General features: G+C 37.2%; 3 protein-coding genes across 8 annotated transcripts; 1 reads left to right on the top strand and 2 right to left on the bottom strand.

Moving 5' to 3' along the window:
• Window positions 1–11,449: 11,449 nt before the first annotated feature.
• On the bottom strand, window positions 11,450–15,406 carry LOC141611970 (uncharacterized). Of its 6 annotated transcripts, none has more exons than XM_074430646.1 (2): window positions 15,111–15,406; window positions 11,450–12,960 (listed from the first exon to the last, which is right to left on the bottom strand). In XM_074430646.1, exon 2 carries the CDS (start codon window positions 12,890–12,892, stop codon window positions 12,137–12,139), a length of 756 nt encoding a protein of 251 aa, XP_074286747.1. In that variant the 5' UTR covers window positions 12,893–12,960; window positions 15,111–15,406; the 3' UTR covers window positions 11,450–12,136. The 6 variants fall into 6 exon arrangements, with proteins under 6 accessions (XP_074286747.1, XP_074286746.1, XP_074286745.1 ...); XM_074430645.1 differs by having other exon boundaries at window positions 11,450–12,909; XM_074430644.1 differs by having other exon boundaries at window positions 11,450–12,906.
• A 16,549-nt stretch (window positions 15,407–31,955) lies between these two features.
• On the top strand, window positions 31,956–58,357 carry LOC141614167 (uncharacterized). The gene is made up of 6 exons (XM_074432922.1): window positions 31,956–32,109; window positions 32,175–33,029; window positions 33,403–33,619; window positions 33,716–34,407; window positions 34,459–34,940; window positions 57,509–58,357. Exons 1-6 carry the CDS (start codon window positions 31,956–31,958, stop codon window positions 58,355–58,357), a joined length of 3,249 nt encoding a protein of 1,082 aa, XP_074289023.1.
• Window positions 58,358–66,502: 8,145 nt separating this feature from the next.
• LOC141614165 (protein FAR1-RELATED SEQUENCE 5-like) lies at window positions 66,503–67,858 on the bottom strand. Its single transcript, XM_074432919.1, has 2 exons — window positions 66,980–67,858; window positions 66,503–66,901 (listed from the first exon to the last, which is right to left on the bottom strand). The coding sequence occupies exons 1-2, from the start codon at window positions 67,856–67,858 to the stop codon at window positions 66,503–66,505; spliced, it is 1,278 nt and encodes a 425-aa protein (XP_074289020.1).
• Window positions 67,859–72,089: the final 4,231 nt, after the last annotated feature.

The following is a 72,089-nucleotide window of genomic DNA, read 5'->3' as shown; positions in this document are numbered from 1 at the left end:
GCAATTATGTATGGTTTATTGCAATATTTGAATACAAATTGACTTATGTTTAAGCTAATTAAGATTTTACCTTCATAATCTAACAACTTACTATTGTAAACGTGATAGACTATTTAAGTGTCATTTTGTTTTGTTATGGAGAAACAAAATTAATACTCGTCTTTAATAAGACAAGGGCAGTATGGAAAGTCGATCTAATACTTGGTGTCTTGGTATTAGAAATGTAGACCGTTTTTCAAATTTAAAAAATTATTTTAGGAAAAATTAAATAGGGTGTTATAGAGAATAGCCCATGCTCCATGTATTAGAAACCTCTACTACAAAAAACTATTCCGTAGTTTGTATGACGTAAATGAAGTGAAATACCTACCGTTGATATATATTATGAAAAAACTAACTACAACTATTGTTTACACGCATGGGTGGATGGATTAAGGCATTGGCTATTTCAACGGATGCCCGAGTTGTTTTTAAGAAAAATAATGTATACTATATCAAGTACTCTGTATTTGTGTATCAGTCGTGCATTTTGTGGTAGAACAATTCAACAACACGTGCTCTTTTTAACATGTCAAGTTTGTCATCATGACCTTGAAACTTATACTTGTTGTGTTATAGCTTGTTCATCGGAAACATATGCATTTGTATGACTTAATGAAAAAATTAACTATGACTACTGTTAGCACGCAGGGGTGGGTGGATTAAGGCATGGGCTATTTCAGCTGATACCCGAGTTATTTTTAAAAAAAGTAATGTATACTATCTCAAGTACTCTGTATTAGAGTATCAGTCGCGCATTTTGTGGTAGACCAATTCAACAACACATGTTTTTTTATATATCAAGTTTGCCATCATGACCTTGAAACTTATGCTTGCTAGGTTAAGGCTTGTTCATAGAAAACATGTACATTTGTATAATTTAATGAAAAAACTAACAACAATTATTGTGTGCATGCGGGAGTGGGTGGATTAAGGATTGGCCTATTTCCACTAATGCTTGATTTGTTGTTTTTATTAAGTACTCTGTATTAGAGTATCGGTCATGCATTTTATGGTAGAACAATTCAACAACACATAGTTTTTTACATGTCAAGGTTTCCATCATGACCTTGAGATTTATACTTGTGTTATGGCTTATTCGTAGGAAACATGTGCATTTGTATGACGTGATGAAAAAACTAATTACATTTATTGTTTGAACGTAGGGGTGGGTGGATTAAGGCTTAGACTATTTCAACTTATATGCGAGTTGTTTTTTAGAAAAATAATGTATACTATATCAAATACTCTGTATATTAGAGTATCGGTCGTGAATTTTTTGGTACTTTGGCGATCTTATACTTAGGTTTTTAAAATATTAATTAATAAAACCCAAACTTTCTTATTTTTCATTTAGTCGATCTCCCTTAAAATGGTACTATTCATCGTAATTAAAAACAGGTCAAGTACCACATTATATAAATAAATGAGACAGTTTTTTCCATTTTCCTAGGTGTTTTGCATTTTGACTTACTTATCTAATTGACCCAAGTTTTTAGTTAACAGGTGTATACCACATTTTTTTCCCCATCGTAAATGTTATTTATAGATGCAATTAGTCTCATTGTAGACGGGTATATCCGTCTAAAGATGTAGACAGGTAAAATAATCTCATTTTTGCATGAATAGTAACCCCCACCATCCCACTTGTTGTTTGTCTTATAATATAAGTGGTCACATATTTGACCGGTCTACAAATTTAAACAGATAGTGTTCGTCCGTCTAAAGTGAGATTTTGTGTTATAGATGTTCTGATGTAGTGTAGAAATGGAGATATTCTTTATTCGTATGTGTCCTTCAATTGGTTTCTCTCTATCTCGATATCTCTTTGTTAATTAATTATTATTAATTTGATAATTAATTTATTATATATTAATTAGAAAATAAGGTGTGTGGCGTGTGCTAAGGGTTTCTAATCCTAGTATAATATTGGAGTTGTGTAGTCTATATATATCCGTTAAAGTTTTACTTTTAAGTTTTAGTCACTTTCAGTGGGTTTTAATTCTATTTTGCAATTGAACGTTTTAAATTATTTTAAAACTATGTTTTGCAAAGGTTTTATTTTTATTTTTTCTTTCTTTGAAAAGAAGTCACTCGTGCTATCAATGTTAATCGTTTTCTCTATTGTCTCAGTACTCATTAATGTTAAAAGCATTCTCTTATATATATCTTTGAAGGAGACACGCCGAAGATAGTACTAAAAGCATTCTTTTATATCTATGTGTCTTTAAAGAAGACACGCCGAAGAGGAGAGCTCGAAATTCTAAATAGGTTATACTTTTAAATGAAGTGAATACTTAGTAATGTTTGAGATTGTGCAACTAGAGTTACTTGTAGGGTATCGGCATTCTTGTAATTATGGTTTCGGCACTTAGAATATTAATAAGAGAATGGTGTACATAGGCTTCGATCTGTGAGGCTGGATCATTTCAGCACTTGCTGAGTACGTACTTTGTTGCTTTAATTTATTTATTTTGTTTCGTTTTTATTTTGTGTGCTATTCATTATACTTGGCCTTAAGTCGATAAGTGACAAGTTTACTAATATATTGTTCTTAAAGTTTTAAAAAGCCGAAAATTTACGTACTCAAATTAATAATGAGTATGTAAGTTGTATACTGATAGGCACATTTTAGTACTTCCTCTCATCTAGACCAAGGTTACAGTTGCTTTATCACACTTGTCGAGGCATGTTTTGTAACGTGCATATCTTTAGTTACACATTATTAAAAATTATAAAAATTTGATATTCTTATAGCATTCATGACGATAAATCAAACAAGATCTCACATGACTATATTTTGTCTTAGACATTAAGAAGAATAACAAAGATTCCCTACGACCATGAATAGTGCCAAAAAGCAACTGTAACCTTTGGTCTGGATGGGAGGAAGTATGTATTAGGAGCCGAGTATTTTGGGTTAAAATTATGCAAAAACAAGGGTTTTCTAAGCATTAGTGTGTAATTATTGTGAAGTTTTACGGTGATTTGTGTGTAATTTGGAGAAGTTATGATTATGTTTGTTGAAGTATGCTTGCATGAGTTGGGATTGGAAGTCAAGAGATCTTGATCTAAGTGAAGTGCAGACCCAAAGACTGAAACACTTATGGGAAGCGAGAAACATATCAACATAAGCTACTCGAAACATATCATGATGGGCTACTCGCCCATGTAACGAGGAGCGAGGAGCTCCAAAATTGACAATGCGACAACTCTAGCCGTGATAAAAGAGTTAAGAGGCAGAAGAATATGAATTTTACTTTCATAATTATTTAAAATTAGGGAAATGCTATATACAACCCAATGGGTTGTATTTAAGAAACTAAAAAAGGAAATAAACACTTAATATATTCATTAATTGCATTTAGCATTTCCCTTAAAATTATTAGAACTCTAATTAGCTTTGAGACCCATCATTATGCAAGGCTAATTACGTTTATCTCGGATGAAAGATTTTAAGCTTCTATTGAATAAATTGTGAGATTGTTCAATTCCTTTCATTACTTTGAGCATTATCTTTTCTGGAAAAAAGGAACATACATCGGATGTATTACCTCACACTTTATTTGTTTTTGAGCATATGTGTAATTTTTTTGAGCTTATTATCTCGAACTTTATTTGTTTTTGAGCATATATTATTTTTATTGAGTTTATTAAAATTTATAAGTTCGATTTTCATTTTTTTTTCGTCAAAATTCAAATTTAACCAAACTTATATGTAATGTTTTTGAGTTTTATTGTAATTTTTTTAGCTTAATGTTTCAGCGAATGAACTCAAAATTTTTATAGTAAAACTCGTAATTTTTAAAACAAAATTCAAAAACTTTCTTATAATGCTCAGGAACTATACAACTGGTGGTAGTAAGGTTAGATGTATCATCTACTTACTTGTCTTTTCTCTATGCTTAACTTTATGATTTTTTTATTTTTTTTAAGAAAACTTTATGTTGAATATTGTGATTATAGTCGCTAACTAGTTACTAGTTGTTTCACACTTCAATTATACCTCTAATCTTGTTGTTGAATCCGTAATTGTTCATTGTAACGAGATAAGCTAACAACCATTAGCCTAACTATTTATATGTAATTTGTTGTAGTCAGGTTTAAAGGGAGAATTGATAAATAATTCAAACTAATTACCGAATGTAATAAAAGTCGTTATGTCTATTATTTCCTTTTATCGTTCATATAGTTATTGAATTAGCTTGTTAGTTGTTTAATAATTAGGCTATTTAATCTTGCGAATCAAATAAGATAATTCAAGTTAGGCTCGGTTCTTTTCGACTGATAGGAGTTGAACTGAATTAAATGAATCTGATATGAACTGAACGAAACTAAAGTAAGAGTTAATTTGTGAAAAGATGAGCTAAACCGAGGTTAATCAAGCTGAACTGAACTTGACTGAATAGAACTGAACTGAAGTGAAATAAGTTGTAATTAAATCAGAAAAAAACAAGGTCTAATTATCGGCTGCGCCTCATAGATATCTGATCTTGTCAAATGAAGTCAGGATTTTGTTGCAAATATGGTGAGAAATCAAGTCTAAAAATGAAAAGAAAAGCATGCAAATTTGTCTGCTTAATTAGATGGAAGATGTACAATTTACAGCCCAAACTCCAATTCATATTCATATTGATGATGATATGGTGAATATGAAGCAAGTCCACACGCCATTGCTTAGTTGGGGACTTGTTTCATTTCAGATAGTGTCCTCTGTGCGTGCGGGTTGTACACGCTTTCTTTCTTTTCTTTTTTTTTTCTTTCATCTCTATCTTCTTTATGGCTGCCAGTTCGTTTGTCTACTTCTTAAGCATTTGTGGATGGAAAATCTAGTAATTCAATTTTAATAATTGTACTTGTTTGATAATTAGTTTCTAGAAAACTTCTCTTTCGGTTTTATATGACCAAGGCTATATACCAATTAGGAGCAGATCCAATCAGCCAATATTCGTGATTAGGGTGCGAAGACATAGCGCAATATATTCGAGATTAGGGTGCTAAAACATAGCGCAATCTCCTAATTGCTCCAAAACAACATCCCTTGCTAGCGCCCCCTTTCTCTGTTATTGAACAACAATTTTATGTTTTCACAATTATTGATCTAATTATCTAATCTACATTTTCCATCAAAAATATTTCAATTATTATAGCAAATGCCTAATTTACATATCTACACCTATTGTGACGATTCGTAAGATATTTGTGTGCATGCTTGCTTATAATCTTGTATTGTATCAAGAATTGTATCTATTGATTGCAACTTTATTATACATGGTAGAGAGTCGGGTTTAGAATGGCCAAAATAGAAATTGTATACGACAGTTGTTACGAAATCATCCCAATCAAAAGTTGAAGTTAATCCCAAGATTATTTTACTCTAACAACAACAACAAAGTATTTAATTATCTAAGATGACTATATACATATAATTTAGTGACTCGAAGATATTTGTCCCTTTAAACTAAAAAAGAAAATAGGAAAAATGCACACGGTACCCTTGAAATTTCGAATTTTGCCCGAAATACCCAATTTTTTTTTTCCGGAAAACTTTAAGAGGCTATAACTCGTGTCTACGAGTTCAGAAAGTGATAATTTTTTTTCAAACCAATTATCTTTCCGAGAACTACGATTTGAAAAAAAATTGTCGTATTTGGATCTTGTGGCTAGGAGTTTTTGTAAGTCAAAAGTTTTTTTACCAAACAAACTTTGAGTGACCATATCTCTTAGTCACGAATTCCAAACGAGAACAATTTTTTTTTCAAGTCCTAGTTCTTGAAAAGATAATCAATTTGAAAAAAGAAATCGTCACTTTCTGAGCTCGTAAACACGAGTTATAGCCTCTTAAAATTTTCCGGATAAAAAAATTGGATATTTCGAATAAAACATCAAAATTCAAGGGCACCGCGTGCATTTTTCGAAGAAAATATTGGCCTGAGGCATAGGTCAGAGCACTACTATTTTGATATTCCTGGAAATGGAGAATTTCATGTCATGAGCTCTCCATTCAACATCAAAATATTGGGCTGATAGGCCATAGCACTATGATTTTATAAAATATCCAATTGGACGGACTTCTTCTCCGTATCTGTACTCAAAACCATATAAGTCAATCTCATATAGTATATTAGTATTCCCACTAATTTAGTAATCTTGTTATATTGTTGATAAATAAACTAGTTTAGATTCCGTGTAATAAATGCTCGGTATATAGAATTTTTTCAAATTTTAAATAAATTATTTATATTATAGTGTCTCAACAATTGTTCGTATTTTTTGTCATTATGTTTTGTTTTAAGGAAAAAGTTGAAACGAAAATTGATTAAGATAATTTAGCTATTTGCTGAAAGTTAATCTAAAGAAAATATTTTTTATACTATAAAGCTAATAATTTCGATTTATAAATTTTCTCAATTTTTTTTTCGCGAAAAAATTATTAGTGATTTATAGTTTTGTTTGATACATAGTATGGATGCAGTCCTTCTCAAATAATCGTATCAGTAAAATATTTAACAATTTATAGTTTTGTATAAATTTTATTAATATTTAATTAAAATATTATATTTTAAAGTTTAGTGAAAACAATATAATTTGATGAAAAGATATATTTTGATGAAAAATTATAAATTGATGAAATAAATTATAATATATAAGTAGATTCCTTATTTGGTGAATGGATTTAATTGTGATTAACTTCCTTGTTTAAAAATATGCTTTTTGGAGGGAAAATCATGAATTCACCTATTCTTTTAGTAGATATGGGACTAGTATAGACTCCGTGCAATGTATGCACGGTATCTATAGAGTTTTACTTTTTAGTGTATTATTTATGAAATTTAAATTGACAATTCATTTATTTTTCATTTTTCTGCTCATTGTAGTTTGATTCGAGAAATAAAAATCAAATCCTAAGAAGTAATGAAACGAGTATTTTTTTGAAAGCTTTTTTTTTTTGTTTTTTACCGAGAAATTAATGATGTTAATATTTAACAAATATTTACTAATAACATATTTTTTAGCCGCAACTTTTTTTATCATAAAAAGTCAATAAATTTTTATCATAAAATTCTTTATAATTTTTTTTTTATCATAAAAAGATCGGAGAATAATTTGTGCAGAATGTGAAATATTGAATACAACAACAACAATAACAACAACAACAACAACAACAACAACAACAACAACAACAACAACAACAACAACAACAACAACAACAACAACATCAGAGCCTTGATCCCAAAATGATTTGGGGTCGGCTGACATGAATCATCCATTAGAATCGTCCATGGGTGAACGCACACCTCAAAATGCGAAAAAAAAAAACGAAACATAATACAAAGTCTAGGTAAACTTATAGGTTTTAAAATCAAATTCCGGATTTCTTTTATAAAAACTTCAAATTTAAATCGAGAATAAAGATTAAAACGATTTTGAAAATCGAAGTAGAATTTAAGGATCCGGAATATCTTAAAAGTAAACCAAGTAAAATATATAAGAAGGTGGTTGGTAAAAAAAAGTGTAATAAAGGAGAGAAGAACAAATATTTTTTTAAAAAAAATTAAATAAAAACATTAAGGCTCTGTTTGGTAAAACTGACAGAAAAGGTACCTGAAACCTGAAAAGTTACCTGAAACCTCATAAGGTGAATGAAATTAAAAAGGTACCTGAAAAGCTAGCTGAAAATTGGAAACTGATAAGGTAGCTGATTAATTGTAAAGTGTTTGGTAAAACTAACTGAAAAGGTAACTGATTTTTTGTAAAATGACATAAAAGGATATTAATAATTATAATAAATTAATTTAAATAAAGGGTAAATATGTAAAGTAGAACATTTATTTCTGAAACTTTAAAAAGCTACCTGGAGTAGCTTTTCATTTCAGGTACCTGAAAAGTCATTTCAGGTACCTGAAATGACTTTACCAAACAGCACTAGGTAAAACAACTACCAGAAATATTAGTCAAATCAGTTTGCTTAGTCAAATCAGGTACCTGAAATGCCTTGTCAAACATAGCCTAAATATGTCAAATAACATCAAATACTAAAAATCCACATGTATCCTTTCCATCTATTGTGCCCTCTCCCTCACCATACTCTCCTCAAGCCCCAAAAATCTCATATCGTGCTCTATCACTCTCAACCATGTCTGTCTCGGTCTCCCTCTACCCCTAGGACCTTTTCAGTTCTCCAAGTATTCAGCCTCCTAACTGGTGCGTCCATAGGTATCCTTCTCACATGGTCAAACCATCTTAGTCGATTTTCCATCATCTTGTTCTCTATTGGCGCCACTTTTACCTTTTCCCTAATCACCTCATTCCTTAATCGATTTTTCCTTGTATGGTCGCACATCCACCTCAACATACGCATCTCCGCCACACTCATCTTTTAAATGTGACAATGTTTCACGGCTCAACACGTCCATTTATAACCTATCATGTCCATACCTATAGTATAAGCAAAAATACCAAGCAATATTTTAGGAAATATGTTTTAGGCGGGAAAAGGTGGAATTTTGCCTATTCTTTTAGTAAATAGAGGATTATAATACAAACTTAAATTACTTGAACTTGACTCCAATATAAGGCCATCTTTATTTGATTGCTAAAAATGGATCTTAAAAACTTAACATCTTATAATTTATATTTTAAGACTTAGTTCAGACTTTTATATTTTTCCACTTTATCCCTATATTGATATCCAGACTCATGAAAAATATTTAAAACAATATATGAGACTCTCTTCTTCACTCACATTTTACTAGTCATAAGTCTTAAATTAAGTCTTGGGTTTTCAAGATCCAGCTTAAAACTTATGATTAGTAAATGAATATTATCCCAAGACCTAGTATCAGATTTACATGGTTCTCTTCGCTAAATCTGATTTGGTTATAGGGTTAGATAGTCTATAAGATTACATAAATTACATAAAATAGGTCTATTTAGCATATTGGACTTGAAGAAATTTTGTTGTAGTTGCTTATTGGATTGAACTAACAAAGTGAGAATGCACTACTCCTAATCCAACTTTTAAAATGGTCAATTACATAAAATAGGTCTACTTAGCATATTGGATTGGACTGATCATTTGCCTTTAACCAACTTTGCTTTCATATTTGTTGAAACTTGAAAGTGTACTGCAAAAGAAAAGATTTGACAATTTTAGATCCACACCTGTATCTTCAAATTAAAGGGTCTACCCTTTTGAAATTAAGGAAATGGACTCTCCATTTCTTTTTAGGAAATGAAGAGGATATGGACTTGTTCCTATGGATTAGGATCCTCTCCATTTCCTTCTCTCCATTTCCCTCTCAACCCCATTTAATAATACTTTACCCTCTAACTTCCATTTTCCCTTTATTTTTATGGATAAATTTAGGACCGTTAGATGTTGGCAGAATAAGATCTCAACCGTTGTAAGGAAATGGACTCTCCATTTCTTTTTAGGAAAGGGAGAGGATATGGACTCCGTTCCTATATGCCCTCTTTCTCCTTAAATGGGGAATTCCATTATTGCACACACCCATTCAACAAATGGAGCTCCTCTATTTGTAGGGAAGGTTCCCAAAGAAAAAGTAAGGTCTTTTGAGTTGTTTTTGAGGAGGCTCCCAAATTTTTTGGTGTAAATTAATATTATTGGAAAAATTCATTGTTGCATAGATGTAGATATAAATTGGGGAGGGTAAATGGAAAAGTTAATAAAAAACACAAAATCTCATTGAAGACGGCACGTATCCGTCAATTTTGAATGACGGATACCATTTCCTCTCACAAATGACCCAAATAGAAGAGAAAGAGAAGCACATGGAGGTGCCCCCACCTTGTCCCCCTATCCATTTTGTGAGTGGCATTACCCGTCATTTGCTCCGACCCGTCTTCAGCAAGACTAACTGAATAAAAAATGAGATGGACGAATAAGAGAAGGAAAGAAAAAAGTACCCATCTTTTGTTTTGGGTCAAATTTTAGTTGCTTCAAATAAGACTTCCCAAGTGATTACTAAGCGATGCGTATTTTATTTGGTGTTAAAGTAAAATATAAGATCACTATAAGTAGGAATTATAATAAAAGGATTATAGAATGAGCTATTCATTGACTCTTAAAATTAACCCGATCTAAATGATCATCGATAGATGTGTCACAAAAACCCGAAATGCAAATTTTGTTGGCCAATCCTAGTACTTCCTCCATTCAACTCCACTCTACCATATTTCCTTTTTCATCCATTCAACTCCACTCTACCACTTTCCATAAAAAGCAAGTAAAATGACCCTTTTATCCTCATGGCAAACAATTATTTACACAAAATGCCACTAGTTGGCCCACATAATTACCCACTTTATGGACAAATTAATCATCCATCCCATTTTCCATTGTACTTTTATTACTACTTTATTATTTTCTTAACATTTGTGCAAATTATACCATGGTAGAGTGGAGTTGAATGGAGGAAGTATATTTGAAGGCCACATTCAATTATTATCTACATTAAAATAAAGATAAAATTTGTTAACACTCTCCTATAGGGAGCAAGTAGTTAATATCTTTTTGGTTTAAATGAGAACACTATATCGCATGTGAGAATCGAACCTCCAACTTCATAGCTTAGATAAGAGACTTCTTACCACTTGATTTAACTCTTGTTCATAGATAATATTAAAAAAAAATGCTTGTAACCACTTACCACGTACTTATCCAAATCGTTGATACTTGAAAATGACCTTCCTCAAATGCTGCATAGCCTAACTGAGCCAATAAGAGAACAGACCCGAAAATAAGCTTCCCTTAAGTGTCCCACCTAATCCCTGATATGTAGCGCAGTCGAAATGACATTGACTCGGCTCAAAAGACCTGTTTGCCAGGCAGTGTATGTGTGAGATGCCCATCCAACACGAATGGCAATTGACAACCCCTAGATGCAGAATCAATAGATGTATAGCTGTTTAGGGGTTACAAAAGACTTGAATGTCAGTCTCAAGCAACAACACGGAATTCTGTTAGACACCAGGCAGTATTTACTCCTACTAGGGAACGGTCCGATGTGGTATGACAAACATATTGGTCACAACTCACTACGAGTAATATCGTACGACAGTACTACATAGAGCATTATCCTATCATTTTTTTCCGGTTAAAAGACCTGAACATCCAAAGTTAAAGGAACCGACATTTTACAGTCGAAATATAATGCCATCTGAAATGCTGACTTATTAGGCATTAGAAGATTGCTTTTTATGTGAGTTCTCTATCATTGAAAATATAAGGACTTCATCCAAGGTATAGTCAGCCAACAAGGCATAGATGCCTCGTATAGCCGTCACCAGGTTACAATGTAAGCTGAGCACCAGGTTCCAGACGCGTCATGTAAATCTGCGTCTCCGTGTCAGGCAATCGATATTCTGACAAGTGAAAGACTTGGGGGACATTTCAAATATTTTCATTCAAAGCCAAGAACATGAGAATCTTTCAGAAACAATTGCCAAAAACATAGGCCAGGCATGCATTAATATTTTTGCAAACTACTGTAACTGTGACACATACAGACAGACACATATAAGAATCAAGAGCTTAGAGTTGCGAGCATTTTCATTACCACAGGCCCCACGGATAATTTATCCGCCCACGAATGCAACAAGATCCAATAGCACACATCAAACAGCACACCTCCTTTTCTAGTCATTTCGGTTATCTTAAATGCATGGCTATTGCTTCACGGACTACAATTGTCATTCCTTCTCTTAGGGTTGTGGTTTTAGTAGCTAATATGGGCATGCAATGCGGTCGATAAATATTCCCTGGCCTCGAACCTGAGATCCTATTGCAAGCTGCTTGCTGGTGGTTTTGGAAGTGCCCATCACCCTTTGCCCCTTTGGCCTTTCCCTATCTCTCTCAGTTCATATACCAACAATAGCTTCAGCTTTCAATTCTGTCATCTATTTTACTCCACTCCTCATATTACTAGCATCCCATGTCCAATACTCGACTCTCCAACATTGGTATGACACTTCGGCACTTCATTTTCAACCCAAAATAACAAGATTTCTTGGTGAAATAACCCAATCTGATAATTGGATCACATACACTCTACACCGAAGAATCTGTCATTGATCAATTCGAGTCTGCATTTCCATTGCCCCAGAATGGCAAACGTTGAAATTTGGAAAAAATAGATGTAGGACTTCCTTTACTAGCTCGCTTCTTGATCTCTACATCACTATCAGGATCTCGCCAAAATTTGATGATATGAAGGCTTTCTTCTTCTGTTGATCTCTGCACAATGATTTTCGATGCATACCCCTTTTTATTCATTAAAGCACAAAGCTGCCCAGGTTTATTTTCAGACAGAGTAACCATGTATAGCCATCCTTTCTCGGACAAAAGATTGTCGGCAACTGGCAATATTCTGTCAATAACGCTCCTTCCATTCTCCCCTCCAGCCCATGAAGCAACAATTCCAGCACACCCAACCTCGTCCTCTGGAGTTGGAACATACGGAGGATTCACGACTAACACATCAACAAGCCCAGCAAGACGCTTCTCTAGCCCTGAGGCAATATCCATGTTTGCCACCTCAGCATGAACCCCATGAACTTTGAGTGTTTCACATGTCACTTCCACCGCACATGGATTGATATCAGTCGCAAAATAGTGCACACCATTAGCCTCTTTCCCGAGCATTAAGGCTAAGGAGGTGATGACATATCCACTTCCACAACCAATTTCCAAGCATATTGTGGGTTGGTGTTCTAGCAAATTTGCTCTATCAGCAAGCAATGCGTCGACAAGTGCAAATGAATCGTCACAAGGTTCATAAACCTCTGGGTGGGAAGCGACAAGACGAACATCAGCAATTTTAGGAGGCATCTTCACCTAATCTCCTGCTAATTAACAAAACGTACCGGACTAAGTTTCCCATTCAACGGAGAAGCCAACTACAGTCATTGAGAAAATGTAAGAATAAACATAATAACGGAGAAGCCAACATCAGCAACTTTATATATGTTGAATATTAACTGTCACGATTTGGTCCATAAACTCTCCCAAGACTAAAAAAATCTCCACCCATCATTCTAACCCAGGCAACAAATCTTTAATTTGGCCTTACACGAATAAACTTTGCACCCATCACTCAAATATAACACCAAATATGGTCATCTCACTACATCTTATAACATAATAAGAAGCGAAATGATCCATCCAGCCCGGACCTAAAATTACAAAGTTGTTGCATAGACTGACAAATATGTTGAAGACAAAAAAAACTTTGATCCCTGGTCGGACTGGACAAGGTCAAAGATTGAAATTTAAAACCTAGGATCAGACATTCGGAACTAGCCGTATATTTGATTAGAGAGGCTCTGTCAAATTTGAGAACCCAAACTGATAACAAAACACTAGACACATATGATAATTCACCATCATATAAATCTACGAGTATACCAATGTCGGGACTGCAAACGAAAAAAAATCACAGAATATATACAAAACTGTCAGTGCAAAACTCTAAATCGAAGCATTATACTCAAAATTGAAACATTACGATTCCTCGTGCCTTCTACAGTCTAATTCCAATTGTGATTATTGATGCCTGGGCAAATACTGAAAAAAGACATAAAATGGACTGTATTCACTTTTTAGCAACTGAACTCAAAAGCCCCAATATATTCAATTTTTCACTAATTCACCAACGGATTGAATCTATGAACGATTGATCATGGTGTAAATGCAACAGTAACAATGGAACCAAAATACACAGTATAAATGAAATTCAAATGTACAAACAAAAAATTATAACTTACTGTGGTTTTATGGGTATGTAGGATGAAGATTATGAAGAAAAAAGAAAATATGCGGTTGAAAATCTGGGTTAAAGAAGAACCCAAGGCGAAAACAAAGGATAGAAGAAGCCAAACAGACAATTGCCAACCTTAGGTCTTCGTTGAGTATTGGAATTGACTAATTGAGTTAGCAATTTAAGGATTTAAGACGTTTTTTTAACCGCTCTCAAAATTAAAATAAGGGTAAATTATTTACTTCAAATTCAAAATTACTATTTTACACGATCTCTAACACCCCTTTTAACTCAATAATATTTTAATGGAAGACTATTTTATGATGAATGTGAATATTATATTATCATGTTATTTTTTTACACTTATTCATTGTCAAAGTTTAAAAATCAATCTAAAAAGATTATTTCGAAAGGAGTGAACTACCTCTTATCAACTTTTTGTATCTTCCGAATTTCTGGCAAAAAAAAAAGACGTGAACTAACCGTTCTACCCTTGACAAATGTACTCTTCCATTTATCGTTTCTTCTGTTCTTCCATTTTTCCAAATTTTTTACCTTACAAAATATACCATATGGACAAATATACCAAATTGATTAAAATTCTTCACAAAATCGATTAATTTACATGGTCTTAAGTTGTTTCTAAGTTGTTTCTTCACGCCCCCCACATCAACATGTTATACAAAACACCAACACCAACATGCCATCTAGTTCCTTATCACCCCAACCTAAAAGAATTCGGCAGCAATTCCCCACGCAAATACACGATGTAAAACAAATAACGCTCCACACAAGTAACCGGAGAACATTTGGGGAATTGATATCGAATTTATTTCTTGTAACTTGGAAACCTTAGGCATTTATCACTAAGTGATATTTAACATTCAAAGACAGTCTTAAACGGGAATTATTCAAATATAATTCCTAATGAGTAATTTCTAAATGGGTACTGAGGCAACAAATGAATTAAACATGTTATACAAATGCTTAAAAAGAACAATAATAACAACTATATTATGATATGATTAACATTACTAATACAAGTGTTAATCAGTCGTTAAACCAAATTATGAAGAAAGTAAAGTCATTTATCAATTAAACCACATTACAACAACATACGGCTCGGTATATTTTTTAGCAAAGAGAATGTCCAAGGAAAATCATTTATCATCGAAGTTATATCAAACAAAACCCCTCAAATCAAATCATCATAATTCGAGCAAAAAGAGGTGAAAGAAACGTGAAAACCACTGTAAATCAATTAAACCACATTGAATAATAGAATCTCACCTGATCAGATTGTTAGAGATGATTGTAAGAGCTTTGATGGCAGCCACAAATGAAACAGGTGCCCAATTTAATTAAATTTAAAAAATTAAGAACCCTAATTGAGAATTTAAGCAAACACAAAGCGTTGACAGACGGAGGGAGTGATGTAAGACAGGAGGGCGATATACGGACGGAATGACGGAGCAGACCGGTGGAAGGAAGACCGGTTTGGTGAGCGGACGGAGCGTGTCGCGATAATGGGAGAGTGTGAAGGAAGTTGAAAGTCTAATGAAGTTGTTCCAATTAGGTTGTCTATTTCAATGATACAAATACTCCCTCAACAAAAAAAAAAAAAAAAAAAAAGAAGGCCAAAAAATCTCTAAAAACCCTAATCTCCATCAATTATTTTATACGAAATATTTCAATTAGGCCCTATTCTTTCGAGTGGGGATTCTCTGTCCCATTTGATGTCCCAATATTTGTGCGACTACAATCACCTTCTAACACATCAACAAATTAATATAATTAGTACAACATTTTATTTTGCAACAAGTGATGTGTCAAAAGGTGATTGGAGTGACACACACAATGGGACACAAAAGTGGGACAAAGGATCCTTACTGTATTCTTTCTAACTTATTTTCAGTTCAGCTTCATTCAGTTCAATTAAGTCAGTTCAGCTTCATTCAGTTCAGCCTATTACAATTTTACTCATCTTAAACTTAATAGTTTTTATTTATTAATATTGTGAATAATATTTATTTATTGTTAATATTATTATTGTTTTATTATTTTTTATTATTATTATTATTATTATTATTATTATTATTATTATTATTATTATTATTATTATTATTATTATTATTATTATTATTATTATTATTATTATTATTATTATTATTATTATTATTATTATTATTATTATTATTATTATTATTATTATTATTATTACGTGAAAGTGGTGATTAACCCACATAGCTTTCACCAATTGTGAGATTAAGCGCATAACTTACAAATGTAACAATTAGGCCCCATACTTTGACTAAAAGTGAAAATGAATCCATTTTTTTGATTTCTAACCAAAATTGCACCAAAAAAATCAATATCATCCATTTATACAATTTATCCATACAATGAAATTATTTTTAATATATTTATAAATTGTATGAAATTTATTATACATTTCGGGAAAAAAAAACATTTGAATGAATTACATAAAATTTATAATTTGTAGAGAAATTTCGTATGTATATATATCAATTATATTAAAACTAGTAAAAATATTTTATCTAAAAACTATGTTAATTGATAAATTATATAAATACTTTTAAATATTAAAAATTATTTAATGTACAATGAGTCTAAATATAAAATAATTTAATGATATATTTTTGTTAAAAATAAAAACGGGATTGGATTTCACTTTTTGTAAAAGTTATGGGGCCTAATTAGGGCTAAGCAAAATTATACGATACGGTTTTACTATACGTATCCGATACGCTATACGAATTTAATTATACGGATTTTCGGATGTCCGATACGGTTCTTTAAAAATCGTATCGGATAAGGATCGGCAAAATATGAAACCGGATATACGGTATCCGATACGGTTGCCTTTTTCTAGAATAAAATAATAAAATATATACATAAATCACAAAATATCCAATATGTTGCTGATTAAACCTTATTAGTATCTATAAATATTATTAAAAAGCTAGACATTAAACGCCACGTAGACAAATGTGACATGGCAACAATTAATTGTGACGTGGCAAAATATAGTCCACGTGGAAATACTAGCATAGTAGTACACATGAAATTTTTTTTATCAATTTCACATTTAAAAGTTACTCTCATAATCTATACAATACTATTAAAAGGGTATCAAAAATGCCAAATTTAATTGTGACATGGCAAATTTTAATATGACATGGCAAATTTAAATGTGACATGGATTATCAATCAAATCAAATTATTATTAGATATTTATATTTATTTAACCCTCTAAACAATTGATAAACTTCGTGACCTCACTAAAAAGAAGTATTTGCTTGAGTAAAATTGAGGCAATAATGAGTTTATTAATGTCAATAATTAATTACCCGTAACTATTTTCCATTGTTTAGCATCCGACCGCTCAAAATTCTTTCAGCTATGCCTTTCTAATCGTGACTTCTCAGTTTACTTCAACTCTTCGACTCCCCTCTTTAATCTCTTTCAATTGCCATTTTATCTTCTCCCCTCTTCATACTTCCTAATAAATTGGAAAAAAAATGTTCATTTTATGTCCACTTACTGTTATTATTTTGTTTCAAAGGTGAGTTTTAATTTTTATTTTGAATATTTTATAATTCTAATAATTATTTATCTACTAATGTTACCTTTGGACTTTAGATTATTGAAAAGTGGAATTATTTGGGAGAGCAAAACTAGAGACCCCGTAAAGCAACAACACTCTATCATGAAAATTGACTAAGGTAATTCTATTTTTTTGACTAATTTTTTAAAAAGTCATCGTACATTAGAATGAAAGTGAATTATATAAAAAATTATGTTGTTTGGATGTAATTGTTCACTTATGCATCCTCAAATTTGGCCTTGAGATAGTCTATTTCATATATATATTCTTATTTAATTGCCTTTATATTAGTATGATCTCCAATATATGGAGTATAATAAAAAATAATACTATTGTCCTAATTATTTATTTACCTTTTATATTCTTTATCGGGGGTATTTTATTCAAAGCTAAACAAATGAATGAGACGAAGGGAGGTAGAAGTTAATGATGTTTTGCACACTATTTCGATAAGTAGTTTTTCACTATTGCGGTAAATGATGATATCTTTATCCTATTTTTTATGTTCTTTAGGCCACCTACTTGAAAAATTAACAAAAAAATTCAACTTTTTATTGTGGATAACAAGTAGCCTTTTCATTTATTTGCGAACTCTTAATTTCTATTTTGTGATATATGAAAATGCAATAGCAAATAGCCTGAAAATTCAACGAGCCATATGACAATAATAGATGTAACTATAAACTATTAAATAACATAACAATAATATGATAAATGATTTCTAATAAAAAAAAATCAAATACTCCTTACATGTTCTAAAATCAAACTAGAATTCATAATTGAAAATTTCGGATAGATTTGATTGGTACTAATTTTAGGATTTTAGAGAATTAGGTTTAGGCAAATGAAAAGTGTACAACATAAATACATTATGTTAGTAATGAGTAATGACAAATCAGATTATATAATATCATATTATATAACGATATTCTTACGGTAACGACACTACTAGATTTGTTAATACATCCGCGTGCACACTTTCATTTATAGTATATAAGAAAATATTGGTCATTGATGATATTGAGCTACACAATTATTGGTATTATATGTATCACAATTTTCAATAAAACCAATTGTTTTGGGTAACACTAATATGCTACTAATATTTACATACCCACATAATAATATCACAGTTCATGCGAAATTAAATATTAAGATGTTCTAATTTTTACCAATACCAAAATACATGAACTACAATTCATGTGCAAGAGTTTTGCGTGCCAGCGTATACACAACAAAGCAACAAAGATGTTTATGTGTTCCAAACCAACAAGATTAAGTTTATGCATGAACTTATAAAATCAATCTCAAATGCACCCGTGATTTTCACGGGTACAAAGACTAGTTAAACTTTATAAGTTATTTACTCTTATAACTTTTTCACACACTTTTAAGTTACTAAAAAACCTAACAGTCACACATAGAAAAGAAAAAAAATATGTTAAATTACGTAGGTGAGGCTGAAAACCGGATACCAGATATACGGTTTCCGGATATACGGAAAAACCGGATATACGATTTCCGAATATATGGAAAAACCGTATCGGATAAGGATAATACTAAAAAATGAGATCTAAAAAACCGGATATCCGATACGGTTTCCAAAACCGTATTGGATATCCGGTTTTGCTCACCCCTAGGCCTAATTCCTACATTTGTAACTTATGGGGCTTAATCTCACACTTGGTGAAAGTTATGGGGGTTAATCTCTACTTACGCGATTATTATTATTATTATTATTATTATTATTATTATTATTATTATTTATTATTTTTTTTTTTTTAAAAAAAAAAGGGCGCGCAGCTTTCATTATAATAAAAATAAAAGGTTTACATTAAATTGGTGGGGAGCCGAGAGACAATCTGGGCTCCCACACCCTTAGCAATAGTAAAGCTAATACGAGTAAAAATGTAAGCGGCTACCCGAGCCCAAAGATCCGAGATACCGAGAATTTCGGATCCGCTTGAGCAAGGCAACAAAGATCCGAACTCAACTCCCAAGCGAAGAGAGAAAGAGAAAGGTAGGAAACCATAACCGCTACCGCGCACAAATCCCCATACTTAGCACACTTTCGCCGAGCAAAGATCGGGCCGACAACCCGGCCCGGCACAAAATCTGCCAACCCAGTCTGAGTCAAAGGTGAAGAACCTGTCAGGTCGACGCACACATCACGCCCCTTGTCCCAAGAATAAAGCAATAAATCCGCAGGACGAAGAGAGCCACCATGCCCATCAACCAAACCGATATCAACCTCCTTCCCCGCAGAAATACCAGATCTATAGCAGATTATTACTATTATTACTATTATTATTATTATTATTATTATTATTATTATTATTATTATTATTATTATTATTATTATTATTATTATTATTATTATTATTATTATTATTATTATTATTATTATTATTATTATTACTATTATTACTATTACTATTATTACTATTACTATTATTACTATTACTATTACTATTATTATTATTATTATTATTATTATTTAGCTCTTTTAAGTTCAGTTTAGTTAAGTTCAGCACAGCTCCATTAAGTTCAGTTCAGTTTAGCTCGGTCCAACTCCATTTAGTTCAGTTCAGTTTAGCTCATCTCAGTCCCATTTTGTTCAGTTCAACTCTAAAAAGCCAAAAATAACAGGGCCTTAATATTTCAATCAATAGTATTCTAACTTCTATTTAATAAAAGTCTTCCATTTGGTGAGAATCATTTTTCAGTCCCTTATTTTGAAGGTTTTCCATTTATTCGTGGATTTAGTCTCAATAATAATATAGTCAACAATTGTTCGTTGATGGTTCGTAGCGTCTTCTTTCAAAGGGTACAAGTGATTTATCAACGATCTTTGGAATCTGTCAGAGGTAAATTTTATCTCATAATGAATCAAACGAAGGATCCCCTCAAAACTTCTTGAAGATATCGATAATAGGACGAGCTGAATTGTCAGATGATATTTTGAGATTCCTAATTTATAAGAAAAATATTTTTCTTTGGTTTCCGTTAGATTAGTTTTCAATTATACCTATTGTGATTCCCTGTATTTTATAATTATATATATTATATTATATTTCAACGAGTTATGTATAAGACGGAATAATAAAATAATAATATTAAACAATAATACGTATACATACGTATACACTTCTACCTACCATTATATATACTCCCCCCCTCACCTTATCCACCATCTTATCCACTCAATATCTCACAAAATTCACACAAATTCTATAGACAGAAAGAAGAGAGAAACGGAGAAAAGAAAAGGGAGATTTTGTCCCTCCGCCTCGAGATCGTAAGGTAATACCATCTTAAACTACTTTATATATTATTTAATTTATACCATTGACCCGCCTTGACCCCGACTCACCTCTGACCATCTTTGACCTGTCATTTGACCGCCGTTGACTACCCATAATCGGGTTTGACCGAGTAGATCGAAGCTTTGTTGTTGATTGTGTGACCATCTTAAGACGGATTTTTACTTTGGTTATCATGGCTGACTTGGGGAGGCTTTGGGTGGTGATTTTTGTGGGTAGTGTGGGGATCACGGTGGTGGTCATAGGTGGTTGATTGGGTGGCGGTAAGTGGTAGAAAATAAGTGGTAAAGAGAGGTGTATGGGCTGTTTTGGGTAGTGTCGTATGGTGTATCATTGTTGTTGTTGTTGTCGTGTTTTGGAGTGGTGGTGGCCGTAGTTGGTGCCGAGGCTGGCGGATGGGTCCACCGTGGTCAGGGGAGGCCACAGTGGTGGCGGGTGGTGATATCGTCCTAATTTAGGACGATTTAGCCCCGTCTTATTCTCTTATTTTAACTCGATTTTGCATGCTTAATTAATTAATTAGCTCATTTAATTTCTAATTTATTATAATTAGTCGTTGTAGTCATATTTAATAATTATTCGTATTGTTATTATAATATTAATATTATTACTATTATTTAATTAATATATTAATTTAATATGTAGGTAAGGCGGAATAACGAGGAGGAGACTCGAGTTAGAGTAACTCGAGACGGAAATAAGACGGGTCAAGGCAAGAAAATAAGGTGGAAAGCCAACCATTAACTTATCACCTTCATCACCTACATGCTACATGCTACATCATCACCATCTCCATTAACAACCTCCTTTCCTTCCCCTGTCTTCATCTTCATCGTCCTTCAATCACAGCACAATACCATTCAATTCATCCTCTATTAAACCCGACATCGCCATTTCAATCCTAAACCACCATCTCCGCCTCACCTCTAATCTGAAGACAAACCCGTCTGCAAACACCATTACTCCCCTGCCCATGTAAGCTCACCATCAACAATGGCATCCTTCATCATACATACCCCCTGCATCCCGTTTCGACATTTTCATTCACCACCTTTAATCATCATCACCAGTTCAATCACCATTAACCACCTGCCTCTGCCTCCATCACCATTCCTTCCCCTGCATCTCCATCTCCTCTACCTTTCACTCCTCCCGTCATCATCATCAACCGCCGTTCAAACCAGATTCAACCACCATGGCAGCCACCTTCATTCAACCCACCTTCACCTCCATCGTCATTGTTCACCATTGGAACCCGTAGCCACCATCATCACCACGACAAATCAAGCATTATCGCCCGCTTCATCATCATCATTCGACAACAACCACGACAACAGCAAAATCAAGCAACAACAACAACTCGAGTCCTATGCCGGTACCCCGGCAGTCGACTACCCACACCGGCTGGGAACACATCAATATTTGGTCCAATTAATTAAGAGCTCACTGCCGGGCTTGTCCACCGGCAGCCGGGCAACCGGCACGCAACACGCAATCCACATCTTGCATCAATTTTGTGCTTCTATGCCGGTGCCCCGGCAGCCGACACACCGGCACCCACCAGCAATGCATTAATTCTTCTCCTTGCTTCAAGACCCTCGCTGTCGGTGCCCTGGCCGGCGGCCGCCTTGCTGGCAGAGGCCCCACTACTTCCTTTTTTTCCCCTTTTTGCTTTCCTTTTGTTTTGTTATCGAGATGTTGTATCGTGACTTGAATTAGATTAGTCATTAGGTTTATGATTAATATTATTATTATTATTATTATTATTATTATTATTATTATTATTATTATTATTATTATTATTATTAATATTATGTATTATTATTATTATTATTATTATTATTATTATTATTATTATTATTATTATTATTATTATTATTATTATTATACTATTATTATTATTATTATTATTATTATTATTATTATTATTATTATTATTATTATTATTATTATTATTATTATTATTATTATTATTATTAGTTATATTATCACTAGACTAGTATATAAGGACCACTCATTAGAACATCACATACCCTAGATTATCATACTTTACCTTAGCTTAACTTACTCTCTCACATTAGATTAGAATAATTAGTCTCTCATACTCTCTCATTATTGTAATAAGAACCCTAATATTTCTCTCTTTAATACCCTTTAATTAATCTTTGTTCATCATTAATTTAATTCCTCTTTAGTTTATTCAAGTTCTACAATTCTCAATAGTTTATATTTAGATTAGTGGGTTGTAATTGGAAGAAAGAAGAGATCCATCCTCCCTATTTCAACCAAAGTTTCCATCTTTAATTACTATTGGTATAATTCTTCTCCTAATTTCATTTTTTTTTTCATTTATTTACATGTTTATTGTAGTTTAATCACTTGCCTTTATATTATGATTGTTCTTCCTATTTTCATGTTAAAGTTCTCATCTTTTGTTCTCAATTTCATAATCATGTTTGAGTAGTCATTTGCTAGGGTGATGGGGGATCTTATGTAGGTTAATTGTGTTTTGATTGTTGGTTTTGACACAAGGGGGAGTCTTTGATTAAAAGCTTTGTTGTTGTGCATACCAAGTGTTTGTTGAAAGGCTTGAATGAGAATTTGAGTTCCTTCATCTTCTTTTGCATGCTTAGGTGAGAACTTAGGCTTGTATTGAGTTTGTGTGTAACAATAGCATGTTAGGGAGGGTTAGAGCGAGAGTTTGACCCGACCTAGTCTAAGAGGACCGTCTTGCACCGAGAGGTGGAGACCTTCCTTGACCTTGCTCTTAGGCTACCTTAGTTATAACCATAAGTCAACCACATCCTACACTAGTGAACCCAAATACCTTAGTTTCCTAATTCATTGAGTTACGTCTTTCCATTTACCTATTTGTCTTAGTTTAATTTGTTTTAGTCATAATTCATTGTTAATAACCAACCAACTTGCTTTCGACTAGAACTAAACTAGGAAACAAACGATCAATTTAAGAACCATAACACCGTCTCTGTGGATTGAGCTCCTTACCCTACTACATTCATTAGTTAGGTATTGAGTTTACAAATATTGTTTGCATACCGAGGAGCACGATAAACTTGGTATCAGGTGGTGGCTGCATTGGTGGCGGAATGGAGTGTCAGAGGGAGTGTGTCAGGGTGTGTTGTGTTGGTGTTGTTGTTGTCGTGTCTTGTTGTTGTTGTTGTTGTTGTTGCCACGGTGTTAGGCGTGTTAGAAAATATTAATCTCATTATTTAACATATTCATATATGAATCAATTTATTTAGTCATAAAATAAATTCTAGATCTTATGCATGCAAACATAAATAAGATAAGAGAAGAAATCATTATTCTTACTATATGATTTCGGTTTTATGGGCACCAACAAGATCTCCTTGTTGTTAGTTCTTGAGCTTTCCAATAATGGATGAACAAGATTCAAGTTTAGAATCTCTCCCAAAAGCATATACCCAAGGAAACCTCTTAATAAGTAATATTATTATGATCTAATAATAATATAAGTCTTACTATAAAAATTGACACAAAAATATTTGTAAGATGGGAAACTTTCTCCAGGACAACACACTCCTATTAAGAGACTGGTAAGGATGCATTCCAGAGAAGGGATCAATGTTGGATACAGTACTGAAAATTTTGGAGCATTCTAATACAAAGAGGTAGTTGCTTCACCAGCTAAGAAGAGTAGTGAGAAAATTGGTAATGCTGTGACTCCTTCTTTGTCTAATGGATAGAATTGGTTTTTGGAATGTAAGGGGAATGAATAGAGTAGGAAAACAAAGAGATATTAATTATTTTTTGCAAGCGAATAATATAGGTCTTTTTGGCCTTTTAGAAACTAAGATAAAGAATAAAGCCTTCAATAAGGCAGCTGGTAGTTTTAATAATTGGTGCATTACAACCAATAATGGATATCACTCTGGTGGACGTATTTGGGTGCTCTGGAACCCAACAATTTTTAGAGTACAAATTATGGAATATAATGCTCAGTATATACACTTGAAAGTTGATTCTTTGGTGGAGAAGAGGGTTTTCTGGCTAACTATGTGTAATACTCCGTATTTATGAGTCTTTGGGTACTCTATCGAGTAGGCCTTACTCTGTCGAGTAAGGGTGAGTTGGGTTTGAAAATAGTTTCTGACCTGTTGGGTACTCGATCGAGTAACTAGGATACTCGATCGAGTAAGGGGGTACTCGATCGAGTACCTTAGCTACTCGATCGAGTAGCCGGTTTACGGGGAGTTATTTCTCGGGTTTTGTTAATTATGCGATTAAGATATATAACCTTATTCTGTCATCATTCTAAACACTTTTGCAAAACCTAATTTACTGTCAAAGAGAGAAAGCAAGTACGTTCATCATCTTAATCGCATTGTTAGCGAATCCCGGAGTTTGGAAGGTCGGTTTTCATCGTTGGTTATACCGTTGAGATCCTTGCGTCGAGGGTAAGATCTATGTACCCTTTTTATTGTCTTTCCTTTAAGTTGGTTAAACCCTAATCTAGGGATTTGGGGGTTTTTGAGTAGTTTGTGATTTGGTAGCATTTGTATGTTGTATGATAGGAGGAGGTTTCGTAGAAGAAGCTTTTTGATACAAATTGTAGAGACCGTCGATAGTTGTGCTTTCCAGGTAGGATTTCCTACTCAGTATTAGTCCCATAATGGGATGATTGATGATGTGTTGAGATTGATTGTTTGATATAGTAATTGTATTGTGACGGTTGTGATTGTGATTGTGATTTTTGTCTATGGTTCTCGAGGCGTGTCCTCGGCTGAGTGGGGTCACTTGCGGGAGTGGCTTCACGCCCTAGTTTCGCCCTTCGTGGAACCCGCCACGGAAGGGGATGTGCACATTAATGGACAGGGTTATCGCTCATTATGAGGAGCGGGGATTTGGTGGGTACGGCTGCGGTCCCCCCCAGGCGGGCGTAATGGGTCCCGGTGGACGGTCGGTGATTGAGATTGTTGGGATTGGTGTGATTGTGTGTGTGTGACGGTTAAGTCGCCTGTTTATCTTATTGTTGATATATTGAGTTGTGTGATTAGTCTCGACCCCGTTTAAATGTTTTAAAAATCGTGGTGATCCATTCGGGGGTGGTGAGCAGTTATTGAGCAGGTATGATATGACGCGTATGGGATAGCTGGGATGAGTCATCACGTGGCAGTTAGAAGTCTTCCGCTGTGTCAGACGATGTTTTATAGCTTTGATAGTTTTAGCAGTAGACCGTCTGAGAATCTTGTATTTCTTTTTATCAGTTTGGTATTGCTATGTAATCACTTTAAACTTTACTTTCTTTTAAAGTTGTTTCATTATTGTCTTATGAATATCATGCCTCGGGTAACCGAGATGGTGGCATCCTTATACCTGAGTGGTCCTGGTAAGGCACTGGAGTATGGGGGTGTTACAAATGGTATCAGAGCGACGATCCTGAAACCTGTAACCAATAAATTTAATGAATATAGGGAGTCAATTAAAATGAACCCGGGGTAAAGGTTGTAGGAGCTAATGCAAAGACTTGGGAGACGTCCTAAAGTCGCGAACTCGCCCTACAATTTTGAACCGGTCACCATGGGATATGAGTCGGGATCGCTATGTGTTTATCCTGTGAATTGTGTACCTATATGGTGATGTGTGGCATGAATCAGTGGATGTATGTATGTGGAGAATGGGGAATGTGTAAAAAAGATGGTGATAATGTGATTTCGTATGTTGTTGATTGAAAGCATGTTGCATGATAGTTGGTTTACAATGTTGGTTGGAATTGTTAGAAAAGTGTATGAGGATGATGAGTAATGTGTTGGAAATGGATGAATTGATTGGAAAAGATGGAGTAGCAATTGCATGAGAATATGAATTTTGTGATTATGAATATGTTTAGGTGACGAAGTGTATTTGTAATGTTGTTGTATTAGTAACATGGAAATAGGATATGTAATGTATGAGAATGTTGTGTTACGAAAAGTTATAAAATTTAAAGTATGCGGTTAGTACATGACTAATGAGTTAAATAATTTATGTGCATGATGGATGTTGTTGCTTGATTTTTGAAGATGGTAACATGAGATTATCAATAATGGTTTTATGTGTACTGAGTCGTTTTGTCTACCTTGTTGTTGTTTAAGTCGTTTGGGAAGTAAAAATCAATAGTTGTGTTTTTCGTTTATAAAGAGGTTGTCTTTAAACTGTTATAACTTGAGATGCATAAATTATTTTGATGTGATTCCAATTGGAGGTGATAACTTGTCCTTTTACGATTCTAACGATAGGTCACACGCCCAAAACGACCAAGAAATGAGTGAGTTATAATCGTTTCTAAAACTGGACAGTCTTGAGAATTGGGGTACTCGATCGAGTATCCTTGGTACTCGATCGAGTAAGGGGGCACTCGATCGAGTACGTTAGTTACTCGATCGAGTAGCCCTGGTGATTTGTTTTACGTGCTTCTGATCTTCACCTACTCGATCGAGTAAGTCCCTTACTCGATCGAGTGGCCGATACTCGATCTAGTGACCCCTGTTTTGGGTCATATGCTTATCTTTTGACATTCGTTGCATATTATGTTTAATTCAAAGTTGTTATTTTACTTCTTTATGCATTGTTTTACATGTAAGTTGGTCTTGATACGTAAGTTACCCAATCTTATGGGGTGGTGAGTGGCACCTTATGGTGAGTATGAGTTTGGTGGGAGGAGATGAGCTATATGTGGTTGTCTTTGAGAAGTGGAAAAAGAAAAAGAATATTGATGAGCTGATTGAGGCATGGTGCAAGTTTTGGTGAGACGTGGTGAGTGATTTATTCGCGAAATTGAGTGATGTAAAAGTAAGTGAAAGTGGGTAAGGGATGATGTGGGTCTAAGGAACGTGAGAATGAAAAGATTGAAAGGAAGGTTTGGATAGTGGCAACTTGAGATGTGTAAAGAATTATGGAGTAAGATGGTTAGGAGTCGTGTGGGTCAAGAATATATGTAGTGAAAATTCGTTTTAAAGGGGTTGAGAAGAGTGGTATATAGTGAACTTTATGGAGACATGTTGCGAGGTGGATTTGTAGACAGTGAGTGAGTTTGGGAGATTTGGTTTATTAAGAGGTGAAACTACGTGTGATTTCTTTGGGCATTTAACGGCATGAAATGAAGTTGTTTAAACAGTGAACGTTGATTTTATGGATATATTAGTGGCAAGTGTGAGTGATAGCATAGCAAGAGAAGATCCATGGTAAGAAAGAGCGAGGTGATATCGATATAAATAATGGGATTTGGGTTTTAGAGCGATGAGAAGGTAATTGGAGCACTAAAGAGTTAGGTAGAAGTAATAAGGAGTTGAATTATTAAATGGTATTGTTGAGTATAAAGAGAAAAGAAGGATAAAAGTAAGTTGAGAAAAATGTTCACCGGAGTTATGTGACATAAAAGTAAGGAATCGTCGAGATGTATGATACTGTCAAGAGTAAGTAAGTTAATGGTTATACAGAAGTGTCAGGACAACATGATTAATCATGAGTTTAGAGGAATTAAGGGAGTATGAAGTTGGTGGAGTATTTGCACGATACGAGATTTTTAGTGGAGAAGTTAGATGATGATACAATTAAGGATAGTATTGAAAAGAATGTTGAGGTAATTTTGTTGATGGATTTGATGTTCGTTGTTTGGGATGTTAACCAAAGATAGGAAAGAAATCGTGATGTTTAGAGATGGGTGTAAGAGGTTTGATGTCCGGACAGTGGTAGTGTTATGATTTGTGACTAGTGGTTAAGGGTGATGGTATATTAGAAAGGTAGCAATCCTAAAGAGGTTGATTTTGTAGAGACCAGATTGATATGTATGGTTGTGAGAGAGAGCATAAGATGTGGTTATATGAGGCGGTTGTTAGTAGTTGAGTATTAATGGTATGGTTATATTTGGCATGAGGTGATGGTTATGCGAATGAGAGAATGTGTTATGAGGGGCATACGAATTAAGCTCGGGTGAGAGGTAACTTTTATCTGGTGGTAACTTACGTGATCAGGATTGACTGGTTGGATGTGATTATGGGTCTGTGATATATAAATGTTTGTGTGAGGTTTTAACTTCACAAGACGTGGTATGGTGTGATTATCATAAAGTTGTTATTTGAATGTTCTGTAATGCATGTTGGGTACGCTAATCTAATTGAATGATATTAAAAAAGGTAATAATTTGAGTGATCTGGCATGACTGGTTATACTTGTATGTATTCATGATACATGTCAATCTGTGATATGGTAAGGGGATGATATCCACGAGGTTATTATCTGTTTAATTCATAAAATATGTTATGTTATGATTTAGTAAAGTGGATTTGAGTAAGTTTTTCTTGTCGGAGAAGTTATTCTGAGTCAGTATTTATGGGAGTTGTATGCAGTTGTGATGACTATCGATGTGGTTGTGGTGCCCCGGGTGGTGATCCGGGCACGATATTTAGTGTTGAGATGCGGGTATTTTTTTTTTCGCACTGCGGTGTGGCTGTTGGTGGCGGTGTTGTGATGTCGTCACCGGTTGTGGTGGAGTAGGAGGGATGATTATGATTCGAGTTTCGAAAGTACATACCAGTCATACATAGATTGTTGTTTTGTTTGATGTTGCTTCCTGTGAGTTTCAGTTTGTACAGATAGACAGTTGTTTTGTTATCGATGTTTCTTACCAGTTAAGTTTTGGAATGAGGGTAGAGTATGATATGAAAGAGAGTTGTATATGTTTTCGTTGTTGTCATGTTATAGTGACATTCTGTTGATGGGACACAGTTGTCAGAAGTTGTTACGCTACTTTTGACCTTGTTTTAAGACGAGGCGTTAGACATAGTCATGGTAAGTGATTAGTGGAACATATGTTATACTAATCTAGACGCTGCACGTGGGTCATAATCAGTTTTTGGGACAGTGAGTGTAGGGTGTTGGGTATTAGTGTCATGTTAAGTTGTGTATGAGTTTTGTGGTAATGAAAGAAAAGAACTTGAGGATCTAGTGAAAGGAAACGTAACGAGTGTGGATCGTGAGTTATGGTTTTGGGAGATAGGTGCTTTACATAGAGAGGTATGTTGTTTTGCAGTAATAATGGAGAATTAGTATGGTGTTTTGCTACGAGTTTAATGGTATAGGTTAGGTGGTGTGCCGAATGAGTTGAGGTATGAGAAATGTTTAAGTAAGAGAGCCTTGGATATATGCATGGCAAGTGTTTAGATTATAGGTGGTTATCTTTGACATGTGGTGGTGATGAGGATAATGAGATGATATAGCTAATGATTTAGTATTAGCGAGTTACGCGGACGTAACATTTATCTTAAGAGGAGTAGGAAGCGATAAAAGAGAGTTTCATGGTGGTGCATGTTGTAATATAATTGGAAGTAGAGTGTTAGCGTAGCGTAAAGGAGGGATTTTTTTTGTGGATGATACTTATAAAAGGCCATGGCCGTGCTTGTAGTAGTGTGATGTTTACGAGTTCGAGAGTTTTGATAGTGGCATGATGATGTTTATGAGTGTAAGTAAACTTCGAGGACGAAGTTCCTTTTAAGGGTGGTAGAATGTAACATTCCGTTTGATGATAGGGGTATTTTGATATTGGATTGGTTTTGGATGATGTATTACGAAGCTAGTTGGTAGTGTATGGAGTTAGTGTTGAGAGAGATATAATGGAGTCGATACGATATCGTGAGCCATGTTGTGAAGGTAGGAATAGTTAGTGGAGTTGGTGTTATGAGTTCATGGTTGGGTTGGAGTTTTGTTTTGAGTTCTTAGTCACGTTGTTGTGTCTTGATCGAGTTAGTATGTTTGTTTTTGAGTATGGGTTGAACTTCGGGGACGAAGTTCTTTTTAAGGAGGGAAGACTGTAATACTCCGTATTTATGAGTCTTTGGGTACTCTATCGAGTAGGCCTTACTCTGTCGAGTAAGGGTGAGTTGGGTTTGAAAATAGTTTCTGACCTGTTGGGTACTCGATCGAGTAACTAGGATACTCGATGGAGTAAGGGGGTACTCGATCGAGTACCTTAGCTACTCGATCGAGTAGCCGGTTTACGGGGAGTTATTTCTCGGGTTTTGTTAATTATGCGATTAAGATATATAACCTTTTTCTGTCATCATTCTAAACACTTTTGCAAAACCTAATTTACTGTCAAAGAGAGAAAGCAAGTACGTTCATCATCTTAATCGCATTGTTAGCGAATCCCGGAGTTTGGAAGGTCGGTTTTCATCGTTGGTTATACCGTTGAGATCCTTGCGTCGAGGGTAAGATCTATGTACCCTTTTTATTGTCTTTCCTTTAAGTTGGTTAAACCCTAATCTAGGGATTAGGGGGTTTTTGAGTAGTTTGTGATTTGGTAGCATTTGTATGTTGTATGATAGGAGGAGGTTTCGTAGAAGAAGCTTTTTGATATAGCTGTAGAGACCGTCTGATAGTTGTGCTTTCCAGGTAGGATTTCCTACTCAGTATTAGTCCCATAATGGGATGATTGATGATGTGTTGAGATTGATTGTTTGATATAGTAATTGTATTGTGACGGTTGTGATTGTGATTGTGATTGTTGTCTATGGTTCTCGAGGCGTGTCCTCGGCTGAGTAGGGTCACTTGCGGGAGTGGCTTCACGCCCTAGTTTCGCCCTTCGTGGAACCCGCCACGGAAGGGGATGTGCACATTAATGGACAGGGTTATCGCTCATTATGAGGAGCGAGGATTTGGTGGGTACGGCTGCGGTCCTCCATCGGCGGTCGGGTCCAGTGGGATCGGTGATTGAGATTGTTGGGATTGGTGTGATTGTGTGTGTGTGTGACGGTTAAGCTGCCTGTTTATCTTATTGTTGATATATTGAGTTGTGTGATTAGTACATACCCCGTTTAAATGTTTTAAAAACTGTGGTGATCCATTCGGGGGTGGTGAGCAGTTATTGAGCAGGTATGATATGACGCGTATGGGATAGCTGGGATGAGTCATCACGTGGCAGTTAGAAGTCTTCCGCTGTGTCAGACGATGTTTTATAGCTTTGATAGTTTTAGCAGTAGACCGTCTGAGAATCTTGTATTTCTTTTTATCAGTTTGGTATTGCTATGTAATCACTTTAAACTTTACTTTCTTTTAAAGTTGTTTCATTATTGTCTTATGAATATCATGCCTCGGGTAACCGAGATGGTGGCATCCTTATACCTGAGTGGTCCTGGTAAAGCACTTGGAGTATGGGGGTGTTACACTATGACTTATGCTTTCAATGGTAATTCTGAAAAAACTCCTCTGTGGGACAATTTGAATAGACTAGCTAGTCAGATAGCTGGACCTTGGGCAGTAGCAGGTGACTTTAATTGTGTTCTATCTCCAACCGAGAGAGTAGGTGGGAATACTCCTTCAGGTGAGATAGAGCTTTCGTAAGATGTGTTGTTTTCGATTGTGGGTTGGTGGACATTGCTGCAATAGGAGCTATATATACATGGAATAATAAACAAAAACCCGATGAAAGAATTTACAGCAGAATTGACAGGTTTATGGTAAATAAGGCATGGTGTGATAACTTCACTGATCTGTATGCACACTTTATGCCTGAGGGACTTTATGATCATACTCCATGTGTGGTAAAGAGCTCTAATCAAGGCCAAAGTAAGAGATCATTCAAGTATTTCAATATGTGGGGAGGGTCAAAAAAATTTCTACCTCTTGTGAGAGGGCATTGGGATGCTGGTGTGACTGGTACACCAATGTTCAGGTTGGTTAAAAACTTGAAGAGGATGAAGCCTGTTTTGAAGAAGTTGAATTTGGAGGGGTTTAGTGACATTGAGGGTGCAACCAATATCCTGCAGAAACTGGTGGAGGAAATGCAAGAGGAGATAACTAGGGATCCTAATAATATGCAACTAATTTCAGAAGAGTATGAGGCCACACTGAAGTTGCAGGAGTTAGCCAAGGCGAAGGAGAGCTTCCTGTCTCAGAAAGCCAAGCATCAGTGGATTAAAGAGGGGGATACCAATAGTGCCTTCTTTCATGGTATTCTGAAAAAAAGAAGAAATATGAATAAGGTTGTGTTAGTAGAGGATATGAATGGCAAAGAATGTGATAGTCCAGATCAAATTCAGGAAGCTTTTCTTGAATATTATACAACTCTACTAGGATCCAGTCAGGAAACAAATAAGGTACATAAGAGTATCATAGGTCAGGGACCAATCTGTACTGTTGAGCACTGGACTATGTTGTTGAAACCTGTTACAGGATTGGAGATTAAAGAGGCACTTTTTAGTATCCCTGATATCAAGTCCCCTGGGCCTGATGGATACACAAGTAACTTGGGGTGAGGTAGGAGGGGATGTTATTACTGCAGTCCAAGACTTCTTTCAGCATAGACAACTACTCAAACAGATCAATACTACTAATTTGACCCTCATTCCTAAATGTGAAAGGCCAAAGAGTGTGTTACAGTTTAGGCCTATAGCTTGCTGTAATGTGATATACAAGATCATTTCAAAGCTTCTGTGTGCTAGATTAGCTGATGTCTTGCCACAAATTGTTGGGTAGAACCAAGGTGCTTTCATACAAAATAGAAGCATTCAGGAGAACATCCTTATATGCCAGGACTTGATAAGATTGTATGAAAAACCACATGCATCCCCAAGGTGTATGTTCAAGATTGATTTACAGAAGGCATATGATACAGTGGAGTGGAATTTTGTGAGACAACTTCTTGATGCTCTTAACTTCCCTTCTGAGTTCAAATCCATGATTATTCAGTGCATTACTTCTGCAACCTATTCCTTGTCTGTCAATGGAGAGATGTTTGACTATTTTCATGGCAAGAGGGGACTTAGGCAAGGGGATCCTTTGTCCCCCCTGATATTTACACTATGTATGGAGTATTTGACACGTACTTTGCAGTATGCAGCTGCTAAATATGAGTTTAAATACCATCATCTATGCAAAAAATAAAAATTGAATTGCTTGATGTTTGTTGATGATGTCCTCCTGTTCAGCAAAGGGGATGCTAAATCAATGATGCTGTTATTGCAAGCTTTCTCAACTTTCTCTAAGGCTTCTGGATTGAAGGTGAGTTCAGCAAAGTCAAGTGCTTTTTTCATAAATGTTCCAGAGCAGCTTAAGCATGAGATTCTGCAGGTTTCAGGGTTTAGTGAAGGGCAAATTCCTTTCAAATACCTTGGCATGCCTATTCAAACCACAAGGCTTAAAAAACAGGATTGTGAATGTTTAGTGGACAAAATTTGCTCTCGTATTCATGGGTATGGAGCAAGAAAGTTTTCTTATGCTGGCAGGTTTGTAATAGTGAGCAGTGTCCTCACCTCTTTGCACTCTTACTGGGCATCTATGTTTGTGATGCCTAAAGGAGTGATTAAGAGGATTGAGGCAGTGTACATGAATTTTTTATGGGACAATAGTGCTGATTACATGAGGATTCCCTTGGTTTGTTGGGACACCATATGTAGACCAAAGGAAGAGGGAAGACTGGGCATTAAAGATCAGGAGAGTTGGAACAAGGCAATGGTTGGGAGACTAGTGGACTGGGTAGCTATGAACAGGGATTCCATTTGGGTGCACTGGGTGCATAACAACTACCTTAAAGGACAGGATTGGATGGACTACAAACCTAGCATGAATTCAAGCTGGGTGTGGAGAAGAATTTGCAAGATCAAAGAGGAGATGGTGGCAGGTTATAACAATGGCAAATGGAGTGTGCAAACTGATTGATATACACCTGCAGGAAGCTATGAGTGGTTCAAGGGGAATAGGCCTAAGGTTAACTGGTACAAGGTGGTCTGGAATGGGTGGGTAATCCCAAAGCATCAGTTCATGGGTTGGTTAATAGCACATGCTGCACTAAACACAACATCAAAGCTAGTTGGGTTTGGAGTGGACATTGAGAACACTTGCTGTATATGTGCCCAAGCTGAAGAAACTATTGAACACCTCTTCTGTGAGTGTGTTTACAGCAGCAGAGTTGTTAGGGAGGTGAACAAACTGACTAGATGGGACTACCCTGAGAGTGGGGTGCTGAACTGGTGTACGCAGAGAACTGGTACTGTGCTGCAGAAAGGAATTCAGAATGCCATGATGCTGAGTTTGCTGTATCAGATATGGCACCAAAGAAACAAATGCAGGAATGAGAAAATTCTGATGTTCCCTGAACATGTGGCCAAGAAGGTTACAGAGGAGATTCGAGCTCGGGTTCGAGGCAGGGAAAGGGTGCAAATAACTATAAATGATTTGGAATGGCTTAAATGAATGAGTCTAGTTGAGTGATAGTTTGATTGGTTGTTTTAGCATTTAAATACCTATGTATATTTGATATTTTGATATATATTATACTCATATTTCACCAAAAAAAAAAATATTTGTAATTGCTCTTGAATAAATCGGTCCAAGAGGGAGTAATTTTTGTGATTTTATTTCTCTAAGATTCTCACAAATAGTAGAGAGAATTATTTTTCTTACACTAGAAAATGAGTTGAAGTTGTCAATGAAAAATGTAGAGGAAAAATCTATCATTCCTCTTGTTAAAACCGGTTTGAGGAGTAAGAGTGCCCAATGCATGGGCTAGTTTTTCTACCCAAGAATCATAGGCATGCAAGGCTACAAACAAGGTCTTATCATTGTGTTTTCCACTTAAAAATAATTAACACAATTTTAAAGACTCTAACCCTCCTATTTCGGTACACTTAATAAAATGGGAGGTCCATTTTATTTTTGTCATTTGTCAATTGTGACATATGTGACATGTTGCTTGACATGTGAAATTACAATGTATTTTTAACATATTAAAAATCAACATACTCATAAAATATGTCATTTACAAAATCGACTAGTAATTCGTAATCACTTGTACCAAAACGGTTTACCAAATTATAAATTACAACGTCTTTATTTATAATAAATTATTCATTCAATTTCAATTCCAAATTGTTTCGTAAACAATAATTTTATCTAAGTAATAAAACAATTCAATTACTTAGACCGTATCTAATTTAATCGAATTACAATAAGACACGTTAACTTTACTCACAAAATCATCCGTCCATTTTAAGCAATTTATTTAATTCGTATCGGCATACGATTAATTAAATAATCAATTAAGAGTATTTCCCTATAGGTATGACCTAAGGGGATCAACTGATCACCACCGTCGCACGACAGTAATGTCAAACTCTAGTCAGCCAATCTTTACCGATATGTGTGGACCAGTTGACTGTAAAAATTACATCCCAAATGTATTCTTAAAATGAGATTTAAACATGTGATCATCATGATCAACAGTTGTGATCGCATTATTGTCGGAGGACACATATTCCAACAATCTCCCACTTGTCCTCGACAAGTGTGCGTCACCAATTATCTTGTCCTATTACTATCTCCCACTCAATGCAAGGTGTCTTTCAGGTCGTACTTGAAAGTGATCATATCGAGAGTGGTTTCCTCGATCTGGAGAATAACTGATTGACCGGAGTTATCTACCATAGATACCTTCCGAGCGTGGTCACGCATTTCCAGTTCATTACTCCTCGAGTGGCCCTGAGATATTGTTATAACCCTGACAAGGGTTGGACAATTCCTATTGCACTCATTTCCTTCGACTAGCCACAGCCATCATAACCCAAAATATGCCCATTTGACCCCATTTACGAAGGTCATAGTAATATAAATCAAAGTTAATCTGAAACTGTGCCACCTTAGGCGAACAGTCTTTAGTCAAAAGAATCGACTCATTAGAATACTATAGTAGCTCTCGCCACGACTAGGCTATATAAATTTGTCAGAACTCTATAAGCGGTCATAAGGCCCGACAAAGTGTTCCTAACAGTCTGCCTATGTGATCGACTAGTCATCTCACATGACTCTATGACACTTGAACTTGCCATCAATCACATCACACTCTAGTCACTTCGAGACGTCACCTCATGTAAGTGACTATGGGCGAATACCATGTTAATCCGAGTTCACTTTAACGGGGTTCAATATTGTCTCCACAACCCGTTTGGATGTAACAAAGTATAAAAAGGAGTTTTTGATTTAAAAACTCAAACGACAAATGTGATTATCATATGAGTAGTCAATACTTGATTACTACTTCATATTCTATAATCCAATTTAGATCTTGTATGTAGTTGTTCATCTCAATCTAATTGAAATGACATATGACATGACTCATCATGTTAAGCCTATGAGAAGGCTTTGGTTAGTGGGTTTTATCAACTTCTTGTACCTAACTCAACCTTACTACATATTCGTTTTCCTTTGTAATGTATACATTTGCATTACAAAACTTTCTGAGTACGTGTCTAGATCCAATCTAGACATAGGCCCTCTAGCCTTAGAATAGCTCCCACTGTTTTTACAGTGTGCGGGACTCATCCTTCTTGCACATCTCATGATTGCAAGTGTACTCAATTTCCGTTGTAAATATCTCTCATTGTTCTTTATTGCCTAGAATGATTCTAGAAAATCTATTTCTTAAATAACATAGCCACAATGGTATCTTAACCATCCTAATGTGTTTTGATTATGGTTTTGTCGAAAACCATGCGCAATCTCAATTGTCAATTGTCATTTGTGTAACATCCTTACACAAAATTGCATCAAAAACACTTTGCTTTACATCCTTAATGCTTCTGCAAGCACTTAAGGGTAATTTTTATGGCTTAAATGGTAACTATTACTTAAATTCGATTTGAAACAATTCATCATACTTAAAGTATATGAAGTGTTATACATCATTTCTTATTTAATTGATTCGGCAGCGGAAGCAAATGGAATCAATCAAATATGCTCAACTTGATTGAACTAGTCATGAATCTTATCAACATAAGACTTCTTATTTGACGCTAATATCATGTGGATTTATCTCCATAAATCTGGATATTAAAGATGTATTATATATCTCCAAGTCTTAAATCATTCCCAATGATCAATATGTTATCCACATATTAGACTAATTACCGTAACTCCCACTAAACTTCATGTATAAACACAACTTCTCAGCCTTTTGAGAAAAGTTTTATCACATGATCAAAATATTGATTCCAACTCATTGATGTCCTACTTAAGACCCTCTCTTAAGTTTCACATTATCTTAGGGTTGCAAGAATCTACAAAACTCAAGACATGTATTGAATACATTCCTTCTAATTGAAGATGTGGGTTTTAGATTCACTCGGTATATGTATATCATCATAATGAAACACAATCCCTAAGAAGATCCAAATAGACTTAAGCATTTCAACTAGTGCAAAACCCTTTGCCACCAATCAAGCTTTGATATCTAACAATTCACTTGGAATTTATTTCGGATTTTCGTGGCTCTAAGCCTTGTATTGAGTTGTGACTTAAAACACTCTTATGTAAGTCATATGTTCATTACTTTCTAGAAGTAATCAACTTGAATCAAACAATTTCTTTGTAAGTTGCAAGCTCTTTACTTTCTAAAAGTAACACTAATTCATCATCTTCAACAAGTGACGACTTTAACCTCCTAGGTTTTGAAGAAACAACGTCTTACACAAAATGTCTCATGTAGCCAAGAAAGAACAGTTTCTTGCGATATAACATTCTTTGTGGATATCTCATATGATTCGTTTTAGATTTAGTGGAAAAATAATTTAGACAAAATGATAAAATCCCCAAAAGGATCAAGTAACTCAAAGCAACTTGATTGAAGTCCAAACCATATCGAATAGCGTTTGATTTCTTATCCAACCACACATTATTCCATAATGTGTGTTAAAAGAGATTAACTTGTGATACTATATAACATTTCATTTGGCTTATATCAAAGTCTTCACTTTGATAATCCCATCACGACTAAATCGTGATTCTTTGAACTCTTTGAACTTCTTCAAAGATTTCTCTATTTACCTTATTAAGCGAACACATTAGCGTCAAATTAAATCGTTTGTAAAAGAAAATGATCAACCTATTTTGGATCAATGATTTACAACCTCGATCTCCTTTTAAACCAAAAGGCACGAGACATCTTGCTTTGAATACAAGATACGCATATACCATAAGATCTAATGGTTTCAAGAGTACTCGATAACTCTTTGCGTTCATCATTCCAGAATTTAAGGTTTAATCTTGGGTTACCAATTTGAGTCTTGCATCATCTTCATGATATATCATTCTAGTTTGGTTTAGAATATAATCACCTTGATAATGGACTAGCCATACATCAAATCATGGTGTATAGGGTCACAAAAGTGAAACCTCTTTTGTATCTTAACAAGTTTATATTCTTATTTGGAGTTTATTCACTTAATAGTCATAATTAAGGTCAACTATAAACCCAAAACTAGATTGAGTACACAATGACTCTATCTCTCAACATCATTGTTGCTAGTCGTCATATTCTAATCATCCTATGTATCAAACATAATGATGAAAACCACCATTGGTTTTTAATATTGACAAAGTAGTACTAGCAAAATTTATGTCAATCAAATAAACATTTAAAGAAGAAGGTCCCATTAGATGTCCCACAACTAACTTGCTGATTCTTCAATAATTTGGAGTAGTTTCCTTTCTAGCGTCCAACACTTAAGACAATGGAAACTTTATCGGTCGGGATTGATAGGTTTAGTATCGTTATTCTCAATAACATTACTTTTAACATTACCTTGTATCAATTCCATTCTAATTTTACTTCTTTAAACCTTATCCTTTTCTTAACGGTTTAAGAGAATGCTCCCACTCATTTCAATGAGTCTTTGCTTAGAGAAGCAAAATTGAATTTCATGAAGACTACTCTTCAATTCATTCATTTAGTCTTAAAATTTTCATTGAAGTGGTTGCGGTATTTTGGTCAATTTTGATTTCCTACAAATCTAGTTACCAAAATGATTTAACGTTTCAAAGTACTTAACTCAATTATGCATATGAGAAACAATTCATTGTAAGTAGATATGTTAGTCAAGAAACAAAAACCCGTTTGCTCATGAATAACTTTTATCTATATTCTTCACAAGAGATCCTTACAATGGATAATATGAGGTTTTAGAAGCAAATTCTAATTTTTGTCTTTCGTTACGATGTTTTAATGGAGATTTGAATCAAAAACAAAATGATATCGTATATGAATTGTGGTAAAGAAATAGAACAATATGATAACGAAATAGTGGAAAACTTAACATTTATCGTTTTATTAATACTTGTAAATAACAAGTAAAACATTTATATAGTGACCTCTACCCAACTATGATAAATGATTCCAAGATCGAAATTCATATTAACTTGGGCACGGGGTAGCCGATTTATCCCTCATCATAACTCGGTGGATTAACTCTTTAATCGATTCTACTTTTAGAACTCTCGGTCGATAAAATTAATCTAATATTTATCTATAGCCCGGAACACATGCGACTATTGTAACACTACGGATTTTCTTTGGTGACTACTCGACCGAGTAGAGCCTACTCGGCCGAGTAGTGCTGTTGTTGTGAGTTGTTTTGGTTCTGCCGATGAATACTCGGCCGAGTATAGTGAATACTCGACCGAGTAGCGGATACTCGGCCGAGTATAACTTTACTCGACCGAGTATTCGGTCTGGCGAGTATTATTTTGACGGTTTTATTAGGGAGTGTTTAAGATTATTTTATATCCCGCGTCAGTTTTCAAAAACATCATTTCAACTTCATCATTTCTACGTTAACCCTAATCTCTCCCTAAATCACTCCCTAATCTTTCCATAGCTTTGTTGTGTGTGAGATCTTCGGAGTTCTTGCGTATAATCCCTCATCCTACTGTTGGTAAGTTCTAAGTATATGTTATTCATATTCGTTGGGGTTACTGTATATTTGCGGAATTGGGAATATGGGGGTTGTGCATTGTGTAATTGTGTTGTATGACTATGGTATAGGAGAAGACTTCGTAGAGGAGCCTTTCTGATTGTTCGAGTTCATTCAACTGTTGATTGCTAAGGTAGGGTTTCCCTACTCAGTTTACTATTCTTTGTAAGACATGTTTGTTGTGATTATTGTTATCTGTTGATCATCGGAGTATGGAGATTGTTGTGACGATGTTGGTGTGAGGGGATTGAGATGGCTGTGATGTCATGTGATTGTGATTGTGGTGGATTCACTTGCGGGAGTGGCTTCACACCCTAGTTCGCCTTCCGTGGAACCCGCCACGGGAGGGGATGTGCACATTAAGGGACAGGGATTGTTGTCGCTCGTTGAGGAGCTGGACTAGGTGGGATCGGCTGCGGTCACCCACTGGCGGCGAGGGTTACCTGTTGCGATGGGTAATCTGGCAGGGCTACACACTTCGGTGTGTAGTCGGTTACTGTGGGAGATTGGATGATTGGGAATTGGTGATGATCAGTTGATTTCTCTGTTTGTTTGTCTTAATATTGAGTAATACTGACCCCGTTGTTGTTTGTGGAATCTGCGGTGATCCATTGGGGGATGGTGAGCAGGCTTGACAGGTATTGCTAGTGTGAGCTTGGGGACTGTCTTGGGAGAATTGCCATCATGAGTCATAGCATCACCGTCTGAGTCTTAGTTGGATTTCCTTTATTGTTAGACTTTGGAGTTGTATTTTGTTAAAACAGTATTTGGGTTTGGATGTTGTAAACTTTATACTTTACAGTACTTTAATAAATGTGTCCAGTTCAGACGCTTTTGATATGTACTAACCTCGGGCAACCGAGATGGTAACACACTTTCATGGTAGGGTGGTTCTGGTAAGGCACCTTGGTATGAGAGGGTGTTACAAAGTGATATCAGAGCTGAAGATTCCGGCACCTAAACAAATGAATTTAATGAACCTAGGGAGTCTAAATAAAATGAACCCGAGGAGAGTTGTTTGGAGCTACCGCAAAGACTCGGGAGACGTCCCGGAGTCGCAAATTGGCCCTCACTAACTCGAGCCGGTAACATGGGGAAGTGTGATGAGAGTTAGGTTTTGTATGCACATGTATGTAAAGATGCATGTTGGTAATAGTTGATAGTTGAAGGTGTGTGTTGAGAGTTGTAGATGTGGTGATGGGAAAAATGGAGGATGTGACGGGTGTGTAAATGTTTGTCATGTTGGAGTTAGCGTATGCATGACTTGTATGCTCATATGATTATAACGTGGCATTAAAGTTCTTGATATTTGAATTGTATGCTGATGTGATTTTAACTGTCATTAAAGTCCTTGATGTTATGTGTTTGTTGCGGGAATAGTGAGCATGCACTACTACAAATTTAGGCAACTACAACGCCCCTTTAACAACGATTATTCACGAAAATCACAATAGACGTTGTAGAATGTATGGCGCGAATTTTACTAAAATTAATTACAACGGGTATGGTTATAAAAACCGTTGTTATTAGTTTTAACAACGGGTCACACATGCGGAACCGTTGTTAATAATTTGGCGCAAAATTGGCGCAAAGTTAGTGAAAAGTAATCACAACGGTTACTTTTTTAACCCGTTGTTAAAACATATTTCACAACGGGTGTTTTTTACAACCGTTGTTAAAACATATTTCACAACGGTTGTTGTTTAATAACCGTTGTCAATACCTTCCATACTATAAACCACACAAACAGAAGTCTTCTGCAGCCACAAAACACAACCCTTATAATACACAAACACAAACACAGCAGACAAACAAACACAAAACACATACACACTCTCTTTCTCTATTTCTCTCTTTCTCATCGTCGCTTTATCTTCTCGCCGTCACTGTGATTTCATCGTCTATTACGTTCTGTATTTATCAGGTAAATCTCGCCGTCACTGTTAGTTTCATCGTCATTATTTTCTTTTTCTATTTATTTCTTTTGCATATATGTGTTTTTATCGACCATTATGTTATTTGTTTAAGTATTGTTCGCATAATTAGTTACTAAAACAATGAAGAAGCAAGATGAAGAAGTAAGATAAACATAATTAATATATATATATATATATATATTTATAAATACATAAATTAAAAAAAAAAAATTACATATGTAAAAATGCAGTTCTTATATTTTCATGGAGGATCTTATTGTGCTCTATCGTATCCATCCTCTCCTCCTTGGCTATTTGGAGGTTCCGTTCAGCAGTTGCTATATCGTCATATAGCCGCAATCTTTGCTTTGCTCCGTCAAGCCATCTTCTTTGGCGTGCTTGGTGCGGATCGAGCTTCCGCAAGGTAGCTCCTGAAACTTTCCTCAATATGGAGGAACCGGCGGATGAAGTTGTTGTTGTTCTCGATCATGGTAAGAGTCTTTAGGATGAAATCATTCATTTTGTTAGAGTTTTTTGAGTTTGATTTGAAAGATTAAGTAGAGTTTGTTTTAACAGTTAGAGTTTGGAGATGAATATATGAGATAATGGAAATGTTAGTTGAGATATGCAATGTATTTATACTAAGCAATGTGTGGGTTGAGTTAATTGCTTTTTAATTAATAAATATGTTAGGAAGTTGTGCCATAATATAATCATCATCATATCTCTCAATAATGCTGCTTCAAATCCTATTACTAACCCTTCTCATTCCATATTATCCGTTCATATGTACAGTGATGTCAGTAATAATGCATGCATCGGAATTCTAACAGGCCGTAATTATGCATGCATCTAGTAATATTTAATTTAATTTTTTTTTATTTTTTAAGAACAAACAACAACGGTTATTTTATAACAACCCGTTGTCTTTAGTTATAACAACGGTTTTGTATATTAAAACCCGTTGTTATAACTTTCCCCCCAAAATTGAGTCACACTTTCCACAACGGGTTTTTATATTTAAAACCGTTGTTAATAGTTTTAACAACGGTTTCCTTAAGTAAGCCAACCGTTGTTAAAACCTTCTACAACGGACGCTTTAACAACGTCCGCTTTTTTATATAACAACGGTTTTTGACCGTTGTTATAGCCTGTATCTGTAGTAGTGATGATAGAGAACTTTATACTGTATACCCGTCTATTCGGTGACTCGGCCGAGCAGGGCAGGTACTCGACCGAGTAGGGAGCACTCGGCCGAGTAACCAAGCACTCGACCGAGTATTAATTGGCAGTGAGTAGCAGTAGCTACTGTATGTGATAACTCGACCGAGTAAGGAAGTATACTCGACCGAGTAGGGTCTACTCGGCCGAGTGTTGTTTTACTCGACCGAGTGTTGTTTTTGAGTTTCTGACGTTCGCTTCTGGAGTCGAATACTCGACCGAGTATCTAAGATACTCGACCGAGTAGTCGTTACTCGACCGAGTATGGTTGTATACTCGGCCGAGTGTTCTTTTGGCGGAAAGTTATTACGTTTTGAGTTGTAGGCTTTTGTGTTTACGTTTCGTGTTTCTTGTTAGTTCAGTATGCCGCCCAAAAGAACTCCCGCGCAGATCCAAGCTTCGGAGATGACTCTTGATGAGGTTGCTCGCATGATTGAGCAACAAGAGGCTCTCCTTGAAGCTCTCAAAAATGTGGGAAAGGGGAACGAGAAGTCGATGGATGCAACTCAGCTCAGCATCATCATTGCTCGCTTCAACCCTCCCACATATGACGGGGTAGGTGAACCAAAGCTACTCGAGAAGTGGCACCGTGAGATTGAAGATCTCATGGAAATGGTTAAGTGCCCCGAGGACATGATTGTTGAGCAGGTAGTGTACTACCTAAGAGGTGAGGCTTCAGTTTGGTGGCAAAATGTCAAGGAAGATGCTAGAGCTTTTTACCAGGCGGAAGGAGCTATTCCTTGGTCTGGGTTGAAGAGTGCTATGAGAGAGTAGTTTATGCCGGAGCATATCCGACACAAGATGAGATCCGACTTTGATTCCTTCACCATGACTGAGGAGATGACGGTCACTGACTACTATCATCGATTTTTGGAGCTATCTTGTTATGTTGAAGACATGCAGCTAGGACAGAGAGGTTTGGCTCTCCGTTTTGAGAGGGGTTTATCTGCTAAGATAGTGAGTCGTATGCCAGCTGGGGTTGCTACTGACCTCAAGGAAGTGTACCTGAGAGCGGGTCAAGCTGAGAGAATGGTAGATCTCTCAAGAGAGATCGATGAGAGGGCTAGCTGCTGAAAAGAGGAAGGCGATGGTGGAAACAACAGTCAGTCGGCCAACAAGAAAGGGAACTTTAGCCATGCTAAGGCTTTTTCTGGGGGAGCTGGTTTTTCGGGAGGATCTCGTGGCTGGGGAAAGAATGGAGGCCGGAGTGTGAGTGACAACTCTAACCTTACATGCTTCAACTGTGGTGGGATAGGCCACAAAAGACGGGAATGCACGAGCTACAAGCCCGAAGACCGGTTCGGGAGCTCGGTCGGGAATTTTTCTTAGGGGCCGACTCGAGTTTTGCTAGTAATCGACCGGGAGGTTCATGGGGTAACAGAGGTGGACAGGGCAACCAGGGCGGTTACAACCGCGGTGGTGGTGGATCTTATCGGCGCGAACAACAAAGACCACTCGGGATTTGGCGGCCAAGCCAAGTACCTCCAATGCTTGATTCGGGGTGGAGGACAGAAAAACAGTGGAAAGCTTTTCATGATGGACAAGCAGGAAGCACGGGATGATGCTCATGTAGTTACCGGTACCTTTCTTGTTCATAATGTACCGTCCTTTGTTTTGTTTGATTAGGGGCTACACATTCTTTTGTGTCTAAGAGTCATCTTTGTGTCTATGGGTTTGGGGAAGTTTGAGGTTGTAAAGGATGATGTATTCATACCTTCAGGGGAGTCCGTGTCATGTCTCAAGCTGTATAAGGGAGTATCCATGGTAGTTGGAGGGGTAGATTTACCAAGAGACTGTTAGAGTTTCCTATGGATGGGTTCGAGGGTGATTGTCGGGATGGATTGGTTGGGTAAGTATGATGCCAGGATAGATTGTCGGCAAAAGAGGGTGTCCTTAAAGGGTCCCAAGGGTGTTAGGGTGTCCTATATAGGGTTTGTGGTAAAGCCTAAGTGTAGGTTCATAGCTGTGATGACTTTAAAGTCATGTTTGAGGAAGAAGTGTCCCTTGATTCTTTGTCATGTGAGAGATCACCGTGTAGAGCCACCGACAGCTTCTGAGATATCTGTGGTGAGAGAGTTCGAAGATGTTTTTCCTGAGGAGATACCGAGTTTGCCTCCCAAGAGGGATGTTGATTTCAGCGTGGAGCTTAAGCTGGGAACGGGTCCTATATCTAAAGCACCCTACCGTATGGCACCTAAAGAGTTGGCGGAGTTGAAAAAGCAGATACATGAGTTGCTAGGCAAGGGTTACATCAGGCCTAGTGTGTCACCGTGGGGAGCTCCAGTTCTTTTTGTAAAGAAGAAAGATGGGAGTATGAGACTGTGCATTGATTACAGAGAGCTCAATCGTGTCACAGTGAAGAACAAGTATCCGTTGCCGAGGATTGATGACTTGTTTGATCAGCTAAGTGGAGCAGGTGTGTTTTCCAAGATTGATCTGAGGTCGGGATACCACCAGCTGAGGATAGCAGATGAGGATATTCCTAAAACAGCGTTCCGATCTCGATATGGTCATTACGAGTACGTGGTGATGCCTTTTGGGTTGACCAATGCGCCAACAGCTTTTATGGATTTGATGAATCGGATCTTTACACCGTTTTTGGATAGGTTTGTGGTTGTTTTCATCGACGATATCTTAGTCTATTCTAAGACTAAGGAAGAGCATGAGGAGCACTTGAGGATAGTCCTGCAGACCTTGAGAGAAAATCAGCTTTATGCCAAGCTATCCAAATGCGAGTTCTGGTTAGAGGAAGTGGCTTTTCTGGGCCATGTAATATCTAAGAAGGGGGTCTCTGTGGATCCTAGTAAGATTGAGGCCGTTACCAAGTGGGAATCGCCGAAGAATGTTGCTGAGATTCGGAGTTTCTTAGGCCTTGCCGGCTACTACAGGAGATTTGTGAAAGATTTCTCTACCATAGCGCGGCCTATGACATCCTTGATGAGGAAGGAAGTCAGATTTGTCTGGGATGAGAGTTGTGAGACGGCGTTTAAGACCTTAAAGGAACGCTTGACCACAGCTCCTATCCTAGCCTTGCCAGAGGGTTGTGAGAACTTTGAGGTATATACCGACGCTTCAAAGAATGGTCTTGGTTGTGTTTTGATGCAGGAAGGGAAAGTCATAGCGTATGCTTCGAGGCAGCTGAAGCAATATGAGGAGAACTACCCTACTCATGATCTGGAGCTGGGTGCAGTTGTGTTCGCTCTTAAGATTTGGAGACACTACCTTTATGGAGCAACTTTTAAGGTGTTCTCTGATCATAAGAGTCTAAAGTATATCTACACTCAGAAGGAGCTTAACATGCGACAGAGACGGTGGATGGATCTGATTGGAGATTATGATATGGAGATCATCTATCACAAGGGTAAGGCTAATGTTGTTGCAGATGCACTGAGTAGGAAGAGCGTTCACTCGCTATGTACAGCTATGTCCTTGCTGAAGTTGAGGGATGAGATGTCTAGTTTGGGGATCTTTATGATTCGAGAGGGGGATACCATCGGGGATTTGACGATCGAGCCAGAGTTGTATGAGAACATCAAGAGTAAGCAAGAGCTTGATCCTAAGATTCAGGACTAGAAGTCAAGGGTAGAGAGTGGAACGGTTTCCAGGTTTTCTATCCATCCAGATGGGAGTGTTCGTTTTGATGGGAGATAGTGTGTTCCTGAGGATGCAGATTTGCGGAGAGTGATCTTGACGGAGGCTCATGGCACTCCCTATTCAGTTCACCCGGGTGGTGACAAGCTGTATAGAGACCTTAAGAAGACTTTTTGGTGGCCAAACATGAAGAGAGATGTAGCTGAGTTTGTAGCCAGATGTTTGACCTGTCAAAAGGTCAAGGGTGAACAAAGGAGACCACAAGGTAAAATTCAGTCTTTGGAAGTACCAGAGTGGAAGTGGGAGTCGATCTCCATGGACTTCATTGTGGGGTTACCTAGGTCACAACAGGGTAACAACATGATTTGGGTGATTGTTGATCGGTTAACCAAGTCAGCCCATTTCGTTCCCATGAAAGATACTTGGTCTAAGATGCAGCTGGCATTGGGTTACAGGAGGCATGTGGTTCGGTTACGTGGTATACCTAAAGATATCATTCTGATCGTGATGCGAGGTTCATATCCAAGTTTTGGCAAGAGCTGCAAGAGTTGATGGGTACAACTTTAAAGATGAGTACAACCTTTCATCCGGCAACCGATGGTCAGACAGAACGGACCATCAAGACCTTAGAGGACATGTTGAGGGCATGTGTTATGGAGTTTGGGGGCAGTTGGGAAGACAGGCTTGATCTGATTGAGTTTTCATACAATAACAGTTATCATACAAGCGTGGGGATGGCACCTTTTGATGCTTTGTATGGTCGGAAATGCCGAACTCCAGTTTGTTGGGATGATAGTTCCGAGACGGTGGTTTTAGGGCCACAGCTGGTTCAAGATATGGTTGAGCAAGTCCAGTTAATTCGGCAAAAGATGAGAGCAGCTCAAGATCGTCAGAAGAGCTACGCCGACTTACACCGCAAGGACATTGAGTTTACGGTAGGTGACAAGGTTCTCTTAAAAGTGTCACCTATGCGAGGTGTTATGAGGTTTGGGAAAAAGGGTAAGCTAAGCCAAAAGTTTATAGGTCCTTATGAGATTTTGGACCGTGTTGGCGAGGTAGCCTACAGGTTAGCGTTACCACCAGCTTTGGATAGGGTGCACAATGTTTTTCATGTATCCCAACTTCGGAAGTATGTGAGCGACCCGTCGCATATCCTTGAAATGGAGAACATCGAGCTTGATGAATCCTTGTCCTACGCCGATATTCCTAAGGAGATTCTTGATCGCAAGGTTCGTAAGACCCGAAATGGTGAGACGGTCTTGCTCAAGGTCCTTTAGTCTAATCATAATGTGGAGGAAGCCACATGGGAACCCGAGGAAGCTATGCGAGAACATTTTCCTAACCTTTTTGATCAGGTATGTTTGGTTACGGGGATGTAACCGTTGATCAGGTATGTTTGGTTACGAGGATGTAACCGTTGTCTTTTTAGGGGGGTATGAGATGGTCGCGGTCGTGTTTTGTTTTGTTTTGTTGTTTTGCTTTGAGTCGGGGTAATGATTTTGTGGTGACTTGTGTAGTTCCTTGGTGTTGTTATATGTGGTTAGTATAGTCTTGTGGCGTGGTGTTGTGCTTTGTTTTATAGTAGAGTGTGAACTTCGGGACGAAGTTCTTTTTAAGGAGGGAAGATTGTAACACTACGGATTTTCTTTGGTGACTACTCGACCGAGTAGAGCCTACTCGGCCGAGTAGTGCTGTTGTTGTGAGTTGTTTTGGTTCTGCCGATGAATACTCGGCCGAGTATAGTGATACTCGACCGAGTAGCGGATACTCGATCGAGTAGCGGATACTCGGCCGAGTATAACTTTACTCGACTGAGTATTCGGTCTGGCGAGTATTATTTTGACGGTTTGATTAGGGAGTGTTTAAGATTATTTTATATCCCGCGTCAGTTTTCAAAAACATCATTTCAACTTCATCATTTTTACGTTAACCCTAATCTCTCCCTAAATCACTCCCTAATCATTCCATAGCTTTGTTGTGTGTGAGATCTTCGGAGTTCTTGCGTATAATCCCTCATCCTACTGTTGGTAAGTTCTAAGTATATGTTATTCATATTCGTTGGGGTTACTGTATATTTGCGGAATTGGGAATATGGGGGTTGTGCATTGTGGAATTGTGTTGTATGACTATGGTATAGGAGAAGACTTCGTAGAGGAGCCTTTCTGATTGTTCGAGTTCATTCCACTGTTGATTGCTAAGGTAGAGTTTCCCTACTCAGTTTACTGTTCTTTGTAAGACATGTTTGTTGTGATTATTGTTATATGTTGATCATCGGAGTATGGAGATTGTTGTGACGATGTTGGTGTGAGGGGATTGAGATGGCTGTGATGTCATGTGATTGTGATTGTGGTGGAGTCACTTGCGGGAGTGGCTTCACACCCTAGTTCGCCCTCCGTGGAACCCGCCACGGGAGGGGATGTGCACATTAAGGGACAGGGATTGTTGTCGCTCGTTAAGGAGCTGGACTAGGTGGGATCGGCTGCGGTCACCCACTGGCGGCGAGGGTTACCTGTTGCGATGGGTAATCTGGCAGGGCTACACACTTCGGTGTGTAGTCGGTTACTGTGGGAGATTGGATGATTGGGAATTGGTGATGATCAGTTGATTTCTCTGTTTGTTTATCTTAATATTTGAGTAATACTGACCCCGTTGTTATTTGTGGAATCTGCGGTGATCCATTGGGGGATGGTGAGCAGGCTTGACATGTATTGCTAGTGTGAGCTTGGGGACTGTCTTGGGAGAATTGCCATCACGAGTCATAGCATCACCGTCTGAGTCTTAGTTGGATTTCCTTTATTGTTAGACTTTGGAGTTATATTTTGTTAAAACAGTATTTGGGTTTGGATGTTGTAAACTTTATACTTTACAATACTTTAATAAATGTGTTCAGTTCAGACGCTTTTGATATGTACTAACCTCGGGCAACCGAGATGGTAACACACTTTCATGGTAGGGTGGTCCTGGTAAGGCACCTTGGTATGAGGGGGTGTTACAACTATGGTCACGAATACTTCCGTTGAGCTCAATCCAAATTTCAAATAAATGTGTCCATGATCCAAATTCACATTAACTTGGGCACGGGGTAGCCGATTCATCCCTTATCAACATGAATTCGGTGGATAGACATTTATCACCCACTTCCCCTACGTAACAAGGTTTGTACCCCGGGGTGGCCGAGTGCACTCCCTCGCGAAATAGGTTTTCATGGTTTCTACTTTTTGGTAAGGCTAAGCCTCAATTGTTTATTTTAGCGAGAGGTCATGTAAATTTATTATCTATCACGTTTTAAGTGAACTAAAGCGGTGAACTACGATAATTGTAATTGACACGGTCGATAAACTTGATTAAAAAGATAATGCATGTTTTAGTTATGGCGATTTAGCGATGCATGCAACATATAAATAAAATGCAAAGCATAAATAAAATCCTAGTATGGCCTTCCTAGAATAGTAAATCTAATAAACTATTACAAATTCGGAAACCAACTCCTTTGGTCCCTTGAACTTCGGTCTTGGCACGCATTTCAAGGCAACACTTTCTTTAATGGATCGCCTTCTCGAGTGGCACCTTCTTCAAGGAACTCCGGAATAAATTACATTATAAATTACATAATTTCCTATTATACATTTGTAATTAAAAATAAAAATAAAAATAAATCTATTAAATTACAAAACGGTGATACGAGATCACAATAAATTACAACCGAATCGATATTCCCATACATTTCGGGTAATATCAATTAAAACTAAGGCCATACTAAGTAAAATTACATAATTCAAAAATTACATAAAATTAAAAATGACAATCATAAATAAAATGCAGCATTATAATATGTATGAACATGCCCAATTTTATGCTAAATCGCCTTTAAGGAGCCAATATCGTATATTAATCGGTTTTTACGGATTTGCGTGATTTAACCTTTTATAATCACAATAATTACATAAATTCATATTTATGTACAAGTTAATTACCCTAACCAACTTAAGACTCAAAATTAGTCTCCACTAACATATTGACAATAATTAACTTATATTTCTTAATATTGTTCATAAATGGGCTTAAAATACAAAATTATGTCATAAACTTCAAATTAAATCATAAAATTTCAAATAAATTCAAAATTTGAAATTTAAACTCATGAAAATTCTTGAAAAATACCATGACACTCATAATATTCAAAACTTAGGTTAAAAATTTCGAAAATTTATCGAGAAAAACAATGTTGCGGTTTATCGGATTTATCAATTATAACCATAAAAATATGAGAAAAATTATTTTTATTAAATTTTCACTTTTAGATCTGAAATATATGATAAAATGCAACATGTGACATTTTTCCTTAGTCATGAAGTATGTTTTAGCAATTTTTACTAATTAAAGTCACTATTTATGTGATTTTTCATCAAAAATTCATAAATCATGCATAAAGACTTCATTATAGCCAAATATTTTACACACATCTTGTAAAATTTCACGTGACAACATACTAAATTTCTATGACCAGATTCGAAATATAACTCATATTAACCTATTTTCCCATTTAAATACGATTTTAACTTGAAAAATCCATATTTCGAGCATAACAACTCATTTTATCATGAAAATTTACAGGCCATTATTAGATAACATATGTGAAAACATATCCAAAAATCACTGGAAAAATCGAAGTTTAGCTATTTTTAGTCCAAAAATGACATTTTTATCACAAAAATCACATTTTAATGCCATTATTATATAAAATGAACAATAAAATCCATAAATAAACCAAAATATCCTAAATACATTTTAGGACCAGAAACTTTAACATGCAAATAAATTTCATGATATTTCATAATAAACACAAATTTATAAGTTTTATTTGTTAATCTTATAACTCGGAAAAACAATAACCAATTTGCATGCAAACAACCTAAGGCTCATGATACCGCTTGTTAGAAAATATTAATCTCATTATTTAACATATTCATATATGAATCAATTTATTTAGTCATAAAATAAATTCTAGATCTTATGCATGCAAACATAAATAAGATAAGAGAAGAAATCATTGTTCTTACTATATGATTTCGGTTTTATGGGCACCAACAATATCTCCTTCTTGTTAGTTCTTAAGCTTTCCAATAATAGATGAACAAGATTCAAGTTTAGAATCTCTCCCAAAAGCATATACCCAAGGAAACCTCTTAATAAGTGATATTATTATGATCTAGTAATAATATAAGTCTTACTATAAAAATTGACACAAAAATATTTGTAATTGCTCTTGAATAAATTGGTCCAAGAGGGAGTAATTTTTGTGATTTTATTTCTCTAAGATTCTCACAAATAGTAGAGAGAATTATATTTCTTACACTAGAAAATGAGTTGAAGTTGTCAATAAAAATTGTAGAGGAAAAATCTATCATTCCTCTTGTTAAAACCGGTTGGAGGAGCAAGAGTGCCCAATGCATGCGCTAGTTTTTCTACCCAAGAATCATAGGCATGCAAGGCTACAAGCAAGGTCTTATCATTGTGTTTTCCACTTAAAAATAATTAAGACAATTTTAAAGACTCTAACCCTCCTATTTCGGTACACTTAATAAAATGGGAGGTACATTTTATTTTTGTCATTTGTCAATTGTGACATATGCGACATGTTACTTGACATGTGAAATTGCAATGTATTTTTAACATATTAAAAATCAACATACTCATAAAATATGTCATTTACAAAATTGACTACTAATTCGGGTTTATCAAATTATAAATTACAACGTCTTGTATTTATAATAAATTATTCATTCAATTTCAATTCCAAATTTTTTCGTAAACATTAATTTTATCTAAGTAATAAAATAATTCAATTACTTAGACCGTATCTAATTTAATCGAATTACAATAAGACACGTTAACTTTACTCACAAAATCATCCGTCTATTTTAAGCAATTTAATTAACTCGTATCGGCATACGATTAATTAAATAATTAATTAAGAGTATTTCCCTATAGGTATGACCTAAGGGGATCAACTGATCACCACCGTCGCCCGACAGTAATGTCAAACTCTAGTCAGCCAATCATTACCGATATGTGTGGACCAGTTGACTGTAAAAATTACATCCCAAATGTATTCTTAAAATGAGATTTAAACATATGATCATCATGATCAACAGTTGTGATCGCATTATTGTCGGAGGACACATATTCCAACAAGGCGCTGGCCATGGACCAACATGAGTAGTGGTGGTGGTCCACGGTGGCAGCGGGGGTGGTGGTTATCGGGGCTAGAAGGAAGTACGGGTATGAGTCGGGATTTGAATTTAATTATTTAAATTATATTATAATTAGATTAGATTAGTTAGTAATTATATTTAATTATCGTAATTAGGTGCCGATTTTATAGAGAAGCGCATTTGTATCCGTTTGCATGCTTATTTCACGAGATTGCTAAAAGGTAGGTTAATTCTACTCAGTTTTAATATACATTTGAATAGCCATGCTACTCGTATTTTAGTGGTCATTGCATTATAACATGATATTGGTTAAGAAGACTTGATGAGTCGGTAATTGACATATTATGTGGTACCTTGTATTTATTGTGTTGTCATGTATATTAGAGGATATGACGGTTTATGTTGGTTACTAGTTGTTGAGGAGACGTGAGGCGGTTGGGAGACTGTCTCACGCTCGGGTCGCCTCTTGGAGCTTCCCACTCCAAGAGGGATCTGCACATTAATGACTTGAGTTTGGAGGGACTCTGTAATACCCGACAATTGTGGGATCCTTACTTAGACCTAGAGACGCGTGAGGGAACCCACATGTACTCGGAAGTAAAGGATGATCCTCATACGAGACCAAGTAAGACCTAAACTAGACCTAGTAGACATCCAGTGGACCGAGTATAACCCCAAGTGGACCAAGTGAGTCGGCACTCGGTCGAGTGAGGGTACACTCGATGAGTGAGTGCCACTCGGTCGAGTGAACCGGTCACTCAATCGAGTGAAGCTGAGCTGTACCCGAAAAAAGAAATTCGGGATTTTATTCTATCCCAACCCTATCCCATTCATTCTTCTCCTTCTTCCTTCTTACACCAAAACCCTCTCCCTTCTCTCTAAAATGCTCCCAAATGCCCTTCCCTTGGCCTTCAAGCTTGGATTAATGGTGGAACAACTCTCCTATGTCCCGATCTACCTTTGTAAGTAGAAATCCCACCTTTCCTCTTTGTCTTATGAGTAAATTCGAGTTAGGGTTTTCTGAGAGAGGTTAATTAGTATTTAGTTATGTAAAATTAGTAATTAGTAACTAATAATGAAGGATTTTGTGTTGTAATTAGTATAAAGTGAATTGTGATTGTTATTACATGATTTATGTAGGTTGAGACGGTTTTATGAGATGGATACTTGGTGATTTAGATTAGCTTGAGGATTATGCTAAAAGGTAGGTTATCCTACTCGGCTTCAATATTGTGTATGCATATTTGGGTGTCTTTCCTCACTAATGCATTTATGAGTCGGTTAGTATGAATGTGGGATTGAATTCATGAATTTGGTCATATGTTAAGTGTTGCTCTTCCATTTGTCATGTATGGTTGTGTTGTGTTAGAGTTCTTTGGTAGTGGTACTTGATTATTGAGAACACGTGAGATGGTTGGGAAACAGTCTTGCGCTCGGGTCGCCCCTTGGAGTTTCCCACTCCAAGGGGGATGTGCATATTAATGGCTTGAGTCACGGAGGGACTCGTGTGGTTAAGACACGACGTTTGGCAAGGGATTCGGTTGGCTTCCGGACCCGGTACGTCTGGGCGTGTCCCGGTACCTTTGTGTGAGATATGGTGCCGTGGGCTTGTCCTTGGCACCGGTGGTTGTGGGTACGTCTGGGCGTGTCCCGGTACCGGTATGGTGATTGCATAGTCGAGTCTCATTCATATGATTATATCGTGTATACACTTATCGAGTCGTGTTATATGTTGTGTATTGAAACTGACGTTTGTTGTGTCCGTGTAAATGTCACCTATTTCCGGGGGGCCTGTGTCGATCCATATGATATTTCCGATCATATGGGGAGCAGTTGTTTACAGATTAGCTTTGGTAGCATGCATGAGATGGGACGAGCCGTGATGACATTCGAGTCAAGCATAGTTGATTAAATTAGTTTAGTAGTCATGAGTTGTATTACTCATTTCATTTATTTCACTTATGCACATATAATCCACTAAATACTTATTTATGTTAATTGTTTTCAATTGCGACTCCAATTTCACTACCTCGGGAAACCGAGAAGGTAACATCTCCTAATTACCTTAGCCAGGTAAGAAGGGTGTGTTACACAGTGGTATCAAAGCTTCGATTTTGGAACCTAAATAAATGAACCAAAATGAACCTAAGTGTGTCTAATAAAATGAACCCGATATGAGTACAATAGGAGATCGGTTTTGGATGAGTGGGCGTCCTCATGTCAAAATTAGTGCATATTGCCTCGGTTGGTTACTATACGTGGGTGGTTACAAGTAAGGGTGAATGATATAGACAATGTTGTGTGATTGTATGAATGATATAGTAGTGGTTGAACTCTTCCATGCCATGAATTTCGCATGTGTAGGGAAGTTGAATTCTTAGATTGGTGTAAGTAGCATGTTTGGGAAATGGTTAACTTGTATTGGTATATGGATAATGATTTCAATCTTTGCATCACTTTGTGTGTTAATTGAATGACCATTAGTGTCCTTGATCATGTATGAATAGCATTGGCTGCTAGTGGAGAGTAGAACAACATATGAACTAACTCGGAACGGGTCACCAATAGACGATGGACTCCCGAACTTTGTATTGTCTTGCAGGAAATCCACCGATAAATTTCTATTGAAATTTTAACCCAACGGAATCACTTGACCGAGTGCGAGTACCAACTCGGCCGAGTAAGCAAGCACTCGACCAAGTGGACCCTTTACTCGACCAAGTGGACCCAGTTCCAGGAGGTAATACATTCTGGTAAAAACCGTCACTCGACCGAGTGGAATCGTACTCGACCGAGTACACTCGGCACACGGCCGAGTGGGTTCACACGGGCTGGACCGCTCGGCTAAGAGCTCTTATTTTCCCCCAATTCCTCATTCATATCTTCATATCTTCGTCCCTTCTTCACCAAAATTCCCCCAAAACCTCCATTGTTGCTCTATTTTGCTTGGAATTCATCCTATTACTTCACTTTTCTCATATAATTCCACTAATTAGTCAAGGTAAGCATATTCATCTTCTTCCATCTTTTTCCCCAATTTGAGTTTTCTTAGATATACTCTTAAATACTTTGAGTTTTTTTAATTAGTTGTTCATTTTGCTTAATTCATGATACTAGCAAGCTTTTTACACCATTGTTGTTAATAAAAATCAAATTTTTGTGATGAAATCTTGTCCACCATTGCTCAATTCGAAAATAGTGTTCTTGAGCCAATAATGGGATTTTGTTGATGGTTGTTGTGTCTAACTGGACAACAAAGCTTAACCTTTGTTGTCATGGGTGGATCTTGTTTGATATATGTATAAATTTCGTCTTCAAATTCCGTCTTAGATTTTCGAATTTTAGACAAGTCATGCCCAATTTTCGATTTTCATGAGTAAAAACTTAGTTTAATTTCATTATAAGACCATTATCTTGGTTGATAGTGTGGTATGTGGTCCCAAAATGAAACCAATTCTGTCTTAAAATTTGGGTGAAATTTTTCCATGAACAATGTCTTTCATGTCTTAAAGATAATTTTTCTATGTTGTGAGGTTGAGAATTTTATGGTTATTATTATTCTATAAGAGGGATTAAAAGAAGTTTTGTCTCAATTTCTTGAAAAATCCGACACTAGCCATGTTAAATTTTTATTTCCTTGTTTACTACTTGAGTCACTTTCTCATGATTTCTCCAAAACTCCAAACCATGGTGCTTGAAGTAGCCTTACACTTAAAAATTTGTTCGACTCAAAGACTTTAAAATGACAAGGAAGCATTCCACTTGCCCGGACCTCTTTTAAAAATTTTCCCGACTAATTCTCATTTTTATCAAGCTTAACAAGTTAAATTGTAGACATCGACATGTAACCTCTTCAGTAAAACTTTAAAGTGTTGGTGGATTAAAAAACTACTCACTATACGGAGTCTAGGGTTCCTAGGGTTTGTCTAAAATTTTCTTAGGGTGCTCCTCTTCACTCGGGGCTCTTCTCGCAATTCCGATTGTGAGTAGGGTTTTTTCTGCTTGTTTTCTCTTGTGTCTTTTGTTTCTTTATGCAGGTCCAGATGACGAGTAATGCTCGGGAGTCAAACCGGAAAGATAAGGGGCTATTGATTGAGGATGATGGGGGTGATGGTTCGGCTGTTGAATGGGAGAATGGAACTGATGAAGCCAAGGGTAAATGTCTACTGGTTGGGAAATTATGGGCGTCCAGGTCTATCAATGTTAAAGCTGCGATAGAGACTATGATTCGTCTTTGGAATCCGTCAAAACCGGTTATGGGGAACGTGGTCGACGCGAAGGAGAAAACTTTCGTTTTCCGTTTTGATGGAGAACGTGACAAGGCGAGGGTTGTAAATGGTCAACCATGGCATTTCGAGAAGTTCATCTGGTGTTTCAATGAACCAAATCGATCTGGTAAGGTCACTGATGTCCCGCTTTGTCATTTACCTATTTGGTCGCGAGTGTATGACCTTTCTATCTCGGGGAGGGCTAGTTTGTCGAATATTAAGAGAATTGGTGAAAATCTGGGAACCTTCCAGGAGGCCGATTTAGGTCAAAACTATGAACTTGATAGGGCTGTCCGTATTCGTATTATCCATGAGGTACAACAACCGCTTAAAGCTACGGTGCCTATTAAGATGAAGGATGGCCGTGTGGTTAACTTTGATGTGAAGTATGAAAGATTGCTTATTTTCTGTTATGGCTGCAAGGTTATGGGACATGGGGAGAAGGACTGCGAACATGGCCCGTACGATGATGAGGACCTTGTTTATGGAGAATCGTTACGTGCGTCTCCCTCGAAGGTAACAAAAACTGCTAGTGAGGGTACGAGTAAGGCTCAAAAGGACTTGAATCCGGCTTTGAATCAGAGAAGAAACAAGAAGCGGCTAAGGACATATCTTTAATAATCGAGCGCCTGCAAGCTATTGCCCTTGATCTCAAAACCAAGTGAAGTGGTGCCAAAATGAAAGATACTGATAAGATGCAAACTGGAGAGGAGGATGTGCGGGGAAAAGGGGTAGAGGCTAGTGGGAACCTCAGTGAGGAGCTGAATTCGAGACTGGTGGAGGAGTGCACTGAGGGTGGCTTACGTGGGCAGCAGGTAGAGGGGGATATTCTTCTTCCTCAGATGGAAAACATGGGGGCGATAACGGGAGGTAGAGAGATGGAGAGGGTGGAGATGAACTCTTTGGTAGATACAAACCAGGGGGATAATACGAGTGTGGGGGAAAAGAAATGAAGGGAGTGGAAAAAGCTAGAGCGTGAGCGGGGAAGGGATGATAATTGTGAGATGCTGGGGAGTACGAGTGGCTGTAAACGAGTTAGGCTGGAGGATGACAGTGAGGAGATTGTGAAAAAATTCAAAACTATGGAAGACGGGGGCGTCTTAATACCTGAGGCGGTGGTTGAGAGAACTCAACCCCGCCGGGCCCAATGAATCTCTTAAGTCTTAACTGTCGGGGATTGGGCAACCCCGACACGGCTAATGCCTTGCGTACTTTTGTGCGCAGGGAAGCCCGGGCCATGATGTTTCTTTGCGAGACGAAACTTTGTGGTCGTTATATGCGGAGGGCGAGAGAAACATTGGAGTGCTATTATGGTATGGAAGTGGATAGTGTGGGGCGTTCGGGGGGTCTTGCTTTTATATGGAGGAAGGAGATCGATTGTCAGTTTATCTCGGCGTCTGTTCATCATATGGATTTTCATGTTAAAGAGGGAGGTAAGGAATGGAGGATTACCGGCTTCTATGGGTGGCCTTCTGTGTCGGACCGTCATCTTTCGTGGACTCTACTTTGCCTTCTACATGGTCAATCATCATTACCATGGATTTGCATTGGAGACTTCAATGGGATCTTATATTCTACTGAGATGAAAGCAGGGAGTCGGGCTCAATGGCAAATGAACAATTTCCAAGCGACAATTGATGATTGTGGACTTAAAGATGTGACGTGGGAAGGTTACGCGTATACTTTTGATAACGGACAAGTTGGAGATGTGAATAGACAATGTTTACGGGATCGGGCTTTTTGTTCGGAATCCTGGCTAGACTTATTTCCTTATGCTAAAGTGTTTTATTTAGACAGAGAATCGATCACGCTCCTATACGCTTGGATTTTGATAGACGTGAGATTGGTGGCAAAACGAGGTCTCGGTTCAGGTTTGAACAAGTGTGGGTTGGGGCATAGGGGTGTGAGGAAGCTGTTATACGAGGTATTGAGCGCGGTAATAGGGACTTGGTGGACACCATTCAAGCGTGTGCGTGAGAGCTACATGCCTGGAAAAAGATTAGCATTGGCAAGATAAATCGATCCCTTGGGAACAAAAGACGTCAACTTACTCAGTTGAATGAAGGGCCGCGGACTGAGGAGAATGTGAAGAAGCGAAAGAAACTCATTGCTGAAATCGCAGGTTTACACAAACAAGAGGAGCAATATTGGAGGCAACGGTCTCGGGCTCTATGGCTTAAGGATGGGGATCGTAATATAAAATTCTTTCATTCAAGAGCTGGGGAGAGAAAGAAGAAGAACTTTATTGGTAGGCTCGTTGATGATGGAGGACGGGAATGTATAGGCAATGATGAAGTGGCGAGGGTGGCCAATTGTTACTTCCAGGAACTATTCACCTCGGCAGAACCTTCGGGTTTCGATGATGTCGTAGTGGGCCTCGATGGATGGGTTACGGATAGGATGAATAGGTTTCTGAGGGCGGAGTATGGGGAGGTCGAGATTACCGAAGCTCTTAACCAAATGCACCCGCTAAAAGCTCTAGGCCCGGATGGGATGAATGGTCTTTTTTATCGGACATATTGGCAAGATATTGGGCCTAATATGGTGAGTACTGCTCTAGCTATTTTACGGGGACATGAGTCGCCAGCGAGACTAAATAAAACAAACATCGTCTTAATTCCGAAGAAAAAAGCACCTGACAAAATCCAGGGTTTTAGACCGATTAGGTTGTGTAATGTGGCGTATAAACTCGTCTCTAAGGTCTTGGCGAACCGTTTGGAGCTTTTTCTTGGTGAAATAATATCGGAGAACCAGAGTGTGTTTACTCCGGGTCGTCTTATTTCCGATAACATTTTGATTGCGTTTGAACTTTTTCACTTCATGAAGAATAATCGACAAACGGAGGGGCATATGACTATCAAGCTTGATATGGCGAAGGCCTATGATAAGGTGGAGTGGGAGGTTTTGAGACGGGTCCTGGTGACTATGGGATTTGATACTCACTGGGTCCAGCGGGTTATGAGTTGTGTCTCCATTGTGACTTTTTCGGTCCTTATTAATGGTTTCCCTTCTGATGAGTTTCAACCAAGTCGAGGCTTACGTCAGGGTGACCCGTTATCCCCATATCTTTTTCTCCTTTGTGCAGAGGCCTTGTCTAATATGCTAAGGAGGGCGGTCGAGAGTAACACGTTATATGGCATACGGATTTCGAACTCGGCCCCAGCTATTTCTCACCTTCTTTTTGCGGATGATAGTGTGTTTTTTGTTCGTAGAACAAGTTATCAAACGTCTCCAATAACGAGTTCTAACATCCGATTAGCGTTAAAGTCAAAAGAGAAAGGTAATTCACTCAAATTTTCTTTTGCAAAAGTCAAATGGAAGTTGAAAGATTCATTCTTGATCTTCAAAAAGGAGTCAATTTCTGAAAATATAATATTAAACTTTGACAAAGAAGTCATAAATAGATCAAAGTTAACAGAAATTGGATAAAATTTAAAGAAATCACAGGTTTAGCAATTAAAATCATGATAAAGAAGTCTATACTCAAGGAACGAATATGGAATTAAATCAAATTTTCATTTTCAAATTTCTAAAATAGGTAAGGTTGTCCAAAAGTAACGTAAACTTTTAACACCGAATCAAAACTGGTAGCTTGAAAGTTTAGAAGTTGTACAAAAAGGAAGGTAACTTAGATAGCATAAAAAAACAAAGTACGTTTAGAGAGTTCAAACTTAACCAACAAGAGAGCTATGATGAACTTCCTAGGGGTAAGGTTTAGAAGTAAGGTCAACAAGGATGTCAAAGATAGAGCTTTATAGGTTACCAGCATCAAACTTATTAAAGAAGGAGCGTGATGAAGCGAGGAAGTGAGGTATGAACGGTAACACTTATGGTCAAAGAGGAAGAGAAATTAGACAACAAGGAGACGCCAGGCACTCATATCTTAAACAACAACATCATCCAAATGGTTCTGAAAACTCCCTAAAAACAAAACTTATAACCACAACACTCCTAAGGATTTCCTCAAATCACTTATGTTACTTCATCCTAATTTATTCCCTGAAACAAGGTACTCCACTATAAGTGTGATCTCATAACTCCAAATCCTCAAACATCCACAAACAACTTCCACAAGATCAAGGTCAAGATTTCCAACAAAGCTATACTCATATCCGACTAGTGTCAACCATGGGTTTCTCAAAATGGTGAAACCCTCATTCAAAAATCCCAATACCAAGTTCTAAATTCCCATAAAGGGTTCCTCAAATATTCCACAAGGTTCTCATTTCAAAACAAGGTAGTAACATGCCAGCCCAAAGTCTGCAAAATCAACAGGATCTCGAGTCCTTCTATCCTTTTACTTATCACGGATTCCCAAGAGCGGAACTACACTCAACTACAACATCATCCCATCATCTCAAGTACTCAATACAACCTCAAAGTTTATAAAATTATAGAGTTAACAAACACTTCTCAATACTAAGTATCTCTCAACTCAAGAACTCTCAAGAGCCACTAATATCAAATCACATCACCAATCCATTATGGTCATCAACATCCCAAGGTATATTCATTCAAATCCGATATCCTAGAACTTTACTTACCATCGAGTCCTCAAGAAACAGGGTCTTAGTAGTAACAACGCTTTATCACCTCATATTTCCACATTCTAACACCATAAATTGAAATTATGTTCTTTAACTTAACAATTGGCGTCAACCATACCACTTTTCAAGTAGTAATCAAGATCACTCACTCATACCAACCAGTAATCCCACAACTAGCATTTCTCACATGGTAACGTATACATTATCAAACCCTCATATCCAAAGTGACTACGGAAGCCAATCAAAAACTCAACTTACTTATTCAATCCTATATCCTCAAATCCACCATTCAATTTCATCCATTTTAAGTCAAGTACTAAGCACTAGTATACTAAGACACGTCTCACTACACTTCCCGAGCCTTTCAAATTCCCAAACACAAACAACAAAGCCAAGTTCCATAACCTTAGTAACAAATGCAACTCACTTGGCAACACAAATAATTCCACTAAACAACCACACTCACATTATCAAGGGACTAGGTATAAGAATCATTAAGTATGTCCCATCACACTACCTAAGTCTTTCTATCATCACAACCTCTCAAAACCAGGGTTAAGGGTCAAACACAACAATCTCCTCAAAAGTCAAATTTTCCAACCAAGGTCAACATTCCTCAAAAGAAAGAGTACTATCAAAAGAAAAGAGAGTTTAGAAGAAGGATAAGCACCAAGAGATAAAGAATAAGGCAAGGTACACAAAGAATGAGAAATATCTTAGAGGAAGTAAAGGCATTCTTCAAAGGTTGAACAAATCTTCAATTTCCGGCACTAGGCACCAAGTCTTGATCTCCACATAGGTAAGCTCACGGTCATTGATCCAAGGGCACAAAATTTATTAAATGACGACCAACAAACATGTTAGAACCTAACAAAGAGCAAACACACTACAGACTACCACCTTAGGTCCTTAAGTCTACCCATCTCTCATTCGTTATTCAAGGTCAAGTTCAAATTTAAATTTCGGGTACACGTGTGTGCGTCGGGAGCAACATATGCTCTGATACCAACTGTGACACCCCGCGATAACGCGCAAAATATAACTAATAAACTAAAGCGGAAATTAGTGAGATTTTAAAAACGTTTTATTACTAGTTAAATAAAAACACGCGGGTGCCAAAATTGAAGTGAAACAAATATAACGATAGGCAAACTTAGGTTATTACAATCCAAGTCTAGAAAGCGAGGAAAAGATATCCCACGAATAAACATATAATGGGTTTCTAAACTAGCAACTAAGGTCCAAGGTTTTAGTTCTCGCTAGCCCACACGTCTTCCCCACGTAAGCATCTTCACCACCTGTCATTCATGTAAACATGAACGCCACTGTCAGTGGGGAGTAACTCAAGGTTCTCCCAGCCATAATATGTCGAAATGCAAGTAAACAAGCACTTAATTACACATATTGATCATGCAACATATACGAACAATAAAGAACAAGTAGATATAACTGATAATCATGATGAGATAGGCATAATACTTTCTTAATGAAATAGGCACGATACAATAGAATAAACATGCGATCAAGGACATAGAATAATCAAGTCAACCAACTCATATTGACCCGACTCACAAGTGTAAGACCAACACAAAGTGTAGACGGAGTATCCGACTCAGAGGCTACCTTTAAAGCATGTCCAAGATACCACACACAAGACTACATCCTAGACTCCACTCCTCCTAGTAGGACGACGATGATAATACGGTCCTAGTCTAAACCTGGTCAGACTCTCGGGATGGACGACACCCGATTCGACATGCGGTAACCCATCCGCATCTAAGACTCGAAACATGGTATAGCTAACCGTGACCGAAGGTCGAGTAACCCCAAATCGGAACCATGTCACCTAACCGTGACCCAAGGTCCGAAGAGGCGGAAGGATAGCCCAATCCGGAAACATGGAACCTAACTGTAACCAATGGTCCGAAAGGGTAAATAAGGAATGTCAAGTCGTCACACAATGCAAAACGTCACACTTGAGTCACAATAAGAGTAAGAATGATCATGCGAATATAAACACGATAGAATGTCATATATCACGGAATCACTAATGTCACATTCATACTTATGGCTTGCATCTCACCATAAGTACAGATGGGAACATCAATCCCGACGATCGTATCGCAACTAGAGAGCTTATAGCTCACCTCTAGTATCCGATAGGACCAAGACTCTCACAACAGAACAATACAAGACATTATCAAGAATACGACTCTTACAAATACTTATTTATAATAAATATCCCATTCTTGTATTTTATTATTAAATATTCCACTTTATAATTTAACATGCCGTTTAAATAAAATATAAAAAGCGATAATGAATAATTTACGTTAAATGAATTTACGGAATAAAATGTAACCAACACAAGTGGGCCATTCAAATTCTATACCATAATATTGGTCCATGAAGCATACAACTCCAACTAATAAGGCATAAGAAGTCCAATTACCAAAATCAAATGAGCCAACAAACTAAATACGTGAAAGAACGATATTAAAGAATTACGTTATATAAAATACGAGACGGAAAATAAACAATTTGAGTAAACCAAACTTGGCACTAATAGTATCCATAATACATATGTTACAACTAACCCAAAATATGTGTGCAAGCCCAATTGAGAAGCATAACCAACCCAATTGGAAAAAACATAATAAGCCTAATTAACTTAAGGCATAACAACATCAAAAGGGAAACAAAAGGGAAATGGGAACATGGTTGGTGTATCCATACTTCCCCACCCGAGACCACCTCAAGCAACCAAACAGGCCGCCCACAACAGCCTAGTCCACCCCCTGTCCCTACGGTCAGCCACCAGTCGTGGTTAACACACAACCACAACCACTTGCCCGAAGTCACCAAACAGTAAAAGACAAAACAAAGTTGTGAGCATATGTGAGACAGGAATTTGCGACGGTATTACGACTTAAGGTAGCCACCTTCGCACACCTAGACAGCCACCAACTACCCGCCAACAAATGCTCATACAACCACTCCCCCCACGGTTACCAAAACGGTCCATAAACAACCACAAAAGCGGTCATATGCAACCGCGTTATACCGTCCATTGGGACAACCAGAAAAAGGTTCTAAAATAGAACCCACTCTGGCCACGACAGGCCACCAACACGCCCTACAGCAGTCTAAAAACAGCGCACACCACCCTTATTCCGACTGCCCCAAAACAGAGGACAAGGCCGTACCAAAACAGACCATTACTAACAACGGTTCAAGGCGGAATTTCGAGCATAGCAAGCATAAAGAACACAACTTTAACACGTAAAAGATTTAAAAACGAGTTTATGGGGTGAAATATCGACTCATTGTCGAGTAACCTATCACCGTTACCTTACTCCTCGAATTCCCGAGTAAAAACGTCCAAAACACGAGCTTTTCTTCAGTCTTCAAGGTCTTCAACTAAAAGGAGGAAAAACGAGTTGTTTGAGTCATAAAACCGAGTTTGTCATAAGATGCCCTTTTCGAAAATTCAATAAAATCAAAGCTTTCTTACCTTAAAAGAATGAGGAAGGAACGAGGAAGCTAATGGTATAAAAATTATGAAATTTGATCGAGAAATGGAGGAGGGATCGGGGTTTGAATGACGCGCAAAAATGGAGGTTGAAGGTTTGTTGTTGTTGCTGTGTGTTTTTGTTTTTCGCAGGAAAGAGGAAGAAGAAAGGGGGTGGGGACGGGTTGTAAGAAACAACAACAACAACAATAATAAATATATATAATCATAATAATATCTAATAATTATATAATAATATGAAATAATAATATAAAAGTAGAGTGTGGGGTGAGTGTATGAGTGGACAATTATTAGACTAGTTAGGTGAAAAAGGTAAGTGGTGTGTTGTCGGCATGGGATAGGTCGAGAAAAGATTAGTCTCACAAGTGGAAATGTGACGGTCTATAGCTAGACGGAAATTATTATTATTATTGTTACTATTATTACTGTCCGACTAAAATACGTACACATTTATTCTTATATAAATTATGCCTCAAGAATATAATTTAATAATACGTATTTTTATAAAAATGAGCTTTTAAATAATACGTTCATAAAAATCGTGTTTGGCATAAAATTAATTAAATTGAATAATTCAAAATATATAATATAGTGATTAAACGGTCTAATAAATTTTAAATGTCAAAATGGGAAATTTGCGGGTGTTACAAAAGGAAGATTACAAGCTCTACTGTTGTGGTTCACTCACTTCTTGTAGTTACCGCATCTTCGCTTCCTCTTTTCTGGCTTGCTCTTAGCCTTTTCTTTCGACGACCTCAATCTTTTGCCACTTCCCTTTTTCTTGGCCTTGTTTGGCGGTCGAAGGTCAATATCATTTGAAGTTGTGAAGCCAAGAAGATCCTCGATTTCCTGGCTTTTAGTTTTGGGTTCAATTGGTCCTGTGATGTTCTCCCTGTACTGTCTCAGGGTTTTCTGCAGTTGCTTCATCTGTTTAACCGTAGCATAAGTGTCCATCACCCCGATAGGATCATAAATCTCAGACCAAACCTTTGACATCTCAGCTTTCTTGATGTCAGCTTCGTCAATGTCTTCTATGACGTTTCCAGTTTCATCTTGGACAATTGGTCTGTAGGATTTCTTTGTCTATCGAGCAAGGACATAAGGCTCAGGTATCTTGTATACCTACCTACCATTCCACACCCACAGTATATGTCGACAGACAATGCCATGCCTCTCAAACAGCTTACATGCACATTTTCTCTCGTTAGTTTGGATGTTAAATTCCACTCGAAAGTTTCTGTGCTTCAGTCCATCACGAACATCATGGTACTCCACTAACCCTACTTTTGTCAAACCCTCGACTCCCATGCTGCATATCGCATGTTTGACTTCCTTCTGAAAGTCTGTAAAGATAGGATGTGTGTATACAAGTGAGGCATGCATCTCTACCTCCATTGGTCCTACTTTCTCGAGCATACTATGCTCGTTGGCAGTGTCTATCCGCCTTTGTGAATGCCTTTGTTGTTCTATTGCAGAATTGTACCTCATCCAGAACTCGACAAGGGTTCCAAAGTCGCTTTCAAACCGTTTGAAATAGCTGTTTGAACTTTCAGATCTTTGGGATGTCCTCAGCAAATAACTTAGAGGCAGATCGCGAAAGTAAGCCGGTATCCACTTTTGTCTGATTGAGAATACGTACTTCAACCATCGGTTGTTTTGCATACCATGTGCTTCAATAATGGTTTGCCAGTTTTGTTCAAATTCTTCTGGTTCTAAGTCGACATCCCAAACAACAACACTTATGTCTGTCATAAAATTCGTGTCATTGCATATTGCCCTTCCCACCTTCTCAGGCACTTTCTGCATGATATGCCACATGCAGTACTTGTGCACAGAATTCTTGAAAATGTTTGGGCATGCCTTTTTAATTCCAGGGCATTGGTCTGTTATTATACACTGAGGTTGCTGCTGCCCCATTGCTTCTAGAAATTTTGTAAAAATCCACTCAAATGAATCTTGACTCTCGAATTCAAGTAATCCAGCTGCAAAAGTTACTGTCTTCTTGTTGTGGTCTACTACTGTGAACGGAGTAAACACCATGAAATATTTGTTTGTCCCATAAGTAGGGTCAAACGAGATTGTGTCTCCATATAATTTGTAGTTGTTTATCCCTTCCTTATCAGCCCAAATAACCTTCGTCAAACATTTGTTCTCATCTTGATCATAAGCAAAATAGAACCCCTTTGTTTCAGCTAGCATTTTGAAATGCCCAATGAACATTTTAGCATCCTTATCCTCAATGTAACACTTGATATTTCGTTTGAAGTTTTTTTTATTTTTTTATTTTTTTTGGTGAAATGTGAAATATATTAAAAATAATAATGAGTTTTAGATTACAAGTTCACCAGTACATCAAGCGTAAACCATAGCCTACTAGCATACACAATCAAATCATACTAGTCCATGGCATCCATTTCATCTGTTGGAACTTAGTCCCCCACGTAATGCAATGACCACGCAACTGAACATCTTTCTTCACCCTAGCAACAAGCACCTCAGGTTTAGGTACCAAAAGATCAATCCTGGATAGGTTACGAACTTGCCAGATATGATACACCATTGCAAGGATAGCAGCAAAGACAATATGTTTCTTCATCAATGATCTGCATCTCCACTGTAAACTCCAGCCAAGAATGTTATCTGCAGGGATATTAATCCCTAGCCAACACTTCAGCAAACTCCAGCACCTGGCACTAAACACACATTCATATAGAATGTGTTGATGCGTCTCAGTGTGAGCCATACACAAGTCACACTGACCATCAGTGATGATCCCAAAATGCAGCAATCTATCCTTTGTCAAGAGTCTCTGTTGGACAGCTATCCACCCAATGAACGAGTGCTTAGGTAAATTGATTTTATTCCAAATCAGAGGAAACCATCTCACCTTATCCTGAGGGCCTTGCAACCAATGGTACCCATGAGCAACAGAGTAACCATGTTGCTCATTCCACTCCCCTGCATAGAACATTTCCTTCAATTTCTCCTTAGTTTTGCAAATCATACGCCAAGACCAACTTGACTGAACATGTGGAATGTAAGAAAGCCAGCCCTGCCCCTTAATGTATATATGGTTAACCCACTTGATCCACATATGATCAGCCTTAGAAACCAACCACCAAACAAATTTGCCCATCATAGCCATATTCCACTTCCTGCAATGAACAATTCCCAGACCTCCATACTTCTTATCACAACAGACTTTTTCCCAAGCAACATTAGGAATTTTGTGGAATTGCTCAGAGCCACCCCACAAGTAATTCCTGCATATCCTCTCTATTTTATCAAGAACAGTCACAGGAATAAGAAAAATGCGTGCCCAGAATGTATGCAATTGTGTCAAAACAGCTTGAACAAGGACCAATCTCCCAGCATAGCTAAGTTTTCTGGGCCCCCAACCTCTGATTCTCAACACCACTTTCTCTACAAGTCTAGAACAATCACCTATGGCCATCCTTTTATGAGAGATGGGTATCCCTAAGTACCTAAAAGGAAGCTGACCCTCTCTGAACCCAGAGATGTTCAGAATGTAATGAACCTCCTCAGCTCTCACCCCATTAAAATAAATGTCAGATTTCTCACAATTCATTACCAAAACAAAAGCCTTTGAGAAAGTAGCAAAAGCTCTCAAAATTACAATTATAGATCCTCTATCCCCCCTACAGAACATTAAGAGATCATCTGCAAAGCACAAATGGGTCAATCTTAGTGGTCTACAAAGGGGATGATAGCTAAAATCCATGGTAGAAGTAACCTCAGCAAGAATTCTACTTAGGTACTCCATACAAAGAGTAAATAACAAAGGAGACATAGGATCCCCCTGTCTAATCCCTCTTTTGCCTTGAAAGTACCCAAAACTATTGCCATTGAGAGATAAAGTAAACCAGGGAGTAGAAATGCATTCCATAATCCAAAGTATGAACCTCCTAGGAAATCTCAGAGCCTTCATCATTTGCTTAATAAACTCCCACTCAATGGAGTCATAAGCTTTCTTCAAATCAATTTTCATAAGACACCTAGGGGAACAAGACTTCCTCTTATACAATCTCACCAAATCTTGGCAAATAAGTATGTTATCCACTACATCTCTCCCTTTTATAAACGCACTTTGGTTCTCACTAACAATACTAGGCAAAACTCTAGCCAGTCTATTGCAAATGACTTTAGAGATGACCTTATAGATCACATTGCAACATGCAATGGGTCTGAAATCAGCTACATTCTCAGGCCTAACCTTCTTGGGAATCAAGGTAAGAGTAATGGCATTAACCTGTTTGAGCATCCTGCCAGAGTTAAAAAATTCCTGAACTGCCCCAATTAGATCATTTCCCACCACATCATAAGCATCTTTAAAAAACTGGGATGTGAACCCATCAGGTCCAGGTGCCTTATTAGGAGGAATAGCAGCTAAGGCTTCCTTAATCTCACTGGCAGTTACCTCAGCAGTAAGAAGAGTCCTCTGATCCATATTAATAACAGAGCCCTTCCTAACAGTTGGGACATGAACCCTAGTCACAGGTGTGCAGGCCCCCAACAGCTTCTGGTAATAATGGATAAAAGCCTCCTCAATCTCTATTACAGTAGAGGCCAACTTCCCATCCATATCTTTGATAGCTAAAATCTTATTTTGCATTCTCCTTGCCTTAATAGCACTATGGAAGAATTTAGTGTTTCCATCCCCCTCAGATAGCCACTGAACTTTAGCTTTTTGAGCTAGAAAACTCCTCTTAGCCTCAGCCCTTTCTTTATAGATTAAAGCTGCATCCTGAGCCTCCTTCTGAACAATGATATTCCTAGGGTCCAACTGCAATTTGGTCTGAGCATCATGAAGCATCACTTGAGCCAGTCTTGCAGTAGTCTCTATCTGAGCATAACTAGTACCATTTAATTCCTTCAAAGGTCTCTTCAGCTGTTTCAGTTTCTTAACAAACTGAAAAATTTTATGACCAGGAATATTAGCCTCCCAAACAGTCTTAACTATCTTGAGAAACTCTGAGTCCTTGCCCCACATATTAAAGTATTTAAAACTCCCTCTCTTCCTTTCCCTATCAGGTTTCATAGCGATAGTGCAAGGGCAATGATCAAAAAGGCCTTCAGGGTGGAACATAGTAAAAGTGTCAAGGTATTTGATTAACCAAGCATCATTGACCATGGCTCTGTCAATCCTGCTAAACACCAAATCCCCCACCTCCTGCTTATTATTCCAGGTAAAAAAAGATCCATAGGCAGGGATGTCCCCTATACCACAAGTATCCACACAGTCCTGAAAATCCCTCATCTCTGCAACAGAAATCTCAGAACCAATCCTCTCATCCATTGCAAGAACACTATTGAAATCTCCCATAACCACCCATGGACCAGCCACCACCTGATGCATCAACGGAAGAGACTGCCACAGTGGTAGTCTATCTGCAACCCTATTAAAACCATAGACCACAGAGATCCACCATATATCCCCAGTAGGAATAAAAGTGACTCTAACATTAATAACTTGAGCTTCGGAACTCAGGACCTCCACCTTATAGTTAGTATCATCCCAAATAATCCATATTCTGCCTCCATCATAACTACCAATATTATTAACCATAGCCCATTCACTTCCAATGCCTTGGTGAACTTTATTAATAGCAGGTAATCTAACTATAGTCTCTAGTAAATCAAAAACACCTACATTATTATTATGCAAAAACCACCTAATGTCCTTTTGCTTATTCTCATTATTCATACCTCGAACGTTCCAGAACCCAATGCTACCTATTTTCCAGCAAAGGATGTTCCCCAGTCATGTCCTCCTCAAGCACCCTCCTGTAGTGGACAGAATGCTCAAGGACCTCCGTAAAAGTTCTCCTACCAGCTCCATGTTGAGTCCCCTGCCTAGACAATCTAGTGAGAATTCTAGCAGGAGATAAAGGTGTGAAAGAGCATGGTATAAGAGTGACCATCCCCCTTGCATAACCCCCACCAACAGGCTGAGTCTGGACCATAGAAAGATTTGGCTCAGGAGCCATAAGAACCACAGGAGGTACAGGCTCAACAGGAAGTTGTTGGGTCTGCCTCTTAGGTACCCAGACTTGCCTCATCTTCTGTTGTCGAGGCTCCTGCTTCTTCCTACAGTCTCTCTGTATATGCCCTAGCCCATTGCACCCAGCACACAATACAGGTTTCCATTCATAATGGACTATCTGCCTGTGCACAACATCCATCTCATCAGCAAACTCTATGACATCAGGAAAGTTCCCCCCATCTTGACCTCAATCATCACTCTAGCATG

The sequence above is a fragment of the Silene latifolia genome, chromosome 11 (assembly GCF_048544455.1).
Source record: "Silene latifolia isolate original U9 population chromosome 11, ASM4854445v1, whole genome shotgun sequence".
NCBI classification, from domain to species: domain Eukaryota; kingdom Viridiplantae; phylum Streptophyta; class Magnoliopsida; order Caryophyllales; family Caryophyllaceae; genus Silene; species Silene latifolia.
This window is presented reverse-complemented; position numbering and strand designations above follow the sequence as displayed.

Excerpts from the sequence above, each read along its gene's own strand:
- LOC141611970 (XM_074430646.1), bottom strand. The coding sequence starts at position 12,892 with ATGCCTCCTAAAATTGCTGATGTTCGTCTTGTCGCTTCCCACCCAGAG.
- LOC141614167 (XM_074432922.1), top strand. The coding sequence starts at position 31,956 with ATGACTTATGCTTTCAATGGTAATTCTGAAAAAACTCCTCTGTGGGAC. Across the intron at positions 32,110-32,174 it reads AGGTGGGAATACTCCTTCAG|GAGCTATATATACATGGAAT; the intron begins GTGAGATAGAGC and ends TTGCTGCAATAG. Across the intron at positions 33,030-33,402 it reads TGGGCCTGATGGATACACAA|TGGAGTGGAATTTTGTGAGA; the intron begins GTAACTTGGGGT and ends CATATGATACAG.
- LOC141614165 (XM_074432919.1), bottom strand. The coding sequence starts at position 67,858 with ATGGTGTTTACTCCGTTCACAGTAGTAGACCACAACAAGAAGACAGTA. Across the intron at positions 66,902-66,979 it reads TGTTTGAGAGGCATGGCATT|ACAAAGAAATCCTACAGACC; the intron begins GTCTGTCGACAT and ends CTTGCTCGATAG.